We start from the raw sequence: 72,089 nt of genomic DNA, 5'->3' as shown, positions 1-72,089 counted from the left end.
CACTTGAATGAATTCAATATTATTTTCAGCCAGCTTCAGGCTCAGTAGATGAATTTTGATGCGGAGACTAAGGCAATATTTCTCTTATGTTCATTGCCATCCTCATGGGATACCTTCCGTACAGCTGTCAGTAACTCTGCACCTGGTGGAGTACTGAAATTTGATGATGTTGTGGGTAGCTTGTTGGCTGAGGAGATTAGACGGAAGTCTATGGAGGTTGTTTGAGCTGCAGATGAAGGAAGGGGTCTCCATTGCTTCTCACTTGAATGAATTCAATATTATTTTCAGCCAGCTTCACGCTCAGTAGATGAATTTTGATGCGGAGACTAAGGCAATATTTCTCTTATGTTCATTGCCATCCTCATGGGATACCTTCCGTACAGCTGTCAGTAACTCTGCACCTAGTGGAGTACTGAAATTTGATGATGTTGTAGGTAGCTTGTTGGCTGAGGAGATTAGACGGAAGTCTATGGATGGCAACAAGCAGGATGCAGCTTTAAATGTGCAAAGGGGCAAATCACAGTTCAGGGGGAAGTCCCAAGAAAGAGGAAAGTCTCGTAGCAAATCCAAGGCACGGAACATTGAGTGTTACCATTGTGGCAAGAAGGGCCATATGAAAAAGGATTGGTACAAGCTGAAAAGAGAGCAAAAGGATAAGAAAAAGAATGCAAATTGGGGTGCAAATCAAAAGGAAGAGAGTCCAAGGGAGGACAAAGGAAAAGTGAAGATCGAGGAGATCAATGCAGTCACACATGATAGTGACAATGATGTTCTCTTCATGTCTAGTTTATCTGCAGAGTTGCTTACCACTTCAGATGATGCATATTCCCAGGATTGGATTTTGGATTCTGGTGCTTCATTCCATGTTACTCCCCATAGGGAATGGTTCTCCACTTATGATAGTAGAAAGACAGGTTGTGTGCATCTTGGAAATGACTATGCATGTGACATAGTGGGAGTAGGTGACATAAAGTTTTCTTTTGCAAATGGGTCTGCATTTGTTTTGAAACATGTGAGACATGTGCCTAAGCTGACCAAGAGTCTTATTTTAGTGGGTCAGCTAGATGATGCTGGTTTTCACACCACTTTTGGCTTTCAGAGTTGGAAAATTCAAAAGGGCTCTATGCTTTTGGCCAGGGGTGCCAAGTGTGGGACTTTGTATCCCTTACATGTATCAGGGGTATTTGATCATGTTGTTGCAATAACCGAGCAGCCAAGCACTTCTTTGTGGCATTGCAGGTTGGGGCACATGAGCCAGAATGGAATGAAACTCTTATGCCGTTTGGGTTATGTACTGCATTTGAGTTTCTCTGATTTTGAATTTTGTGAGCACTGTCTCTATGGAAAGCAGACTAAATCAGCCCATAAAAGAAGGGGAAAGAAAGAGTTTGAAATGCTTGATTTGGTGCATTCAGACGTATGTGGTCCCATGCCTACACGGTCATTAGGCGGGGCTGAATACTATGTGACATTCATTGATGATGCAACTAGGAAAGTGTGGGCTTATGCTATAGCTCGGAAGAGTGATGTGTTCCAGGTATTTCAGAAATGGCTGGCCTTGGTTGAGAATCAGTCAGGTAGAACGCTTAAATGCCTATGGACTGACAATGGTGGAGAGTATCTCTCTCATGACTTTCAGCATTTCTGTGATACTCGTGGGATTAAGAGGGAGCTTACATCCCCTTGTACTCTAAAGCAAAATCCAGTTGCAGAAAAGATGAACCGTACCATTCAAGAAAGGTTGCAATGCATGCTTTCCAATGCAAGTCTTTCTGGTGGTTTTTGGGCTGAGGCAATGAAGACTGCAGTGCATGTGATCAATAGATCACCTAGTAAGAGTTTGGATGGTGGTATTCCTGAAGAGGCATGGAGTGGAAAGAAGCCCTCTTACTCTCATTTGCGTATATTTGGGTGTGAGGCATATGCACATGTGCCAAAAGAGCTTCGAAAGAAGCTAGATCCTAAGTCTAGGAAATGCATCTTTCTAGGTTATGGTGAAAGTGGAGAGATGGGCTATCGTCTCTGGGATCCAGAAGCAAAGAAGATCATACGCAGCCATGATGTGGTCTTCAATGAGAAGAAGATGCATAAGGTACCCATGAGGGATGTGGAAATGAGGAGAATCACTTTCCAAGATGTGAATCCAACTGCATATGTTGATAGACAGCAAGCTGTCCATGCACAAAATGTGCAAGAAATGGTGCCACCAAGTACTCCCACAGGTATACAATCAAGGGTAGATGATGGATCATCTATTGGTGGAAATGATGAGCCAAATGTGGCTGATATGCAAATGGGACAGCAAGCTGAAATGCCCTTGAGAAGATCATCTAGAGTGTCTAGACCACCTGATAGGTTTGTTCCAGGGGTAGACTATGTGATGCTTACTGATTGCGGGGAGCCTTCTTGCTATAGAGAGGCTATGATGTGTGAGGATCAACGCAAGTGGGAGTATGCTAAAAGATAATAGCCTGATAATCTTGGCACTATATGTGGATGATATGCTATTGGCTAGCAAGAATACTTATGAGCTAGATGCATTAAAGGCCAAGTTGCATGAGGCCTTTGATATGAAGGATTTGGGACTTGCAGGTCATATTCTTGGTATGCGCATCACGCGTGATCGGAGTAGGAAACTCCTTTGGCTTTCACAAAAAGAGTATGTTACAAAAGTATTACAGCGTTTCAATATGGAGGGGGGGAAGGCAGTGAGTACTCCATTGCCTCCATATGTACTCCATTGCCTCCATATGTGAAACTGAGTCATACAGATAGTCCCAAATCAGATGAGGAAAGGGCCATGATGACCAAGGTTCCTTATGCATCAGCAGTTGGGAGTCTTATGTATGCTATGATAGCTACTAGAACAGACATTGCATTTGCAGTGGGAGTTGTTAGCCGATATATGGCTAATCCAGGAAAGAGGCATTGGGAGGCAGTTAAGTGCATCATGAGGTACATGAAGGGTACCAAGGAGATGTGCATCTGCTTTGGTAAAGGAGACATGCGTGTACTTGGGTACACAGATTCAAACTATGCAAGGCATGTGGATAGTAGGAGATCCACTTCTGGTTATGTGTTCACCTTTGCAGGTGGTGCAGTGTCGTGGATGTCTCGTGCACAGAAGTGCATGGCTTTGTCTACCACAGAGGCTGAGTATGTTGCAGCCACAGAGGGTTGCAAGGAGGCTATATGGCTTGATCGGCTAGTGGGAGATTTGGGGATTCATACAGGTGTACCGACATTGCATAGTGATTCCATGAGTGCTATTCAGCTAGCACGGAATCCGGTCTTTCATGCAAAGACCAAACACATTGAGGTTAGGTACCATTTCATCAGGGAGGTACTTGAGGACAAGCGCATAGAGCTTGTCAAGGTTCATACAGATGATAACCCTGCAGATATGCTGACGAAGAGTCTACCTAGTCAGCGGTTTGAGTATTGTCGTGTATTGATGGGCATTGGATAGTATGCTCACTGGTTGTTCTCCCTTAAAGGCACATTGTCCTTTAAGTGGGAGGTTGTGGGGGTTAAAGGTCACTGTGCCTTTACCCCGGTTATGTACAATACTCAAACACATATATAAATGAATGAAAAAGAAGATTAGGGTGGTTCTGCACCCACCAAAACTTGTGTGGCTCTCTGTCTCTCTCTCTCCCTCTTCTGTTCTTGCTTCCGTTGAGAGCACTCTCACTCATACCCGACCTATCTCTCTAGTCTCGTCCGAATACGTATCTATAGACTAGTGATAATGGGCACTTGGGGCTCTGGTAGGACTTTGTGAACATGACAATGTCTTGTCGTCTATACGATTCATCACATTTCAAAACAACACTAGTCAAGATGTCGGTCCTCTGAGTCTCATATACCTACCTCCTGGATAGGTATATCAACATGCGCCCACCTAGATATTTAGGGCCATTCCTCAACACCGTTGCCCACTTCCCCGCCTTATAGGTAGCATCTCGCTGCTATGAGAGAGCCCATCTCTCCTCTCATAAGATCCTCATCCGTTTAGACATGTGGGTGAGCTTGAAGGCCTGCACACTTGCATAGAGCTGCCAACCAAGATTGAGCATCTTTGAAATGTATCATCAAAAACTGGTCTCTGGTGAGGTTACATCCTACATGCCATGCACCCTCGATGCCATGCAAGCTGGTAGTCACAAAGGATAGTAGCATGTGAGACAACAAAGTGGGTGTAGGGATCTCACACACACTAATGTCGAGAGCCCTACTCAATCTCTGTTGCTACTCGAGTAAGGTGTTAGGAATGGTTTCCTTTGGTTGCCTTTGCAAGCTCACATTTCGAGACATCTACCCACCACCTAAGCCTCTTGAACAACCATCTTGCTCCTCCAAAGCGATTGCTGCATGGGGGTCAAACATGTTGGTTCTCTACCTCCTATTAGCCTCCAAGGGTAGGTAAGATAAGGTAGAGCCATTACGGTATAAGACCGTGCTATCCAATGATTCTCTCTATGAATTATTCGTATGTTATACTAGTCTTTGATGTGGTGTGTGTGTTGTACAATTCAAGATTTGAGGAGTTTAGTTAGCAATCAGGGTGAGTCTGTTATATTAGTCTTTGATGTGGCTGTGTGTGTTGTACATCATGGGAGGTTGGTGAGTCTATTAGACTCACCCATCCAACACCATTCTTGACTTATAATAGCAATTCGTTATATATGCAGCACTAGAAAGTGCACCACTATCTAGTCTTTTGATCACTTGCATTTGCCTACTCTTGTGTTGCACCATCGTTTGCTCTTTTGCACTCCTTGCACTCAATCGCGTACTCATTCTCAGTGGTTATGGGCCCACAATGATTCACTCACTGAGCAATTCCACCCTGCCACCCCTGGTCCTCCCCATTTGCTACCTAAGTTGCCTACGAACAAATACCTATTGTAGCAAAATTGAGATCATGGTAGAGGCAAAGAGTACATGAGATAGAAGCAAAGGCAAAAAGCATTGTATTCATGAATAGAGAGCCATTATATAGGCACCATGTTGTATCCAATGTATGTCATATGTGATGTCACAATAGAACTATAATCAAGCCACCACCTCCATGAATCTCTCAATCACACACCACACACCTAGATTCACTTAATCACACCTACTGACACCTAACAAGGCACACCATGTGTTCACACACTCATAACCATAAACTTTAGGACCCTAGGTATGATCCCATTACATCAATTTGTCCTTCATTCCCCCCCACAAATTGATGACCTCATCCCTCAGTAGTAGTACATGGGATGCTCCATGGCTTGCCCACCATCATGTGGCAACACACATGGCCCCAACCTATGACTCACTCCTAGGATTCTTGGTTTACAACTAGAGATAGACAATGACTATGCATGAGAATACCCTTAGATCTAGCAACGCAAAACATCAAACTAACAATCATTTGAGGGGGACATCCCAAGGCAGAGAACCCTTATTGACTACACACACAAACAAAATCTACTTTGAAGATGTGGGGAAATACCCCCCTTTGATGGCATATCTTGTCCTTTTCCTCCTTCTCTTCCAAGCTACCATAGTGTGAGGTACACAGTCATTGGAGAGGTTCTTGGTGTAGCCTTCTTGTAACTCCTGTGCCCTTTGATTTTTCTTGCATCCTTCTTCTTCATAAGAGAATCACTAGCTACTATAGCTAGTATATCACCATTGAGGCACATAATGTCTTCCTTGATCTTCAGATCTAAGCTCATCAAATCACTACTCAAGTGAAGCACATAACCTTTCACCATTACATGCATTTTAGGCAAGCCAACACAAAGAACCTATGAAGAGTATCCATCATATGCTTCAATGTCTCATAGCATAGTGTATGAAACATAAATCCATACATAATTAACCTCAAACTTGTGAAGAGAGTGGGAGAGAAGGAAGAAGTCTCACTTGCAGCTTTCTCACTTACACAATGGGGGAATATTTGAAAGCCAAAAGAACTCTAAGTACAAAAGAATAGGTGAACCCTATATGTGGGTCTCAAACCAAACTCAGCTAACTAAGGTAGCATACTAACTGAACCACTAACTAGAGTACATAAGGATAGCTGTCATCCAGCTATTATTCATGGGTGGTGTACCAACCGCATCTCCAACTAACAAGTTGGTGACATAAATGCACAACGGTCACCCTGGCATATCACGAGTGGAGCTCGATATCTCAACACTCCCCCTCGAGCTCAATCCGAATTCCTACACACACCAAGCAGGTCTCTAAAATTGCATAGCTTCTCTGCAACCAATGCCTTCGTGAATATGTCAGCTACTTGATCCTCTCTGCTGACATAAACAAGATCAATAAAACCTACTAGAACCTTCTCCCGCACATAGTGATAATGCACCTCAATGTGCTTTGTTCTAGCATGATAGACTGGGTTATTTACCAAGTGTATACTGCTCATGTTGTCACAATAAATGACAACTGGCCCATCTGTAGACTGATGCATATCATAAAGTAGCTTATGCAACCAAGCTACCTCACATGCAGCCATTGCCACACCCCTGTACTCAGCCTATGTGCTCGACAAGGCAACTGTAGGCTGTTTCTTGCTACTCCAACTGACTGCAGCACTCCCAAAAGAGAACATATATCCACTTATAGATCATCTATCAGAAATACTACCAGCCCAATCAGCATGAGTGTATCCATGTAGTTCTATCTGAACCCCAATCTCATAAAATAGTCCATACTACAATGTGAACTTCGCATACCTCAGTATGCATCTAGCCGCATCCAGATGCAATTTCCTTGGACCCTGCATAATAAACTGACTTACCAAACCAACAGCATAGCTCAAATCTGACTTGGTAATAGTCATATAAATCAAACTTACTACTATGCGTCTATACATAGTAGGGTCTTCCAAAAGCTCACTTGCATCTGCGCTCAGCTTCACAACAGAAGGAATACCCAACTCATCATCAAGGCTCTGTTCTGAGCCAATGGCTTCACCATCCACATAAGAGTGACGTGTATTCACATCAACCATGGGCTGATCTACTTTCTCTTTTCCTTTTCGTGATACTTGCATACCACTATTTGCATTGCTTTGAGGAGATCCTCCTGATCTCAATCTGCCTGTCCATGGCAAAGTATGTGAAACACTGCTAGAGGACACTACAGATCCATTAATATTTTGTGATTGTTGCTGTGAATTCTGTGTAACATTACCATTTTGTGCATCTACATCAATCATCACATTTATTGGTTTATACCAGCTACTCATCTCATCAAAAACAACATCTCTCCTCACTGTAAACTTACAAATAGAAGGGTTATAGCATCTATACCCTTTCTGCTGTAGAGAATAAGCAATAAAGATGCACTTCTTAGCTTTTGGATCCAACATGGATCTCAACTCATCTGGCACATGAACATAGGCAATGCAACCAAAAACTTTCAAATGAGAAATATCTGGTTTCCTACTAGTATACCTCTCCTCTGGCGTCATGCCATGTATTGCTGCAGTGGGAGTCCTCTTCATTATGTAGACTGCTGTAGCAACTGCTTCAGCCCAATAATAATCTAGTAGGTCTTTTTCATTAAGCATGGCACAAGATATCTCTCCAATATGCCTGTTTTTCCTTTTTGCAAGTCCATTTTGCTGTGGGGTATGCCTGCATGAATATTGCTGCTTTATGCCATGCTCCTACAGGAAACTTGCAAACTCATTTGAGAGGTACTCTTCCCCTCCGTTTGACCTTAGGCATTTTCTTTGCAAGCCTATTTCTTTTTCAACGATAGCTTTAAAAGCTTTGAAATGCCCAAACACTTCACTTTTCTTTTTCATAAAATACACCCAAACTTTTCTGCTATAGTCATCAATAAAAGTGACAAAATAATGACATCCTCCAATAGATGCAGCTTTAGTAGTCCACACATCAGAGTGGATTAATTCCAATGGCCTCTTACGCTCTTGAACATGTCTAGGAAATGGTTTTCTTGCCTGTTTTCCAAATTGATAGGCTTCACATACCTTATGCATTTCTGCAACCTTGAACTTAGACAATGCTGCAATAATATTTTGGGCCTGCATTAATTTAAGTCGTCGTATATAAACATGACCAATGCATTTATGCCAGATATCAATATCTGCAACTACACGGGTCCCATGTGCAAACATCGCTGCACTCATTTCATGCATGTCCACATCCAACGTAAACATCCTGCCCTTCTTCTTCCCTTTTGCTATCAAGCGAGCTTTATTTTTCATATTCTCAACAAATCATCCATGACGATTAAATCTGACTTGCAAGCCCTACTCAACCATTTGACCAACAGAAACCAGGTTCTTGGTGATATTCGGGACATGAAATACATCACACATGTATTTCTTTTTTCCATCTTGCATAGACAAAGGAATTTTACCAATCTGCACAATAGGATGTGCAGTATCATCACCAGTCTCCACAAATCCTGGTCTCTCCATTTTCCTTGCATCCTGCATCCATTTTGCATGACCTGTGATGTGGTTTGACGCACCTGAGTCAACATACCACACATCATTGCTTTCTTCTGCACTTGTCACAGAATTAGTCATGTTCTGCATCATAAATAAATGCTCATTTTTGTCATCACCCTGTCTACTAGAGGATGCATAATTGCCTTGCTGCAGTTTTCCAGTCATGATTTCATTCTGCTTTTTATATTAGTCTTTAACCATATGACCCCATTTTACCATAGTAGTAGCATTCAACATTGTTGTTTGCATTTTGGCCTCTCTGCCATCCACCATGACTCTTTGGCTCCCCCTACCTCTAAAGTTACCATGTCCTCCGCCATAGGACTGGTTTTCTTAAATTTGTTGCATATTCTGATTTGTGCCACGGCCTCCAAATTGGCCTGCTCTACCTCTGCCTCTACCTCTTCCAGCATTTGAGTAGAAGACAGCTTCTTTTGAAGTTCCTCCTGAAGAAGATGCACCACCATTTCTCTGCTCTTCAGAAATTAGAAGAGCAATCAACTCCTCAAAATCAAGAAAATTCTCACGGACGGCAATGGATGTCTGGAATTGTGTTTAATCCTTTCCTAGACCATTCAAGGTCAGAGAAACTAAATCATCATCTTCCACTGGCGACCCAATAGAAGCAAGTGCATCTGCAATCTTCTTCACCTTCATGTGGTAGTCATTGATGCTCCTATTTTCTCTCTGCACATTATGCAACTCCTGCTTGAGCTTCATTTCCTTGGCTTACGTATTTGTGCTATATACATTTTTGTCAAAGTATCCCACGCCTCCTTTGGCGTGCTTGCATCCTGAATATACACAATCATAGAATCTGAAATACTGATACACAGCTAGTACATAACTTTTCTGGCTCTCTCATGCCAGCCTTTAAATGCCTGCAACTCTTATTGATTGGGAACATTAGGAATAACAGGTTCTTGTTCAGCTCCAGTAATGAACTCCCAATAGCCTTTTCCCTTAAGGAAATTTGTCATTCTAAACTTCCATGCTTGGAAGTTGTTCTTATCAAGCTTTTCATTGACTATCTGTGAAAGAGCATCAGACGCCATTATAGAACACTGCAAAAAACACAACTTCTGCCACCAAAACGGGCCCCGAAATGTCCGTAGCATATACTTTCCTCTCGCCACACTGTGAAGGGCGTCCCAATCTGAGACAGTGCACTCTTGCACTTTCCAATTGTGCAAATGTTCTGCAGATATTTACTTCCAAACTCGAAAAAAGGAAAGCAACACTGATCCTCTTATTAGGACATCGCGAACTTGGATGCTTTCTTGAGCTCCTTACCACGAACCGAGCTCTGATACCATGTGAAGAGAGTGTCAGAGAAGGAAGGAGTCTCGCTTGCAGCTTTCTCACATACACAATGGGGAAATATACACAAAGGTGGAGGCTGAAAAACAGTTTTCCTCTTCTTAGTTGTGAAAGCCAAAAGAACTCTAAGTACAAAAGCAAAGGTGAACCCTATATGTGAGTCTCAAACCAAACTCAACTAACTAAGGTGGCATACTAACTGAGCCACTAACTAGAGTACACAGAGATAGCTGTGATCCAGCTATTATTCAATGGCGGTGTACCAGTCGCATCTGCAGCTAACAAGTCGGTGACAAAAATGCACAACAGTCACCCTGGCATATCACGAGTGGAGCTCGATATCTCAACAAAACTTTTGTAGTATGCATAGAGCATATCATCCACATAAAAAATCAAAGGGGCTGCATACATCACTAAACCAATCTGAAACATCAATAATGATGCATTCTTGTGACCCATATAACCTTTCATCCAAGCATATGTCTCTAAAAACATGATTTTCATAGTGATAGACCAACTTTGGAGCATTAAATACTTTAGCCATCTACTCATATGACCAACACCTATCAATGCCAAGAAAAACCAGTAAAGTACTAAAACTTTTGAGCATCTAACCACTTGCAATGCTTCAGCCATGAGGGAAATTTGAGAGGAACCCCCAAATTGAGCAAACATAGACTGGAGGATCAAATTCGATCTATCCTAAGCAACCACCAAGGGGCATTTATAGTGAAATGGAAGCTCGAACTGAGGAGAGTATCTAGTATGAAGAATGGGTGAAATGGTGTGTGATTTCATTCGAGAAACGATGATCAAGAGCGACTGGATTTTTACATAATTCTCCTTGGTCAGTGGACCAAATGGTCTTAGACTTGCCCCCAAGACATCTTATACCATCGCCCAACTGTGGCTTGGAGGAATTAGAGAATTCTCCTTGGTCAATGGACCAAATGGTCTCAAACTTGCACCCAAAACGTCTTACACTACTGTCGTCCAACTGTGGTTTGAAGGAATTAGAGAAGTTTTTTCTCTGTCAATGGAGTTGCACGAAAGTTCGACAAACAGAGATAGTGGCAGGAGGGCGCATATAGTCCATGTTATTCTAAATGCTTGCTAGTGTAGGTTCACCCATACAAGAGGATTCTATGGCTGAGAGGATTACAACAATGGACGCGTGTAGTGGGAGAACTAAGCTCTAGAAGTTTTGGAGAGAAAGAAAGTGAAATGTAGAAGAAGATGGAGAAGATAAAGGAGGTGATGACACGTGGCACACGTGGGTAGAAGCTCAAGGAGGATCATATGGCTCTGATACCATATGTTGTAGCATAATTGAGATCATGGTAGAGGCAGAGAGTACATGAGATAGGAGCAAAGGCAAAAAGCATTGCATTCATGAATAGAGGGTCATTATATAGGCACCATGTTGTATCCACCCAGTGTACATCATATGTGATGTCACAACAGAAGCCACCAAGATCCTATAATCAAGCCACCACCTCCATGAATCTCTCAATCACACACCACACACCTAGATTTACTCAATCACACCTACTGACACCTAACCAGGCACACCATGTGTTCACACACTCACAACCATAGACCTTAGGACCCTAGGTATGATCCCATTACATCAATTTGTCCTTCAATACCTCCCACCTCCTTTCGATCTTCATCTACTAAGGTGCAATGGCCATCGACCCCATAGCCCTCCTCAAATCCGGTGTCCTAGAGAACCTTGAAGGCCCATACTATGGGCTCTAGAAATGGCAAATGTGCATGGTCTCCCAATAGAAGAACTTCTGGAGACCCATCCCTTACCATCGCTATTGCCCCCAAACCTAGCAATCGGTCTTCCACCCAAAAAATGCAAAATGTTGAAGAGGCGTCGACCCCTATTGTTGCAACTCTGCCGAGCCACCCTGCGACCGTATCCACTGGGGCAAATGTCGCTAACATCATGTCCTTCCAAGCCTCGTGAAAGACAGGCCTTCCTCATCATTTGTTTGACCATAGGAGAGATCCCATCCAATCAAGATAAAGATTGTTTTTACAACAAGCGAGACATGGGTAGCTTAGAGTCTCGTATGAGGGATGCAACGTCGAGAGCACCCTTACGCTTCAACACATCCTTTAACTCCATCAAAATGAAGGAAGGCAAAGCTGTTGCCCACAAAGGGACTTCTTGCGGGACCAATCTCCAGCATCAAGAAACCACTCAACATGCATACAAACCAGGCAACACCAACCAGCACCAATGGAGCTGTCAAAAACATGAGCATGAAGGAGATCAAACATGAACCAAGGAGCAAGATTGAGTGTCTTTTCTACTATTGCACTGTTCTCGGGTATTATGCCCAAGATTGTCCAAAAAGGGCTAAAGTCCTCAGACTCCATCAATAGATGTGTGCCCACTTTGCATAGGTCCATAGTGATGAATCTCTCTCTCTCTCTCTCTCTCTCTCTCTCTCTCTCTCTCGTCATCCCTCCTTCCCTCCCTCCCTCCCTCCCCCCTCCCTCCCTCTCCCTCTCCCTCTCCCGCTCTCTCACCCTCCCCCTCCCCTTCCCCCTCCCCCTCCCTCTCCCCCTCCCCCTCTCCCTCTCCCTCTCCGTCTCCCTCCCTCTAGCTCTCCCTCCGCACCTCTCCCTCTAGCTCTCCCTCCCTCCCTCTCTCTCTCTCTCTCTCTCTCTCTCTCTCTCTCTCTCTCTCTCTCTCTCTCTCTCCCTCCCTCCCTCCCTCCACCATTGGTTTGGATCCAACTAACACGTGCTTTGAATTCATCGCCTTTTCCTAGAACCATTCGCTTCCAAGGGTAGAGACATGGTCATTGGTGACAATGGCGCTATCACCATTATCTATGAAGGCACTGTGAATCTCTACCTGTTCGATGGAGATCATGGTACACTTCACAATGTCCTACAGGTTCCAAGGCTAGCCACGAACCTCATGTTCGTCCGGGTTCTTGATAATCGTGGCTTGGAAATCCATTTTATGGGAGGTGATCACCTCTTACTCCAGAATGACAATCTCTATGTCAGCGATATTCGTAGCGGAAATCTTTACAAGATGAACAAAACTAAAGCTTACCTAGCAACCGCTCCTCACACCAACATGGCCGCCATCGTAAAAGCCCGTCATGATGTTCTATGGCATAGAAGATTCGACCATGGCTTCACTCATAAGCTCGAACTCATGGCTACGCACACCCTCTCAGATGTATTTAACCATAAGAACTCTTTGCAGGATGTGTCTACAATGCTACATCATTTATCATAAGGAGCCCTTCACAAAATGACTAGTAAAGATGTGTCTACAATGCTACATCAAAGATCATAAGGAGCCCTTCACAAAATGATTGGCAATCGTGTTGCAAGTCTCCTGAAATTACCCCATAGCGATGTATGCCGACCTTTTCAAATGCCATCTCTTGGAGGCTCTAGGTGTTACGTCACATTCATCGATGATTTCTCCCCATTCACATCCATTTTCTTCATTCATCACAAATCTGAAGTTTTGCCAAGTTCAAACAACTGAAGGCCCTGATTGAGAATCAAACTGGCAAATACATCAAATGCATCCGCTCGGATAATGGTGGTGAGTATCGAAATTTTGAATTCGATTCCTTTTGCAATGAGTATAGCATCCATTGTGAATTTATTATTCCAAAAACTCTTGAGATGAAATCATCATGAATGGCATATGTGAAAACAAAAAATCGTGGAATCCTTGAGATGACATGTTGCATGATTCGTCATGAAGGCGTGCCCAAATATATGTATGCCGAGGCTGCTTCCACTACAGTTTATCTACTTAACCGCGCCTCAACCTCGTCAATAGGGTTGACTACATCCTACAAATTGTGCCATAGGAAACGGCCAAATGCCATGCCTTTGCGCGTGTTTGGTTGTCAAGTCTTTGTGCATGTCCCAGAAGATCAGCATCAAAAGCTGGACCCATGCGATGAAGCTGTGATTTTTGTTAGCTATGCCACCAACACGTGTAGCTACAAGGTTTTTAACCCACACACAAGAAAGATGAAGTCCTCAAAAGTGTCCTCTTTCTAGAAGACGACTAACAACCCTCGCCAATCAGAGGTGCTCCACTAGTAGCTTCAATTGACATTGACCCTTCCATATACGTGTTGTCAACTTCAACTCCACAAGATCTTGTGCATGCGGTTAGAGCGCAGCCACATGCCACCCTCCAAACCTCCATTTCTAGATCAGAAACCTCCAAACCTCCATTTCCAGATCTGAAACCTCCAAACCTACATTTCCATATCTGAAGAAAAGCAGTGTTCTTGGCCACATGTATCAGCTAAGAGTAAGAGCTCTATCTCCAACCTCCACCGGGTTTGCATCATGCGCCAGATATGGTCTATCGTCTCAAACCTGCACTTTACAGACTCAAGCAAGCAGCATGATCGTGATTCGTGATACATTAAGATCGATACGTGCGCCCTCAATCAAGGCTTCCAACGTTATTACTGCACTTCAACCACGTTCTTTCTAGATGGTGCCCTCTATGTAGAAGACCTTATAGTCACCTGAAATGATCTCCCTCACCTCACACTCTTGAAGAAAAAAATTTCAGACAGCCTTTCCCATGACAGACTCGGGGCCTCTCCATTATTGTTTAGGTATACAAGTCATTCGCAATTGTCAATGTAGCAAGACTTGGATCCATCAGCAAGGATACATACAGAGCATGCTCCGTCGCTATCAGATGGAAAAATGCACTCAAGTGGCGACTTCTCAGTCCTTCCATTGATGCAGAACGCTGGCACATGACCAACTTCCCATATCAAAGTTTAGTCTGGTCTCTGATCTACGTAATGGTGTGTACTCGACCGCACATCTCCACTGCGTTAACCAAGCTCGCACAAAATATGACAATCCGGGCACGGACCACTGGATAGCTGTGAAGCGGGTTCTCAGATATTTGAAGGGATCCTCTAATATGGGCATTTCTTACCACAACATTTCATCCTCTCCTCCACCGAAGCTGAATACATCTCGGCTTGTCATGCTGCCAAAGAGCATGTTTGGATCGCTACTCTCTCCAAAGAACCAAAGCTCCACATTGTTCAATGAGAACAATGATCGTATTCTCCTCAGCAAAGACGTATGTCAATACAAACTTAGTAAGCACGTTGACATCCAATATCACTTTGTCAGAGAGCGTCCAGCAAGCAGAACTTAAACTTCAACATTGTCCAAGACACGTGCTTGCCGACATATTAACCCAAGCATTGCCCAAGGATCGCTTCCACTTTCTGCGCCAAGGCACTAGCTTAATCAACACTCCTCAGCATCTAAATTGAGGGGGGGATTGTGGGTGTCTGCATTGTACAATTCAGGATCAGAGGAGATCCACATCATGGGAGGTTAGTTAGTATTTCGGAGCAATCTGTAAGAGTCGCCCTTTTATTGCCATTCTTGGCTTGTAGCAATATATGCAGCATCTTTAGAGTGCCCGTCATCAAGTGTTTCGATCACTTGCATTTGCCTATTCTTGCGTCGCGCCATCGTCTGCTCTTCAGCTCTCCTTTCGCACAATCGCATCCTCATTCTCATTTGATACTACCATACCCATTCTCTTCTCCTTGTCCTTATCCCTATTTTTTTTGTTCCCTCCACTTTTATGTTTCTCAAGCCATGTGGGAGGGTCCAAGTGGAAGGATAAAGTGGAGAAGGGATTGTTCACGTATCCAACGGTCCCCTTTCGCTCACCAAGAATGTTAACATCCCGAAAACAAGCAAAAAGAAGTGGCAGGGGTTGCAATAATGGATATGGAGAGGCATTCAAAGAGGAGCACTAGGCAGGGTAGGAGAGGCAGTGCACAGGGAAAGGCAAGGGAGGCAACCATGCGGGGAGGGAGAAGAAAACCAAGTGAGGGGATGCAAAGTGCAAACTCAATACGGAGCCCTACAATAGCAAATGCAAGAGAGATAGGCTAGGAGGAGCAAGAGGAGGTCAGCGAAGGGTGACGAGCAAGCAAGGCCGAGCAAGAGGGAGAAGGCAACAGGAGAAGGGCGAGAAGGCAACTAGGTGGGCGATGAGGAAGTGGAGGAGGAGGTAGCCAAGCAAGGGACACAACCAAGTGGCCAACTACCTTTAGATCAAGCCGCTAAAACGTGTGGGTGTGTATGTGCCAGCTAAGATCAAGTGGCTAAAACATGTGGGTGTGTATGTGCCGGTCCTCAGTTGAAGCCTCACAGCCAGCTCAGGATTCTATTTTGGTCACCTCGTATGGGGGCATTGTAGGCACATTCAATTTCAGTACAATGAAAAAGGGTGACAACCAAGTGGCAAGGGAAGGGAAAGCCAAGCAACGGAGGAAAGAAGCATGAAATGGGCATGGAGAGCCACTCTTGGGAAGGACAAAGTTCAGTTAAGGGGGTTTCACAACCGTCCGCCGCAGACAAGTGAGGCCGCAAGCTCATTGCCCGCATCTTCTTCTATTTCAAAAGTCTCGTCCGCTCTTTCACAAAAGGACAGACATGCTTTATTAATGAATAATAAATGTTGAGCCTACTATGCACTAAGCCCTATGAATAATAAATGTTGAGCCTACTATGTACTAAGAAGGGCTGGGCCAGCTAGTAGAGTCATTGGACTCTGGGTGCAAGTCCTCAAATCCTGGATGCGACTATGATATGAACAATGTAACATCTATTTTGGGTACATAATATATACTCATTTTAAGATTCACTCAAAATTTCATAAAATTACTTCTTCAAAACAAAAGCTGTATTTTACATACTCAAAAATTAAAAACTTGATGAATTCATGCATTTTTTAAACATGATGCCTACAAATTAACAAGGACCTTTATTATATCACAAGGTATCTTTCAATTTTTTATATTCTCAAAATCTTAAAGTTCTTTCTTTCCCTTTAGCTTTGTATTTCTCTTGAAAAACAACTTTCACTATCTTAGGTTGTTGCACCTACCAACATGTTTCACTCATTATTATCCAAACGGGAGATTGAGTAAGCCAAAACCTCTAAATTCATTTATTTTTTTAAGAAAAAGTTTTTATAGATGCATAAGCCTTTTGATATTAGAGATGAGCTCAGAAGGCCCAAAAATCGTAGAAACGATTATAAACATGGGTATCTTTCAATCATTTTTTTGAAAACCGCATATGTGAAAGAGTGCACCCAACTAGAGTCTACGCTCTCTTCGATGATATCATTGACTAGGCGAGTGCTTGCTCGATGATATGGTCAATGTTATCATTGATCAAGCACTCGACCAATCGATGATATCATCAACCAAAGCGTAGACTCTACCTAGGGATTTTTTTAAAAATTGTCGAAAGGTACCTATATTTACAATTGTTTCTAGGGTTTTTGGACCTTCTTAGCTCATTTCTAATGTCAAACCATACAAATTATGCATCTTTAAAAATTTTATTTTTTTCATTTAATTTAGAGCTTCTAAAGGTTTTGGCTCTCTTGGTCAATAATACAACACCATGAGTACGTAATGTTTGTATGGACAAGGTCCTTGGGGGTTGCAATAAACCAAGTTTAAATGTATATGTCTTGCTTAAGAATATATTGAACGAAGGTATTGTGGTTTAGGCTTTGGAGGATCCAAGTCTTCTTAACATTATTTGTATCGGATGGCAAGCTAAGTGAAGTACTTTTCGAAGTTAATATTATAACACATAAATATGATGGCATGCTCATCCAAAAACAATGATTAAAATGTATAGGATCGATAAACGTAATTGTTTGTGAGAATGGTTGTAGCAACCTACTGCAGTTCAACATTCTTAATAATGACTTATCACTCAACCTGTTATTCAAGTTTACTCTGAACAACTCATCTCAACCTGAACATGATGATACACCATTTAGCTTTTGCTCTTTTTAAATCGGTGAGAAGCTGATATGAGAGGCTTTATACACAACTTTGGTTTCACATTTACCATTTCCCCGGAAAGAACTGCCACACCACAAACAGGAGAGCCTTTAACTCCCGCAATAGGAATTACTTCCACAATCACAACCATCTGCAAATGAGAGCGGGAGAGTTAGTATGTACCCTGCTGCGAGACATCTAGTATGCGTTGGAATCTGTCTCACAATTTGAGAGTAAAATCAGCGGCAAAATCAAAAAACAAAATCAGACTAAAAAATTATTATGGAAAGCAATGCTTAAGACTTTTGATAAAGAGAAAAGGATGAAAATGATGACCTCATTAATGTCCAAAGGCCCAAATACGACGTATGATACTAGAAACACCATTACAAAAGTAGGAAAATGCAGTACATCATTTAAGAGAAACCTTACTACTCGTGCTTGTGATGAAGGAGAATTGTTTCATTCCATGACCTAGGCACACTTCCAAAACATTCGTCTAAAGCTGCACTGAGAGGAAGCAAACAATGTTATCAATCTAGGATGTGGATGGAATATGTCTCTTGTAGTAGTATATGACTCACACTCCAGAAGGGCTTGCTGCATAGTTTCAACCAATGGCCAATTCAAGAGAGAACAAAGTTGCTCCTCCCACAACCAAAATCCCGCCCCACAATGTACCCAACGGATGTTTCATGTCTCAGACAAGGTGAGCCTCTCGATATGGAAGCCACCACTCTCTGTGTCTGCTCGAGTATTGCTGCTCGAAGCACCCGTTCGACAAAGAAATGACACCTACATAGTGTGTCAAAATAATAATCTATGCATAAACCTGTGTACTTTCTTTACATGGTTGCTCCTCCAAGAACTTGTGCTATGAGCATGCCCACTAAAGCATCTTACATGAGGAAGATGTCCCCAAAAGGGACTTCACCTCTTGCCTTAATACCAGTGTTTGGTGTCCATCCACCCCGACTTTAGGACTTTGCTGTGATTGATTTGTTAGAACAAGAACCTTTTAATTGTGGGATTCCTATAGACGTTGCTCCAAGGGTTGAGTTCTGAGGCAGGAATCTCTGAGAAGGTGCACGAAACATGGTTCAGATATGGCTTCCGAGAACTCTCTAGGAGATCCAAAAACCACAACATACTGCATTCTCCTCTCAAGATTGGGAGTCCTCCCTTGGAACAACTTGGATTGACAAGAGTGCTCAATATAGTTAGAAGCTGCGAGTGGAGCTTCTTCAAGATCTCATGCACTATAGTACAATCTTTTCAAATATGGTGATCCTTATCTTCTTGTGTGTAAAAAGCATTTTGGCATCTAAAATATCATGTCTTGTGTACTTTACATTTTTTGTTCTGTCTGTGCAAGTGAAAGAAAGTGTGTCAAATTAGTCTTGAAAAACACACGCATCGAACGGATGGAGAAAGGAGGGTTCCTTGTCTATTGCCATCCACAACATATCGTTCTTTCCTTGCTTTCCTTTCAACTGTAGGGTGCACTACCTAATGAAGTCAAATAAGATTACACTTTTATGAAGCCTTCATATTGAAATTTCAAAATAATCATGTGAGATCTTATGAAATGGTAACAAACCATTACCTCTCTTTGAGTGATGTGTGGATCTCCATGACTTAAGACTTGATGGTGGTAATAGTAGAGACAATAGCAATGTGATTTATGATCTCTATTTTTTGCATGTGGTGGGCACCGTGGCCCCTCCCACACGAGGGCTTGGTGAGCCTTGTGGGGTGTGGGCCCATGTATGTACAAGCAATGTGTGTGACAAGTGAATCCAACACGAAGTTCTTCTACCCCCAATGCCCCATGCTAGCTATGTGTTCTCAAAAGCATAGTTTGGTAACAACATTCCTCGATTCTCTTTTCGACGCATAGGTCTAAGTATATAAAGACAACTGAATCTTGACCCATCTATTGCTCATCTGGGACCGTTACAAGCAAGCACCTAACCTAGATGGATCTCCAGAGGGTGGAGCATTGATTTGCCAACCCCCCCTCAAATGTCCAAACTCTAGACTATGGCTTTAGTCCAATCTCCAAGTAGTTAAAAAAGATAGTCGTGTGTTCCAAAACTGAGTGCCTTTGTGATGATATCCCTAGCATCCTCTTTTGTATGTCAATAAAGTCCAAGTTTTAGATTCTTGTTTAAAGTTATTTTCCCTTCCATGCTCAGTTTTCCGAGAGGGTGTGTTGGGACATCTACAATATCAATTGCCATGAAGATATATTTGGGCGCTGATTCACTTTGGAAGCGCCTCAAGATGTGTAATGTATATTACTATTACGGGTTTGTCAGGGAGGCTTCATCCTACTTTCAAGACCGGGCTGCTTACGAAGTTGCAGCACTTTGGGAGCCATATTTTAGTGCTGCCCCATTTTCCTTATTGCCCGAAGGGCTGTGCTACATTTTGTAGCATTTGAAGGAGTGTTTTCTTCCTCTCGTCGCACTTCCCTTTTTCCTCAAAAGGCATTATATATTTGGAAAAGCATCTTTCCTAGGAGCCGGTGACAGAAGAACATAGGGCCACTATGATTATTATGTAAATGGCAACGATGCCGTCTACCAGGATGAGTCTCCATCGTAGTCTATTCTTTCTTCCGTTCTAGTGCTGATTTCATTGCAACACTAAAAGTTCCTTGATAGCTCTCTTGTGTTGAGTTTGGCAATAGGTGCCTTTCTCATCTTATTTGTGATAAGGTTTCTATGTACTTTCTCTTTTTATGACATGTGGTAGGTTTTAATAGGATTCTTATCTCCAAGGTTCATCCTAGGCAACTCTAAAATTGACTTCACTATTGACAGGCCAAGCTTAGTTTTGACTCTGTTTTTTTTCCTTATTTGGGGGAGCTGATTTGGACAAATCTTGTTTGTGTTTCTTGAGTTGAGTCGTCGAACATTTAAAGTCCTTTACAAAAGTTATCTTCCACGCCATTCATTTGTCAACGACTTCTTTTTACTTTTTCGCCTTCAGCTCCAATGGCCAAACATAATTATTATGGCAAGCAGATTTACTTATGGCAAACTTTTCTCTCTCTCTTGTTAGAGCGCATTATTGCCACATTATTGTTAGCTAAGCGGGCATATTATTGCCATATTCATGGCAGAATTCGATTCAACTAGTAAAATTTATGCTCACGCCTTCTCTTTGCTTCAAAGACTCGGCCATCATTTTGGCGACAACTCAATAGCAAATCATTTCTGGCATTTGGAGAGGTCGCTTTATAGTGACTTGATTTTGTATGGCTCTAATTTCTCCACATTTTGTAAAAGGAGTAGACATTGCCATGTCTCCACATTTTGTAATATGCTTATTATTTCTCCACATTTTGTAAAAGGAGTAGACATTGCCATGTCACGATAAAATGGCATTGGTAAGACCCTCCTTCCTTCTTATATTTCCACTGTCATTAAAGATGAATGCCTCATCACCATTCGGAGGAGGCATTCCTATCCTCTTGGATTAGTGGAAGTGTCGCATGTAGATAAAACTATGCATGTTCGTGGAAGCCCACTTATGTACACATTACTCGATCATTGTGTAAGGATGATCAAGGTATAGCGCACACGGAGTTCAAGAAGATGAAGCAACTTTATAGAGCCACACTAATCAACGCACTACCTCCTTTTGTAGTGAGTTGTGTCAAGGTAACACCATGTCCTCTATTATGATCCAGCCCTTGTGGCTTCTCCCTGAGATGATATCACTTGATGTTAGTCTTATTCCGTATTGACAGAGAGTGTTGAGAATTGTATCCATCAGGATGATAAAAGTGTAAATCCACATCCATGTGATTGGTGGATGTGGATCATGGATAGGATTTGGATTAGAGGAGTTGTTCCTATTTAGTGGGTGGTCACCCCTCTTGTATGATGTGGATCATTCTAGCCTTCCTTGTTTGAAGGTGATAACTAATCTTATCTCATCATGATTAACTCCTATTCTTTGGGTCACCACTTCATCTCTCACAAGAGGAATGATCCATCCTTGTTTGAAGGTGATAGCTAATCTTATCTCATCATGATTAACTCCTATTCTTTGGGTCACCACTTCATCTCTCCATTCCTCTTGTGAGCTCTCCTTTAAGCACTCTTACATTTCGTAACAACATTAAATGCCAATTAAAAACAATTCCCACTAGTGCAATGTCCAGCCTAGTCCAAATCATTGAAAGCATGTAAGTCAGAGTGGCATAGATCGGACTAACAAACTGAATATCCTGCAAATACATGAAAAAATGCTTTACAGCACACTGATGTTGTGTCTTTGGGATGTGCGTATACCTGTTCAACCGGGATACACTGAACAACAGATATTGCAGATATAAATAAGGCATTCAACAGGGGCTGATTGTATACAACCGCATCAAAATGTTCGCCTGCATCATGCATGGAAAACTTCAACCCTGGCTCCATGGGATTTGAAATAGGCTTGCAGTCCTGAAAATTGAACCTTTGTAGCAGTCCCTAAATGTATTTTGACTATTTGAGCACAATGCCTTCATCTATTTGCATAACCTGAATGCCCAAATAATAGTGTAACGAACCCTAATCAAACATCTTAAATAAAGCTTCAAGATCCTTCTTAAATTCTGCAATTCTCTCTTCATTTGTGCCTTGAGCAGCATATCATCCACATACAAAATGATAACCAACAAATCCTTTTTGTCTTGCTTGACATAAAGGGTACTCTCAGTTGGACTATTCTATAGACCTTGATATTCAAAACTGTATGAATTTCCTTATACCAAGGCTGTGGGGGCTTGTTTCAGCCCACAAAGTGCCTTATGGAGTCTGCCTATTTTATGTTCCTAACCAAGCATCTGAACACAAACAGGCCAACTCACATAAATCCCCCATTGAAAAAGGATGATGTTATATCCAACTCATGTACTTTCCAACCAACACGAGCAGCCAATGAAACAGCACAGCTGATGGTCGTCATCTTGGAAGTGGGGGCAAAGGTTTCATCATAATCTATCCCCTTCTGCTGAGAAGAGCCCTTCACAACCAACCTTGCCTTCTACATGTCAATGCCTCTGTTTCAGTCTACGGCAGATTCAGATCAACTTTCGCAAGGTCAAATTCCACAAGCTTCTTGCAGCTCTCAACCTTCTCAGGTTCCACATGCTCAGCCTATTTGGAGCCACATGATGATCATGCAATTGATCAGGAAGTTGAAGAGGAGAGGACTGCCATTAGACAGTAGAAAAGAGTTCCAAGGTGGCTCTTAGATACTCTACGGGACAGCAAGCAAGCTGAGCCCTTGGCTGCCCACACCAGAGGTGCACAAAGACAGATGCATGGCAATTAATTTGATGTTGTATTGATTGCCGCTGCCTACAATGAGGAAAGCTCTATGTCATCGAGATGCATTTGCAAGCAATGAATGGATGCAGGCCATGAGAGCTTGAACTTGATTCCATTCATGCTAATGGCACTTGGGAGTTGTGTGACTTCCTACCGGTGCAAGCGTGCCATAGTAACTAAGTGAGTGTACAAATTGAAATGCATAGCTGATGACACTATTGACTAGTACAAAGTCCGCCTTGTTGCAAAAGGCTATGCCCGACAACATGGCATTGACTTGGAGGAGACATTTGCTCCCACTTCCCGCATTACGACCATTCGGTGTGTCATTGCTCTTACATCCCATAGACATTGAAGTTATACCAGGACATTAACACCATTTTCCTTGATGGGGATTTACTAGAAGAAATCAATGTCACCCAACCTCCAAGATTTGAGGTTGAAGGTTTTGAAAATCACGTACACTAGCGGAAAAAGGCCCTCTATGGTTTAAAGAAAGCAGTACAAGTATGGTATTCCAAGATCCATTCTATGCCTTGGATTTTAGAACAACCCTACAAAGGCTACTCTTTATGTCTGGAAGACTGATTCAGATTTTATGATTTTAATTCTATATGTGGATGACATGCTTCTAACTGGGCACCATACACTTAAAAGTGCATATTTCAAGACTGATTTGCAGAGATCATTTGCAATGTCAGATATGGGCAAGTTAACTACTATTTGGGCATCCAATTTGCTAATGTTGAGGGGGGCGTAAAATCCTACAATATTGGACAGCTCTTGCAGCGCTTCCAATTCCAGGATTGTAAGCTGGTTTCTATTCTATTGGAACCTAGTTTCGGTTTCTCCTTGGAGTATGGGAGTGCCACATTTGATGCCACTCTTAAAACAGTAGGCTGTGGGCTGGCTTATTTATCGAAGTCATACCAGGCCTGATCTACAATATGCCATTTCCCGGTTAAGCCGGTACATCCACAAGCTCAGCACACAACTTTGGCAGGCAATGAAGCGGGTCTTCTGTTACTTGAAGGCCACGCAGCATTTGGGATTGTTCTATGATGATCAGTCTTCACTAGTTTTACATGCGTTCGCAGACAATGAATTATGAAACCCATGGGCCACACAGTGGCAATTGTATCATGCTTGGCTCTTCATGCATATCTTAGTTCAGCAAGAAGCAGCCTTCAGTTGCTACTTCCAGTGGTGAAGCCGAGTACAGGGCAGCCTTCACACCTACAGTAGAGTGCGTTTGGCTACAAAAGTTACTTTCATATCTTCATGTCAACCAAAACACTTCTACTATCATCTACACTGTGCTTTGGCCTTTGCACGCAATCCATTGTTTCATGCACATACGAAGAAGATTGAGATACACTATCATTATGTTCGACAGCAGCTGTCAATTGGAGAAATGCAGTTGTCCTACGTTCCCATAGAGGATAACTTAGTAGCTCTTTGCTCAAAGGCTCAACCACGACCCAAGTTTGAGGCTTTTCGGCATGCCTTAAAGTTGGCACCATTTATTACATGATCTTGATCTCCCTGTACTATCATAGGATGCTATATCCATCTTGGAGAACATGTGCAAACCATAATATAGTTTCCAAGTATACTTGAGATGTATCCAGGATACTTCAGCCATAGCATGGAGGGGAGTTTGTTAGTACTTAGCCCTGGTATGGCCTTGTAGGCCAGTTAGGACATTTAATCCTAATACACCTAGTTCACTTAGGACATTGTAGCCCTTAGTTGACTAGTTGACTTTAGGGTCATATATTGGCAACTCTTGTACTTTCTTCATTAACCATTTGCAAGTACACGTGTGTTTCCTCATCTTGTTGATTGCTTCCTTGCATTCCACCTCCATTGCCTTGCTCCCCGCACCCAACACATCGCTCAACAAAATTCCAGACTTCATTGTGCAACAAATGTTCTAAAACTCCCAAATTTTTGACTCACATGTTGTGAAGAGTTCGCTTCGCAACTTACCAAGTGAATGACTCGAGTTCACTCCACCATCAATTCTGAGAGTTACTTCTTTAGTGCTTGATTGTGTATTAGTGTCTTTGCAACAACAAACTATCGCATGTCTAACTCTGCACATCAAGCGAGCTCTCTTCCGTGCCGACCTGGAAGCAATGCAGAGGTGTCATCGGTCCTTGACTAGTGCCGGAATTTCCTGCGTAGGTAGGTGATTCACTCCTAAAAGTCAGCAAAATGGGCAGCCTTCAATGGCTCCTGACTCATTGCCATGAATGTCTACAGGTCAACCTGCTTTCCAAATCCAATTTGGGATGCTTCCCTTCCGAAATGGATTATGAGAATCCCATGCATCCACTCAGCACAAACTCTAGCAAGGATCAATTAAGTGTTGCTAAGAAAGACCATTGCCACGTCTCAGGAATCCAACAGCATAAATTCCATCCATAGCATAGATGGGCACAATTCTGAGCTGCTCAAAAACTTTCAGGATCAATTTAAAACCTGTTCAGCATGACCATTGTCAAGCATCCAATAGCACAAATTCCATTTATTTGGTTTGTCACACGCTGAACTATATGGGATGGGGCCAGAATGTGGAGATTTTTGTCTTGAAAGACCAGGATAAACCTTATTTGTGACTTCCAATGGATAAGCCCATAGTATTCCAGCAGATAATAATCTTGTATTTTGACACCTTGGGGCAAAAGCATGGCTGACATTGGGACAACTGGATTTAAATGCTTTCAAAGTTCTAGCCAGTATTAGTCCGAGGCTTGTTAGTGTGCGATCTCTGAAAATCCGAAAGGGCAGTACACATTACTAGAGTGACTTTTGGGCTAACACACACAATAACTTTAAAAGGCTGAAAATCTTTAACAATATACTTATGGCTCCCTTAAGTATTATAAACAGCTGGCCAAAAGTAATAATCACTGATCTTCATTTTATGCCCAATTATGACAAGAATATGTACATGGTCAAAAGCTAACAGCGCTTGATTTGCATGGCAGGAGGACCTAACTGTATTCTAGACCTCCAGACTACGAATTAAAATAGACTTCTGCTCAATTCCATCCTATTAAATTACATAATAGGGCAAGGATAAGAAGTCAACCTGAGGCGCACCAAGATCTACAGCCGAATGTGGAATAACTGTAGCAATTGCTTGTGCTACCAAATTGATACAATCCATTCGTCCAAGTCCCTCTGGATCATGTATGGCTGAGCCCTCCATTTGTCCGGCCCCAATACCACGCCTGTTATACCCAACAGCATACTGCGTGCATCACCCAAAGTGTAAGGGGAAGAGCAAGAAAGTGAATAAAGATGAGCCCTGTCTGATGCAAAACATTTCATGTAAAATACATATGTATAACCTCAAAAGTTCAGGGCTGAATATACAAGCAGCAGCAGAGTTCATGCATGTGTGGGTGTCTATTAGAATCTCATAGTTCTAAAATACAAAAAAGGGAATTGCATGGGCTGTGTAAGGCTACGAGTACTCATCGGCGTCAGAATGGGGGCATGAAGCCCTGACTGTGTATACCTACTAAATGCATCTCCCTACAAGGACTGCATACCAAAAGGCTCAGAGGAGGATTGACCTCGCTCCTCCTGCTGTGGACTGCCCTGCAAACCCAAGAAACCTCCAGGCATGCAGGCTGGTGTGGTGAAAGGGAGCCATAAACTGGAGGATGGCCTCACACCCGGAAAAAAGGTGCTCTGCAGCATGGAGAATGCATTATTAACACCAAAGTAATCCCCATGCTAGGGTGCAGGCTGCTCAAAATCAAATGACCTGGAACGCCGAAACCTTGCAGTACATCAACCATCTGACATGAAGCCTGCGTGTGGAGCTGAGAATTCATTCTGGCTGTCCAGGTGATCCCATGCTGGGGCATAGGCTGCTTGCCCTTGTCCGATAATGCATGTGTAGCAACTTGCCTGAGCTGTTGGCCAATCTGCTGACAGATCTGCTCGCCAATCTGCTGCCCCAACTATAGAACTGCATCATGGAGCTTGGAGGTTAATGCCTCAAGGAATTGTGCCTGCGCATCCCACGATGCAAGAGAGAGGGGCTGAGTGGTAGGAGCTTATGTACCACCACTAGGTGCTCCCACCGTGGTAGGCACATTGCAAGTGACAAGTGCAATCAACAGATGAGTTCTTGTAGGATCGATGAATAGAAAGAGAGAGAGAGCAAGGTACAAAGAGTCAATAGAGTCTGCCGTCACATCAAAACTAGGATAGATAGAAAATAGAGAGTACAAAGTACTTGTTGAAAATGGGGAGAGGGTGAGAGACACTCAATCACAGGTTAGAGACAAGAGCTGAGGCACGAACTGATGTTGATAGATTGTATTGATCATAGCAAGTACATAGCCTCATTTATAGGCTGGGCAAGCCTTATCTTCCCACACAGACACCTCATAGATGAGGTCACACACAAGAGAATCTAGATCCTATAATCTAGGGGAGGAATCACACCTACCACATGAGGTGGCACAAGTGGCCTCAAGACTCTTCACACTCACACAACTGTAGGACACTCCTAAGACTCTAGGACCACACACACTAGGACTCCGATAGTTCCAACAAACCCCCCTTCGGAGCTAGGGTGAGAAACTATGACATCATCCAGACTGTGCATCCCAGGCAATCTCAGAGACTAACAACTGGGCATAATTCAGAGGTTGAACCAAGCACTCTCATGGCTTAGGTGTCAATGTGATCAGAGACTCAAATCTGAGCATGGATGCATGACCAACTCATAGGTCTAGGGAGTACACCAACATCCTGGAACTCGGCCAGGCCTGATAAAGGAAAGACATAACAACCCCCCTGTCTCCTAACTGGGTACATGGAAATAAGTGGAGCCTTTTATAGGACAAGGCACACAAAAATGACAAATTATTACATCATTTTAGGGGGACTACCCAAGGCAGAGTACCTAATACACATGACTCTAGAAAGCCCACTCTTCATCTATCACCTCATGGAGGGATAGACCAAAAACAGCAGCAGTGCAGGCTTGTTCCTCAAGTCCAGAAGGTGTAGCTTCATCGTCTTCGTCCTCGCTCTGCTCCGCAACCAAATTGGCATGTTCTTTGGCTTGTACCTTTGCCATCTTCTTGAAGCAACGATCCTCTGGATGGCCAAGCTTTTGAAAGTAATTACATTTAAGAGGTTTTCCTTTCTTCTTGGGCTTATTCTTGAGAAATAATGCTTTGCCAGACTCAAAGGAAGATTATGCTTTCTCTGTAAGCCTACAGTCCTCATCAATGAGATGAGCTACCATATCCTTAAAGCTCATATTGCGGCTGACTCTTAGAACAGCAAGGATCTCATTGTACTTGGAAATGTCTTCAATACTTGAGAGAAGTACAGCAACTTGATCATCATCTTCAACAATGGCTCGGATGGCAGATAATTGTTGGAGAATTGACCCAAGATTGCTCAAGTGTTCATTGAGCGTTTCAGTTTCCTTCATCTTGAGCTTGAAGAGTTTTTGTTTGAGAAAGACTTTGGAATTATTGATCTTATTTCCAAACAAATTCTCTAATTTTTCCCAAACGTCATTTGCAGTCTTATCAAAATCCACATGGTGGATAAGGTTGTCAGCTAAAGCTAGGTCAATGATAGCCATTGCTTTATCATTTTGGTTCACCCACCAACTGATTCTAGCATCATCACATTGGGGTTTTGGTTCCTTGCCATTGGTGATATTCCATATGCCTTCTCGCATAAGAAGAAGCCGGAGTTTCGTCTACCAAGTTGGGAAATTGCTCCCTGAGAATTTCTCGATGAACGAGGGAGTTTTTTATGCTATCCATTGGTGGGAAGGTCTTAGCTGTTATTACAGCCAATGTCTAAATCCCTTACAATGTTTACTCAAATTTTGCAAAAAAAGCCCCAAATTTTACATAGTAGAAGCTTCAATTATGCCAAAGGAAGACACAGGACAGAAAAGCCCTAAATTTTTGGGTTAGGGTTGCTGCAAAATTAGGGTTTGCAGAAAATTGGGGCTTTTCAAAATTTCCTAGAGCATAGTGTTCTAGCAATACTAGGGAAGCTTCAGACCATAAAAGCCCCAACAAATTCACCCAAAATGAGGCAAAATTCTTGAAAAGTGCAATTTAGGGCTTCGGGCTTAGAAACGGGCTTCAAGGTCGGGCTGAATCCCCTCCAAATGTGGCGGCGTTTTTGGAGCTAGTGACAGCTTGAACAGTAAGAAAAACGAGCTGGAAATAGTTCATTTCAGATGCAGGTCGTCTAGGAAAAGGGCGCATTCAGCAACAATAACGACCATGCTTTCCTGCAGCATTTTGTCAATCTTCAGCTTCGAAAAATCAGCTCCATATGCAACAATGAATCAGCAACAAACAGTCGGCTGTTTGGTGCAGATCTGGTCAAAATGGAGTTGAAGATGGCAGTGAAGCTCATGTTGGTGAAGTCCTTTCTTCAAGATCTTCAACGGTGAGGCTGTGACGTGCGAGTCGATGGCCACAGCCCTCACAAGGTCATCAATCGCCGGTACATACGAGACGCCGCCAAACCATCGCACCTATTACAAGACACAGATCTTGACGCCTTCACAGGAGCTGTCGCAGGTCATTGGGGCAGAATGCTGCTGCTGGAGATTGTGTAGATCAGGGGCGGAAGGAGGAGAGCGGAGAGGCGGCAGCAGCGATGGGCAGAACTGGAACAGCCTGCTGGACAGCAACGTGGAGATGGCAGAAGAGTGGCCCAGCAGAGGAGAGAGGTAGCGGGTAGAGGAGTTAGCAGGAAAGAGGTAGCATCAGCGTGGGTAGGATTACTGCCGCGACTTCGGCATTCTTGAGGCTGATGGCGCAACAAACAACATCAACTCGATGAACAACATAGAGCTGCTCAATCGAAGAGGAATGCCATCAAGCAGGAGCTTCAAGGTGGCTCTGATACCAACTGTTGAAAATGGGGAGAGGGTGAGAGACACTCAATCACAGGTTAGAGACAAGAGCTGAGGCACGAACTGATGTTGATAGATTGTATTGATCATAGCAAGTACATAGCCTCATTTATAGGCTGGGCAAGCCTTATCTTCCCACACAGACACCTCATAGATGAGGTCACACACAAGAGAATCTAGATCCTATAATCTAGGGGAGGAATCACACCTACCACATGAGGTGGCACAAGTGGCCTCAAGACTCTTCACACTCACACAACTGTAGGACACTCCTAGGACTCTAGGACCACACACACTAGGACTCCAATAGTTCCAACAGTACTTGTATCTAGACCTAGGACTAAGTGTCCTAGGTGTCACATAGGACTAAGTGTCCTATGTGGCCTAAAAGACACTAACACTACAAGTGTCTATATTTATGCCTACAAGGCACATACCATGGCCTATAGGGCATCACTAGAACCACCAGGAGATGGCCTACAAACCCCCCTCCATGGGATGGGCTGAAGTACTCTGGAAACGTCTCAGAATACCTGGTATTTTCTGGTCATGGTGGCACATGTTCATCCAAAAGGATATAGCCACCTATGAATGTACAAGGGATGTCACATCTAATGGTAGTAATCCTGGATGTGGGAGCAAATGTCACATCTAATGGTAGTAATCCTGGATGTGGGAGCAAATGTCTCCTCAAAGTCAATGCCTTGTTGTTGGGCATACCCTTTTGCAACAAGACGAGCTTTGTATCGATCTATGCTGCCATCAGATTTCCTTTTTAATTTGTAGACCCACCGGGTACCAATGGCATGCTTGCCGGGAGGGAGATCTACTAATTCCCATGTGTCATTTTTAGCAATGAAATGTAACTCAGCTCTCATTGATCCCCTTTTTTTTCCTTCATTAACAGGATTCTGCTGAGGAGTGTAAGGAGTAGTGCATGAGTGAACAATGCCCTGTGAAGACAAAAATGCGTCAAACTCCTTTGACATATACTCTCCCCCCCTATCTATGTTGCGGGTGACAAGCTTGCATCCTGATTCATTCTCAACCATATTCAGCCACTTCTGAAAGCATAAGAAAACTTCAGATTTGGCTTTTAAAGGATATATCCAGCAATATCTTGTGAAGTCATCAATGAGAGTCATGAAATATTTGTACCCCCCAGTGGCATTTGTCCTCATTGGGCCACAGACATCACTGTGCACTAGCTGCAATTTCCTTTGTGAGAGTTTTGGACAATTCTTTTGAAAAGGAAACCGATGCATCTTACCCAAAAGACAACCCTCACACACATGCTTGGAAACTGTGAGTTTGAGGTACATCATTTGCCATCTGCTATGAATGTAGCTTTGCAAGAGCTCTATAATTGAGATGACCCATTCTCTCATGCCAATGAGTTTCAGCAAGCTGTGAATCTGAAATAGCAAATGCTTCAATAGAAAATGCAGCTGAGTGATGATCAAGGTGATAAAGCCCCTTTTGCAAAGTGCCAGTGAGAACTATGGCATTGTCATCACGAAGATCATAAACTAGGCATCTGTAGCCATCAAAAATCACTCTGAAACCTGAGGTGGCAATTGCTGAAATTGAAATCAAGTTGACTTCAATTCCAGGCACAAAAAGAACATTTGTCAAAGTGACAGGATGGCTTGAAATGGATGTGAGCTGCACATCTCCAATTCCTTTTACAGCATATGAAGCATTATTAGCACACGTGACAGTCCCCCCTCGAGGTGCATCTGCTAAAGAATGAAACAACTGTCTGCAAGATGTGACATGCTTGGAAGCACCACTATCAAAGTACCAGGACTAAATATCATTAGCAGTAAAGAATGCATCAGCTTGGGAGGGATCAAATGAGCAATGGACAGCCCGTGCCCAATCATCTTGAAGAGCATGTGCATGTGAAGCATCTGCTGGCTCATGGGATTCAATAGCATGTGAGGCATTAACTGTCAATCCTACTTTCTTTTTCTCCCAAGCAATGCACTTCCTGCATTCTGAAATGTCATGTCCAGGCTTGCGACAATAGTTGCATCTTTTCTTCTTTCACTTATCTGCTGTATTTTTAGATGCATGGGAGGAATTGCAGCTGCTATGCACAGATTTAGGCTTGCCCATAGGCTTGGAAGCCTTGCAAACAACAAGAGACTGCAATCTGGCCCAATGTCCTGCAATCTGACCCAATGTACTGCAAACAACAAGAGATTGCAGACCAAATCCCAAAGCCCCAATGTTCTTGCAAGAAATTGCAACCAAAGAAGGTGAAAAGAACTGGAAGCCCCAAAAAATACCAATATCCTGAATATGACCTTGTGCGTGCAACACCTGTACGGAGATCTCGAAAGAAGTACTAGCTGTACCGATAGCTCAAGTACAATGTATAGTGACTGTATGGATCAACTACACCGTATGGTGTACGGTTGTACGACCGTATGAAAGAGGTACGGTGTATGATACGAAACAGTGTGTGGCTGTACGATACACAATACACAAGTGCGGTGGCTGTACAGTGTACGATGCAAGTACGTTGTTGTACGATTCAATATGCAAGTACGGTGGTTGTACGGTGTATGTGGTTGTACGGATCAGTGCGCAAGTACGTGGCTGTATGATGTATGACGACGCAAGTACGCAACTGGTACGGACGTAGTACTGAGCAAGTTGTACGACGACGCAAGTACTGAATGATCTGTACGGTGATTAAGTACGAAACTATACGGAGTCACATTACGTCTATTGTACGACGAAGCACAGTACGATACCTTGTACGGACAAGTACGAAGAGCAATACTAATGTACAATGACGCAAGTACGAAAATGTACGACGAGTGTATTGATCGTAGGTACGACGGATGTACGGACAATTGGTACGAAAATGTACGGGCAGTTGGTACGGACTGTACGGGGACAGGAAGCAGATCCGAGCTCTGATACCACTGTAGGATCGATGAATAGAAAGAGAGAGAGAGCAAGGTACAAAGAGTCGATAGAGTCTGCCGTCACGTCAAAACTAGGATAGATAGAAAATAGAGAGTACAAAGTACTTGTATCTAGATCTAGGACTAAGTGTCCTAGGTGTCACATAGGACTAAGTGTCCTATGTGGCCTAAAAGGCACTAACACTACAAGTGCCTATATTTATGCCTACAAGGCACATACCATGGCCTATAGGGAATCACTAGAACCACCAAGAGATGGCCTACAGTTCTTTCATTAACATTTTCCCCTTCAACGTTGATCGTCAATTCTTCCACCATGCCTAATGGATAGATGCAATTGACAAACGAGTTCGCTCATTTACATTTTCTCCTTCAACATTGGTCGTCAATTCTTCCCACGATGCCTTTCTGAAAGCTCTCTCTCTCTCTCTCTCTCTCTCTCTCTCTCTCTCTCACATGGAGATGCGCCGGCATAGGGAAACACTACTGCAACAGAGCAAAGAACAGCAGGAGGCAGCTAGACCACAGGACATGGAGGCTGATCGAGCACAGCGACCCGTCACAGACTTCTATACATATGAGTCAGCTGTAGGAGAAAGTGGAGTAGAGAAGGAGGAGCTAGCTGATATGAGGGAGGCCTAGATCAGCAAACAACACTGACGCGGTTCCACTAAGAGAGAGACGCAGAGATCACGCCTCAGACTGAGAGTGCCCATAGCACATTCTATTGAAGTCCGCCAACCTATCACAGCTCTCCTCAAGGGGGACAGACAGACACGAGGGGTCACAGAGCGTTCAGAGATCGAGGAGACTGCACCCCCCACCACAGTGTGAGACGGCTCAACAGACGCAGATATGAGATATTTTCACAACTCACCAGAGAGCCATCACTATGCCGGGCTTCGGTTTCTGAGTCCCAACTCCGACTTGATTCAGCATGTGCTTGACTGGTGATTGCCTCGTTATGGTTATGATTTTGGTAGCATAGAATAGTACTCAGCAAAGGCCCTAGCGCGCCCTTTGCTCCATCTCACTGAGGCTTATATGAGTCTGCTTTTTTTACGCACTTGGTCCCATAGGCCCACGAGGCCTCCCGCGGACGTTAATACATCTCTCTCTCTCTCTCTCTCTCTCTCTCTCTCTCTCTTGTGAGAAAACGGAAGCAAGAGCAAGAGAGCAAAATAGAGAGTGAGCTGAACGTAGGTCACTCCCGAAAGTGTACTGAATGAAGTGTATTACAAAACAAAGATGAGGATTTTGTCTAAGTGACAAAACCCTATCTAACCACTAACCGTAGTTAGAGATTAGACTATGGTTAGGGGAAAAAACCTCTAAGAGGAAAAAGTGCTCCTAACCTGCTTATTACATTACATTGGCCACTGCCTAGAATATAATAATAACACCCCCCTGCAGTGCCAATGTGGTGTACAAGGTAGTGATCAATCACCAAAAGGAGATAAGTTTAGGGCACTGCGAAATGCCTCGAACTTCTCACGTGGAAGTGCTTTGGTGAAGATGTCTGCAACATTGTCATGTGTTGACACATAGATCATACTGATCTCCCCTACATGTAACTTCTCTCTGACATAATAATAATGAACCTCAATGTGCTTCGTGCGAGCATGAAACACAGGATTCTTTGCCACTGCTATAGCACTCTGACTATCAATGAGAATTGGAGAAGGACCCTCCAATAAGAGACGAAGATCAGCGAACAAACGTCTCAGCCAAACACACTCAACTGTCGCTGTGAAAGCTGCCCTGTACTCAACTTCACATGAGGAAGTAGCCACTGTAGATTGCTTCTTGCTCAACCAAGAAATGCAAGCTTTGCTTAAAAAGAAACAATTACAACTAGTGGACTGCCTGGTATCATAGTCTCCAGCCCAATCTGAATCACCGTAAGCATGAAGCTGTAAGTCACCCCCCCTGGGAAACATCAAGCCGAAAGACTTTGTGCCTTACAAATAACGGAAGATGCGTTTTACAGCCTGCCAATGTGTTGTCTTTGGGCTGTGCATATATCTTCTCACCTGAGATACTACATACTGAATATCGGGCCGTGTATTGCACAAGTAGATGAGGCATCCAACAGCCTGGCTGTAAAGTGTGGCATCCACTGATTCACCTCCATCATACATAGTAAGCTTCAGCCCCGGCTCCATGGAAGTGGCAATAGGCTTACAATCATGCATGTTGAACCTATCCAAGAGCTTCTGCACATACTTGGATTGAGACATAACAATGCCACGCTTGTCTTGTATAAACTGGATCCCCAAATAAAAATTTAACATGTCCAAATCTGTCATGTCAAATTCAGCTTTCAACTCAGCCTTAAAATCTGCAATTCTGCAATTATATCCTCATTTGACCCTGTGAGCAGCATGTCATCTACATAAAGAATGATGACCAAAATATCCCCCCCATCCTTCTTGATGTAGAGGGTGCTTTCTGTGGGACTATTGTGTAATCCCTTACTTGCCAGGAATGCATCTATCTTGGCATACCATGCACGTGGGGCTTGTATCATGATTCATCCCATATAAAGTTTTGTTAAGCTTGCAAACCTGAAGTGCATTGCGAGAAAGTTCAAATCCAGGAGGTTCTTTGACATAAACCTCTTCCTGCAAGTCCCCATTAAGGAAAGCTGTTTTTATGTCCAACTGATGGACATTCCAAACAAAATTTGCAGCTGACCGTATGGTGGTCATCCGGAATGTAGGAGCAAAAGTCTCCTCATAATCTATACCCTTCTTTTGTGCATAGCCTTTGGCAACCAGCCTTGCCTTGTACATGTCAATAGACCCATCTGGCTTCCTTTTCACCTTCAAAACCCACCCGGTACCAATGGCATGCTTACCTGGTGGCAAATCCACAACATCCCAAGTCTGATTTTTCTCTATGGACTGCAATTCATTCTGCACGGCATGCATCCAATGCACATTATCCTTTGCTTCTTCAAAAGAGTCAGGCTCCTTTTCATCAAGAAGAGTCCCTGCATAAGCTGTCTCAATGAAAAGAGGCCCCCCTTGCGTGCCTTACTGCACTACGAGTCCTGCCAGGCAATGGGGCCTCAAGCCTACTCTCCCTAAGAGTCTGTAGCAACCAATTCGGGACTGTTTTGGCTGCGTGTATCTCTTGAATCTCTTGCCTGACAACTTCATCCACACCCTGTGGAGGTACAAAATCCGCTAGTGGCTGAATCAGGACATGTGGATCAAGAGGAGGTTGCTGTGAATTCTAATTTTCAGCATGAACCTCAGTGGGGGAACCAAATGCTATAGGAAGCATTCCCTCAAAAACATCATCTAAAGAAGCTGGAATCTGAAATTCAGCATGTGTATGTGCTGAATTTTCAGAGAATATAACATCTCTACCAACAAAAATCTTGCGTGAAGCAGGATTGTAGAGACGATAGCCTTTGCTTTGTGAACTATACCACACAAAAATGCATTTAAGTGCCTTATATGACAACTTGTGTCGAAACTCCACAGGCACGTGGGCATATGCAACACAACCAAAAACTCTGAAATGGTCCACTGAAAGCTTTCTCCCATGCCATGCCTCATAGGGAGTGATTGTCTTCAAAGCCTTTGTGGGAACCCGATTAAAAATATAGTTGGCACACATGAGGCCTTCAAGCCAAAACCTGTGAGGCAACTTTTTACTAGTAAGCATGCATCTATCCATCTCCATAAGAGTGCGATTCTTCTGCTCAGCTTTGCCATTCTGTTGAGATGTAAGCCTCACTGTAAGCTGATGCGTGATGCCTTTCTCCTTCAAAAATGCCTCAAACTCATGAGACATATACTCCCCCCCTCGATCTGTGCGAAGTGTTTGCACCTTGAGTCCTCTCTCATTCTCAACCATAGCCACGTGTTTGAAATGCATAAATACTTCTGATTTTGCCTTGAGACCATAGACCCAAGTGTAGTTTGTGAAGTTATCTATGAATGTAACATAATAAAGATAACCCCCAAACATGGGACCGCAGACATCACTGTGAATAAGCTGTAATTTGCGTGTAGCTTTCACTACTTTCACTGCACCATCCTTCTTCAAAGGAAATCTATGCATCTTACCAAGGATGCAACCCTCACATGCATGAGGAGGAGGTGACTCTAAAGGAGGCAATGCATCAACCATATCATGCTTATGTAGTGTCATTAAGCTGCCATAGCTCATGTGCCCATAGCTGGCATGCCATAACTCCACATTCTGCATCGCAACAGTGGGAGTGCTTACTGATCATACAAGATCAGATATTTTTTCATATAAATCAAGCTGAGAAAGACCTCGATACAAAGTGCCAGACAACATCAAAGCATAGTCATTCTCTTTGTCTCTAACTACGCACTTATCATCATCAAATATAACCTGAAATCCTCCTCTATTAAGAGAGGACACTGAAAGTAAATTCTTCTTTATGCCTGGCACATAGAGTACATCTGAAATTCTGAAATATGTGCCATCAATGGATGTCAGAATAATGTATCCCACTCCACACACTGAATAAGAAGAATTATTTGCACAAGTCACCTTCGTTTTGGTAGGTGGAGGATGCAGAGATGCAAAAAGACTCTTCTTGGAAGTGATGTGATTTGAAGCACCACTATCAAAATACCAAGTATTCAGTGTCTCATTGACACTGAGAGAGCATGCATCCTTTGAAGGATCATAGCTACAAGTCAAAAAAGCATAAGGGTCATCATCATTAGTGGCTGTAGCATCTGAACTACCCACTGAAAAATCTGAAGTGCAAGACAGCAAGGCATAGTGCTCTTCCACAAAGTTGGCTGCAACATCTCCCCCATCATGAGAATGAGAAGCTGATGCATCTGACACAGCCATACCTGAATCCCTTTTCTTCTCTTTAGCTATGCACTTCTTGCATTCTCTAATATAATGACCTGGCTTCTTGCAATAGTGACAAATGCCCTTCTTTTTCTGCTTATCTGCATCACCCTTAGCCTTATAAGAGCGATGTCCTGAATCAACTTTATGATGATGTGAGGGCTGATTGGCATGTTGCTTTTGCTGCCCTTTTCCGACTGGACGATCAATGTCACTCAATGGGAAGAACTCTAAGATCCTGCTCTGAGAGATGTCTGATGATGTGGCCAAGCCCCGTCGCCCTCTAACCTGCCTCCATTGTTGTTTCTGTATCAGCAGATGCACTGAGTACAAGTCTAGACAGGCACATAAACAGTTGCATGGGTAGTACCAACACTGTCTCACCCTATGAGTCAATTCTGAAAGCTCAACACTTGAATACTGAAGAGCATGAGAAAGAAAGAAAGAAAGAAAGAAAGTTTATTAAAGTCTTCGGAAGACCGATGGGTCTATGAGACTGTGAAAATCCTGATAGAACGAGCTGTGGTAGTGGAGCTACTAAACGAGCGTCCATACCAATGCAAAATGCAAAAAATGCAGAATGGCAGTACTAAGTCCTAAGTACAACATAGTCATGTCGATGGTCAACTATATATCAATCTCAGCATCATCATCAATATCATCATCATCCCCAGCAACAGCAAGATATCAGGATGGATGAGGCAGTGGAGGCATGAAGTCGGCAATAGAGTGTTGTCGGCCACTCAGAGGTGCGGTCCTGGCACGTCTCCTGGTTGTAGCTCTGCGTCTAACCAGGGATACTGTGACCCCCGTTGGTCGGGCTCCAACTCAAGGCCCACCATTCTAAAAACTAACTTAAAATAAATTTACCCTTTGTTACAGAGAGAAAGAAAGAAAGTTTATTAAAGTCTGCTAAAGACCAATGGGTCTATGAGACTGAAAGAAAACCTGATAGAATGAGCAAAAGGGAGGAGCGACTAAGCGAGCATCCTTACCCATGCTAGAAAACTGTAGACATAGTCAATGATATCACCGTACATGTCCACCATAATCATATACAGCCATCCTAGCGTCATCATCCTCATCTGGAGATGCAATATGATCCAATACAATACAATAGGCATACAGAACTTCAAGGTACACCCAATGAAGGACTAGGCAGAGTAGGCAAGAAGCCCATGATAGATTGCTGTCTGCTATCTGGATGAGCAATCCGTCATGCCCTCCTAGCCGCTACTCGACGCCTGACGCATGCCACGGTACCCCTCGGTCGACCGCACCCCCGGTCTAAAAATAGAGGAGATGTCAATGAGTGATCTGTGTGTTTGTCCTCTCATGGGTGAGCCGCGTCTCAGTCTGCCTCTCCTACTATCTGTGGCTGGGAGAGCAACTTGCTCTGCCTAGAAGAACTCCGTGATTGTACTCTGGGATAGGCCAAGCACGGTCCCCTGCTCCTGTCTCCTCGATCTGATCAGACGATCTCTATGCCGAACTACCTCGTGAATAAAAGCTGCTAGGCATCTCTAATCTAGGTATAGGAGGCGTCTGGAGGGGCCCTCGAATCCCTCTCTGAAAAGGCAATGGTATCATCCACAAATCTAGTAGACTGGGCAACAGAAGATAAAGTGCTCCTTTGACTCCACCTCATGGCGCTCACACAATGTGCAGATACGACTCTCTCTAGGTAACCCTTATGCTCGCTCGCTCTCGATACAGAGTCGATTGCGATGACACACGTAACTGTCCAAGGGCAATCCTGAGTGGATGTGGTAGGTGGATCTAGGTGTACCCTCGTGGCCCGTGAGATGATGAAACCCTCTGCTGAAATGTGCAAGCAGTGTTCTTGATAGAAACTGAGCTTCACAGGAAGCTCTGCCTGTGCTAGCCAGATTTTGAATGTGTGTAGCTGTAAGAGATCCTCCCAAATGATTGGTTTGAATTCGTTGCCTCGGAATGGATTAAATGAAGCGTCAATGATGTACTAGAAGGGTGGCAACCTATCTATATGGAAACCCAATCTCTCAAACCACCCGCATGTGCGCGCTTCCCAACATCTCTGATGGCTCTGAGCTGTTAATGCCATAGAAGATGCTAGTGCCAACCAAGGTAGCTTGCGTCGCCCTGTGGTACATGAGCCATAGGCACGCACGCGGTAGAGGTAGGTGATAGTCTGGAAGGCCGCATCTAGCTATACTGGAGATGCCCCGAACTCAGCCTGGATGATCTGATGAGGGACAGCAGATGGCTTGCTGCATATCATCCATGATAGTATGAGAATCTGTAATCTCTCCACTCGAGCCCACTCTGTGTCGGAGAGGTCTAGTCCCCAACAAGTGCTACCATACATGCCCGCACGTTGGACCAAGGAGTCAAAAGGAGAACCTTGGTCCACGGGTCCTAAAAGTGCAAGTGGAAGCTTTGTTTCTCCAGTCAGGCCAAGGAGGTGTAACCTCTACTCAGGCGAGCCTGCGTCACCGGTCTCATCGTGAAGATAGGTCCAGAGAACAGAACTCCCAGATATGTGTATGATGAAACAAATATACCTAGATGAATCCGAGAACATTCCCAAACTCATCCTTTAAAAACACAACGTAGTGCAGTTTCAATCTCATGATAGTCACTCACAAGGTTGAAAACCATAAACTCCATCATGCATAGTAGGGACTAGCTACTATGACATCCCCACTGACGTCATCAGCGCCCAACAGTGGGTGTAGACCATAGTATAAAAATATGCTCTCACACATACAAATCCACACACCCACACATACTTGAGCATCCATTTATACAAAGTCTTCGTACTGAGTTTCTGTCAGCACTCCGGAGGTGAAGGGCAAACTCAGCCATGACGAAGGCTAGCACTAAAGGAGAAGGCTAATTAAAAGGTAGTCCAAAATCTCTTCAATCAAGCTACAACTGCTTGTGAAGTCTAAACGTTTTCATTTTAGTCTCTCCCCAACGAGCATCTAAATCTAAATCTAGCTGATAGGGCAACGCACCATTTAAGATAGAAAGAATTATCACAATACCAACAGGCCGCAACTTGGACGAAAACTTCACAAGGTGAAATTTGCATGTCCGCTAATACGGCAGAAGCACTAAAGGAGAAGGCTAATCAAAAGGTAGTCCAAAATCTCTTCAATCAAGCTACAACTGCTTGTGAAGTCTAAACGTTTTCATTTTAGTCTCTCCCCAACGAGCATCTAAATCTAAATCTAGCTGATAGGGCAACGCACCATTTAAGATAGAAAGAATTATCACAATACCAACAGGCCGCAACTTGGACGAAAACTTCACAAGGTGAAATTTGCATGTCCGCTAATACGGCAAAAGCATATACCTAGATGAATCCGAGAGCATTCCCAAACTCATCCTTTAAAAACACAACATAGTGCAGTTTCAATCTCATGATAGTCACTCACAAGGTTGAAAACCATAAACTCCATCATGCATAGCAGGGACTAGCTACTATGACATCCCCACTGACGTCATCAGCGCCCAACAGTGGGTGTAGACCATAGTATAAAAATATGCTCTCACACATACAAATCCACACACCCACACATACTTGAGCATCCATTTATACAAAGTCTTCGTACTGAGTTTCTGTCAGCACTCCGGAGGTGAAGGGTAGACTCAGCCATGACGAAGGCTAGCACTAAAGGAGAAGGCTAATCAAAAGGTAGTCCAAAATCTCTTCAATCAAGCTACAACTGCTTGTGAAGTCTAAACGTTTTCATTTTAGTCTCTCCCCAACGAGCATCTAAATCTAAATCTAGCTGATAGGGCAACGCACCATTTAAGATAGAAAGAATTATCACAATACCAACAGTCCGCAACTTGGACGAAAACTTCACAAGGTGAAATTTGCATGTCCGCTAATACGGCAGAAGCATATATCTAGATGAATCCGAGAACATTCCCAAACTCATCCTTTAAAAACACAACATGTGTATGATGAAACAATCTCGATTGATACCTTGTCAAAAGTAAACTACTCTCTATGTGCAACTACTCTAGAGGTGTTAAAGATCATAACCATGGTTTTACCCAGGTTGACCTTTAAGTCATGGGACTCGCAAAAAGCTAGTAGTGCATCTAGATGTCTCTCGAGCCCCTCAACGGACGAGGATAAGAGCACCGCATCGTCGGCGTACAAAAGAATCTGAAGCAAGTTAGAGAACAATCGGCTCCTACTAGTGTCCTAATAAAAGACTCAAGCTCATCTATATAGAGGTCAAACAAGGTCAATGAGTGTCACCACAATGTAAATATCCTACGTCAAAGTACAGTTGACCATTTATTTAATCATAATTAAAGAGTTTTTCCATCTAGGTTAATTATGGTCAAAATAGTTTTTCTATTGGTCAAAGAATTGACTACGGTCACAGATACTTGACTTCAGTCAAGTAAGCCTGATCTCGGTCAGGAAGACTTGGTTTATACCAAGAAGGTTAACTGCGGTTAACCAAGATGTGCCAACTTCGGTTGGAGAGACTTGACTATAATTAAGGCGCCTCGACCCTTGGTCAAAGCCTCTTGATTATGATCAAGAGCATTGACTTCCGTCAACCATAGAATAAATATATTTTTTTATATTTGTTATATGTGCACATGTGTTCAGTGGGGACGCCCACCGTGACTAGAATTAGTCCACAGTGTATTATTTGCATGCAAAGCGCTAACAATTAATGGGTGCCATGGTGGTGCACTTTAATTAATTGTTGCAGGTACTAGGAAGAGTTATTTTCCTAAGCGCAATGGAGCCTAACAAGAGTCTAGGAGGCGGTTCGCGTGACCAAGTGCTTCGAAGACTCCAAAGTTGCCCTTAGGGGCATGTAATTAGGAAAGTAACGTAGAGTTTGACAAGTGGCTTGTTGCCAAGAAAGAGAGCCTAAGAGCTCATGTAATGATTCATTCACGTCTGGATTTTGGTATGAACAGCTTCCACGCTGAACTCATGTACTGCATTTTCTCTCTGATGAATAAAAACCTATGGGGGGGTCCAGCCCGACGATTGTCCTGGGCCCTAGTGTAACTGTTGAGAGAGAGAGGGAGAGAAAATCAGAGTGTCTTTGCTGTCTTTCACGAAGGAGGTTACAGTGAGAGTGGACAACCTTGTTTGACCGGAATGGTGCTCGTGATCTCATCTGTCCATCCACCCCCCGTCGGAATCCTGCCAGAAAGCCTCTCATAAAGTGCCATGACAGCCCAGACTATATCCGGCCCATATCCCAGCTCTTGAAACCGCCTGATGAGGCATGCTCAAGGTACTGTATCAAAGGCTTTGCGGAAATCCACAAAGCAGCAATAAACCCTCCGTCTCCGTGCCCTGGCCTCCTCTATGACACTTCTAAGTGTCAAGATGTGATCCATGGTTACATGGTCACATGGTCACGTCGAAATCCTGCCAATCCATCTGCTCTAAGTCCTTGCATCTTTGCACAACGATTGGCCTCCATAGCATATATCTTGGACACGACATGCCCGATCATAATGGTCCTAAAGGTTACTTGGATCCATGGGATTCCCTGCCTTGCAGATAGGTGTGATAGTGTTGAGGGTCCAAGTGCGTGGGAAACCGAGACAAACTGCATCATTAAATAGCTTTGCAAGGATAGGGGCTAGGATATCAATCCCGTATGCAACAAACTCGGTGCATAAACCCTCATGATCCTTCGCTCAACAGGATTACATGTCACATCAAAAAGTGTACAATGAGAGAGAGAGAGAGAGAGAGAGAGTGAGTGAGGCTGCAAGTACGAGGAAGGAGGAGGGAGAGTAGATAGGATTAGATGGCACATCAAAAAGTGTACAATGAGTGGTGGATGGGGACTTATATAGTCCCTCCGCATTGCCCACTAACTCTAGCTGAAGGGCCATTAAAGTAGCCCCTTTCCCCCCTTCATTACATCTATTGTGATAGCAACTAACACGGATGGATACCTATGACTGGAGCTTGCCAATTGACATTGGCTGACTAGCCAGCCGGCTGACCTACGTGATTGCCTGATCTGGACACCCGACAGAGCAGATCAGTCAACTTTAACAGGATAGAGCCTGTGGATGAATACTATAAAGCATCCTATCTGCAGTGGCAGAGCAGGTCAGTCGAATTTAACAGGATAGACTCTGTGAATGAATCCTATAAAGCTTCCTCGTCATACATCACAGGCCCTGGTTCAAATCCTCAAGCAAACACATCTAGGTTGAGAACATGGTGTTTGCAACATTTGCCAGCAAGGGTGAACATATGTGTTCTGGTTGTGGGCTCCAAAGTCATTTAAATCAAGCAGCACTGACATGTGGGAGTGCTCCCGTAGGAGAGAGGGCTCAAGGCCCTTCCAATTTGATCAAAGTGAGAAGACCTTTCTTGAGCAGGACAAAGAGTGACATATGCTTGCTATGCATTTTCCACTGACCTTTCATATCACATTACATAAGTAGTTAGTGGCATTGACTTCTGCAGATTTCAAGATGTTCCTGTACTAAGTACCTGACTTGACTGTTTTGTGGAAGCACAGCATGCAAGTATCCTACAAAACCCATGTATATATCGCAGTCCTAACTAAGGTTCTAATCAAAAGGCACACATCGGCATCTTTCTGTCATTTTGACACTGCTCAAACAGTAAAAGGAATTTCATCACCTGCAATTATAAACTGGATGCCACTTGCTGTACCAAGCCCTTGAAGCATTTGATCAAACATTACAATCAGGCACAATATCATGTAAACAATTTTAAAAGTTCTAAAAATTACAGATAATGTTCAAAAGGACACAACAGCCCAAAAGAGGTCTTGGACACGCTTCACAAGCCTCATCACATGTTTTAACAGTAAGTATGTATAAACAAGAAACAAAACCAAAATACTGAAAGTTATAAGGAAAAAAACCTTGATAGGCCCCTCATGTGTTGAGGCAGATTTCCCAAGATGCTGTTTGACAAGCTTGACAACCAGTGTGCTTAAACTCTCCCTTAACAATGGACAGCTTGCTTGTACAGGTACTATTCGCTGGCACCACCTACATTTTGCAGCAAATGTTTAAACCCAGTAGAGCTTCCTACCATCCTAGCAATTTCCTTGACATCATATTTAGAACTCCATCCCCTTTCCATCATGTCAACTCTATCTCTTATTTCTTCACCTTCAAGACCATTAATCTTATTTGAGAGTATCCCGTTACCCATCTATACTCTTTTCAAGCAAAGTTTTTATGGATCTTGTTCGTACTTTAGCTTTCTATAGATGCTTTGACTCAACTTGCAAGCTTATAATATACTTCACAGCTTAATGACCTTGAAACTACAACCCCTTTTTTTTTCCTTTTTTTTTTTGTGTTATTAGCCGGAAAAGAAATCAAGACAAGAGGCTAGAGGATAGGTATGGCGACGCTCGAGGGCCATAGAGGAATAGGGAACGTGAGGGGAGAAGCGTTAACATGGGTGGGGAAAAGGGATTAAGAGGGGAGGGAAAGAAGAGGGAGACTATGGCACAAGGGGAGAGGGAGAGCGAAAAGAGGAGTATGTACATGGGTGGAGGAGGAATGTAGAGATGGAGACATCAAGGGAAGAGGGTCATGCTTTATTTGAAAAGAAGGGAAGGGGAAATCAAAGTACTAGCTAGGTGCTTTACAAGAATGAGCGTGTCTCATCAAGGAATAGCCCCCTCCTTTTATAGCCAAGAGAGAGGGTCTCTCCCAATAAATGCATCCTCCCACATGCATGATGTGTGTGGAAGAGTCTCCCATGTGGGCTAGGCAGTTACGCACTCTCAATTGTGTGCGATAACGCTTGGCCACATTTTTCCACATATATCAACTCCCATATCCCAAGTCTATGATAACTCCCTTGGTCTCTTCCCAATTTTATAATACGTTCAAACATCTACGAGGACAAGTGGAGGGTTGGCACAAGGATTCTTGCCACCTCATCCTACTTTCCCCATTATTTAACTTGCACTCTTGGACCTTCTATGCCTCCCCCACATGGGCCTATCCTATATGGAGAGAATAACCCAATATAATATCCATCTCCACCTATTTTATATTACTTCTCCCATGGACTTTGGGCCATATCCTACTAAATGCAGGCATAGGACCGCCTAGGTAGAGGGGTGGCACATGGAGAAGCCATGCCACCTTAACATTTTATAATATTACTTCCATGGATTATGTACATCACACCTTATGGGTCCTCTTACATGGAAGGGTGGCACATAGTCATGCCTTGCCACCTCAACCCTGGGCCCTATGCACTCCATATTTTATTATACTATTGCCACATATACAAGCACACACTCATATTTATGCCTTTTTACTTTGGTCAAATTTATCCATAACAGTTCCCCCCCCCCAGGCAGGGAGTGCACAGTATTTCCATGTCTGGGACCATCACGCACAAAGAAGGGCTTGAGATAACGCTTGTTGATCACCTTCTTGCCATATGGCTCATGCAGCTCCTGAACTTGTATAGACCCATTGCTACGTTCCTTGATGACTTTGTATGGACCGGTCCACAGTGGCAGAAACTTCTTATCCATTTGGTGATCCAATCTGTTATCAAAGCATAGCACAACATCCCCCTCAGCAAAGTATCTTTCCCATCCCTTACGAATCTTAGCACCCAAGCGAGCCTTTTGTCGATTCTTTTGGATCTCTGTTTGGTGTAGTGCAAGGCGTCAGGTTTCATCTAACTTCTCAAGTTGTACCAATCTGGCCTCTACATGTTCATCTTCTGTCATCCTCTGTTCTTGTGCCAATCTCAAGGCCGGAATCTCTATCTCTAGTGGTAAAACTGCCTCGGTACCATACACCAACTCAAAAGGAGTGTGACCTGTAGACGTTTTATGAGCTCCTATTCCCTGTGGCCATTTTTCCCATGGTTTTTAAAGGAGGCCATCGGTCCGCTCCGTTTGACCCATGGATGCTGGATAATAGATGCTAGAAGTGTGATGATCAATACCCATGCGATCCATGAGCAATTCCACTGCTTCATTTAAGAATGGACTCCCATGGTCAGATACTATTTCCATGCGTGTCCCAAACCTTGTGCAGATACGTTCAAATATGAAATTTGAGACTGCCTTACCATTTGCAGTGGGGAAGGCGATAGCTTCAACCCACTTAGTGACATACTGAGTGGCTACCAAAAGATACTTCTTTTTGCAGACAGTCATGAGCAAGGGCCCGACAAAATCTATTCCCCACTTCTGAAACGGATGGATGGACATCACTGGGTAATGTTGCCCAGGACGCAAATCCTTCCTACCAAAGAATTGGCATGGTTCACAGGTTTTGCAATACAAAGTGACATACTTGAACAAGGTCGGTCAATAGTATCCAGCATGTAAAATCTTCTTAGCTATATAGTCACTGGCATAGTGGCCTCCACAAAATCCATCATGATAATGCTTCAATACCCTAGGCACTTCATTTACATCAATGGCCCGTCTTAGTACCCCATCCATGCCTTGACGGTACAAGACCAAATCAAAGAGAGTGTAGCGCCTACGATCTCTTCGGATCTTCTTTCTCTCATAGCTAGTACTTTTCATAGGAAAGGTGAAAGCAGTCTGAAACCTGTAGATACCACCATACCATGGATCCCCAACTTCTATGGCCGCTACAAGGGTTACATCGAGGCACTCCTCTAAATCAATCAAAGCATTCTTCACGTTGGAACAACCCCCTTTACAATTTTGAAAGAAAAATCATATTCGTGTAGAACGGCCAACCATTTGGCCAACCGGCCCATGGGATTTGGTGATTGAAGAACCTGCTTTGCGAGACCATTGCTAGAGATTATAATGAAGGACTTTCCAGCCACATAATGCTTAAATTTCTCAATGCAGAACACCAAAGACAAGGCATGCTTGTCAGCCTCAGAGTAGCGTCGTTCAGTTTCGAGCAATTATCGAGAAGCAAATCAAACAGGATACATGAACCGATCCTCCCCTTGCTGGAGAAGAATACCCACCAGAGTGTGCTCACCAAACCCAGGATTGATATAGAAAGTCTTTGACCAATCAAGATTGCGTAGAATGGGTTCTGAAGCCAGAGCAATCTTGATTTGTGCAAACCCATGATCACAATCCTCATCCCAAGAGAAATCAACCCCATCTTTTAATAGCATAGTCATGGGTCACGTCAAAGCAGCATATTGATCAATGAAGCGGCAATAGTATCCTGCTAGATTGACAAATGAGCGTACCTGACATTTGGTTGTTGGCGGGGAGAGCTTGAGGATAGCTTCTACCTTCTCGAGGTCAAGCTTGACACCCTCAGATAAGACAATATGTCCCAGTAACCTCCCTTTAGTGGCTCCAATGGTGCATTTCTCAGTGTTGAGACTGCCATTCGCATCATTGACCCTTTGGAAGGCCAACCTAACCTTCATGACGTGCTCCTTACGTGACGAGAATATACAGAAATCATCTAAAAACACCTCCAAGAAATCCCCCAAATAAGGAGCAAACACCATCTGCATAAATCTTTGAAAGGTAGCAGGAGCATTGGTGAGGCCAAATGGCATTACTTTGAATGCAAATGTCTCCCAGGGTGTGGCAAATGTGGTTTTAAGCACATCTTCTTTGGCAATTCTGATTTGATAAAACCCGGAGTAACCATCACAGAAAGTATAAATCTCATGACCACTTACCTTCTCAAGAATGAGGTCTTGAAAGGACAGAGGATGATGATCTCTCTTGGTGGCCGCATTGAGTTTCTTGTAGTCGATGCAGACCCGTCACTTCTTGTTTTTCTTTGGGGTGACTACCACTGGTGAAACCCATTCAGTATTATGAACCGAAACAATAAACCTAGCTTCTATAAGTTTCTGCAATTCTGAGCGCAAAGCATCGGTCTGTAGGGGCCCTAATCTCCGATACTTCTGAGCCACATGCTTCACATCAGGCTTCAACTCTATCTTGTGCTCTATGGCAGTCACATGGCGAAGGTAGCGGTAGCTAGTTGCAAAAAGGTCAGGGAAATCTTTGAACATTTCTAGAAATTTGTCTTTCTTACTTGAAGTGAGGTCTGGGGAAAGCATAGAGTCAAGCTGTTGAGAACTAGCTGTTACCTTTTCTGCAGGTGGCGGGGTTGGAGACACCCCCATCATGTAAACTTCCTCATCTGAGAACTCCTCCCCCCCGTCTGATCCTTCCATTAATTCAGACACCGAGGATGAGGGAGTATCACTGTCTTGCTCCTCTTCTTCTCTGGTTCCGGGGCACCTGGTTGCACCGGGATCTTCTCCTTAGAAGCACCAAAAGACATATGTCATGTCTTCCAATAGCTGACTGCATCACTCTTTCTGAACCATGGTCTCCCGAGTATGGCTGGGTAACTCCTGCCTGTATCTTCGATGTCCACTACATAAAAATTGACGCTGGTGGTCAACCCATAGACAGTGATGGGCAAATCCTCAATGACTCCCAGGGTGGCGAGTCGTTGACCATCTGCTACCTTGATTCGAGTGGAGAAACACCTTATGCATTTTAAATTCAATTTCTTCATGATTCGAGGCACCATGATATTACATGCAGCTCCCCCATCAATACACACACTTTTGACACGACAATTATCTATGATGACATATATTGTATGTGGGTGCCGATCAATTTCTTCAGAGATAGAAGAGACCTCTCGTACCTTTTTCTTTTTCTTGCTCCTCCTTATTGAGAGCCCTTGCTGCAGCTCACGTCTCACCTTAGGACTTAATGCTATTAGTTGAGGAAGAGTGATGCTCAAAGACTAATGAGTAAGATCATGAACAACCAAATAATCCTCTTGCCCCGAGACGATGGGAAAATCCAAGGGCGACCACTTACTCCTACGAGATCTTTTAGACTTCTCTATTGATGGGTCTACCATCTCAGCACCTGAGGGCTCTGAGAAGGACACCTTCTTCCTGGGGCGGCCCGGTCCACGGTTTGGAGAGGGGTCCGATGTGGTACGACTTCTTTTCCCGAGGTCAAGGATCTCTACGTCAGAATCCTCAGTGCCTGATTCACTTAGAAGATTCACCCTTGGAATATTGAGACATTCCATGCGATAATGACCCTTCTGGTGGCACTCGTAGCACACAACATTAGCACGTTTTCTTGGAGGGCGATTGGATTGAATTCTGATGCCCACCATTTCAAGCCGAAGATCATTCAGGGCCTTGGCTAGGTTATTGACTCTGGGTTTCTTAGTAGAAGGGGCCGGGGAAGTAGGAAGGAGGAGGGCTCGTGGGCGAGGCTGAGAAAATCTTCCAGACGGAGGTTGAGGATATACTCTTTGTTGAGGGTAAGCATACATTTAAAATGGAGGCGATGGATACATCCCTGATGAGGGGTGGACCATACATTTAAAATGGAGGCGATGAATACATCCCTGATGAGGGGTGGGGATATGCCCCTGAGTTAGACCCCCTAAGTTATTGTTACAAGAATTGAGGGGGTTGCGCAGGGACAATCGTCTTCTTTGAAGCGGAATCAGACTGAACTTTATCAAACTTTTGAGCAATCTCGTGTGCTAGCACCATAGTTTCTGGATTCTCCCATTTAAGCTTGAGGCGAAATTTGTCACTTGCTCCTACTACAAGGTAGCCCAGCACATGCTGAGTCATTCCAACTCGAAATCCGGCATTATCCTCCTGTGTGGCAATTAAACGGTCCAGGAGCACGACCGCTCGATGCACATATCGACGCGTCGTCTCACCTTTTGACTACTTCAAGTTTGCCACCTACATGTACACATTCTCCGACTCCTCTTCTTTGCCGAAATACTCAATCATAGCTGCTGTCAACCTTGGCCAACTTTGGCGAACATCTTCGGCCTACTTCTCATACCACACTTGAGCTAAACTCTCTAGAAATGTGGGAAGAACCAACAGCCATCTTTCTTCAATAAGAAAATTGAGAGAAACACAATGGCACTTGAAGGCCACAAGATACTCGCTACGATTTTCTTCAACCTGTCCACAGAACTCAGGAATGTCTGCCATGCTTGGAAAATGGAAAAGAGAGAGACGAAATGAGGCTTATCTATTGACAAATAATAGAAACAGGAAGCTTGAATTGAAAATCAGGTGAAGATACATCCACAAAGCATACATAGGCAGGGTAGGGTGTGAGTGGTGTATTGTGAAATACTGTACGGGAAGAATCTTCAGCATAGAATAGCTCATAGAAAATCTTAAAAGGACCAATCCTCATGATATCGCATCCATCTTTACAAGCGAGGGTTAGAAACACGGCGCTGCATGAGGTTTGCAGATGCGACCGGTATGAGCAGAAGATTCGTCAGCCAGAATACACGTAGGAACCGTGAGCAGAAAGCAGACAAACTGAAAGCGCAGAAGCAGGGAGGTATTACAGCCGTAGAGACAGGGAAGGCACACAGTTTGGAGGTGCAAAAGTAGAGAATTGTGCACAGAAGAGGCGCAGAGCCGCACCCAGTCGTAGGAGTAACAGATTTTACACCACTAGCCGTGGAGATTTCGATCCCAGCAGCCACACCGTTTCTATTAGCCGGAAAAGAAATCAAGACAAGAGGCTAGAGGATAGGTATGGCGACGCTCGAGGGCCATAGAGGAATAGGGAACGTGAGGGACGGAGCGTTAACATGGGTGGGAAAAAGGGATTAAGAGGGGAGGGAAAGAAGAGGAAGACTATGGCACAAGGGGAGAGGGAGAGGATAAAGAGGAGTATGTACATGGGTGGAGGAGGAATGTAGAGATGGAGATATCAAGAGAAGAGTGTCATGCTTTATTTGAAAGGAAGGGAAGGGGAAATCAAAGTACTAGCTAGGTGCTTTACAAGAATGAGCGTGTCTCAACAAGAAATAGCCCCCTCCTTTTATTGTAAGAAATCCTAGATTTACTATATTTAGAAATGTACTAAGGAACAGAAAGGAGACTGAAATAGCAAAGAACAAGGAATAATTGTATTGCTTGAATGTCTATAGTGTATCTGTAGTGTGTCATCCATATAATTGGGCCTCTCTCATATAGAGAGTGAAGAGTCACACATGAAAAGGTGTGTACTCCAAAGGGTATGTGCATGAAGAGGTGTGTACCCCTTGTGAAGGGTGTGACCCTTGATGAGAGGGTACATTACAATAGAAGTGTCTCTTCAATAGGATGTCTCTTGTGAAGGGTTGTGCCTCATAAGAAGTGTCCCGTCGAAAGGGCAAGGGTTGTGCCTCATAGGAAGTGTCCCGTCGAAAGGGCATACCCTTCCACAAGTGTCCATTCATCAAACCATCCATAAGTCTAGAAATAGAGAAAGGAATACGTCACAGATCGTAACATCTATAGCCAAGACAGAGGGTCTCTCCCAATAAATGCATCCTTCCACATGCATGATGTATGTGAAAGAGTCTCCCATGTGGGCTAGGCGGTTACGCACTCTCAATTGTGTGCGATAACGCTTGGCCACATTTTTCCACATATATCAACTCCCATATCCCAAGTCTATGATACTCCCTTGGTCTCTTCCCAATTTTATAATACGTTCAAACATCTACGAGGACAAGTGGAGGGTTGGCACAAGGAATCTTGCCACCTCATCCTACTTTCCCCATTATTTAACTTGCACTCTTGGACCTTCTATACCTCACCCACATTGGCCTATCCTATATGGAGAGAATAACCCAATATAATATCCATCTCCACCTATTTTATATTACTTCTCCCATGGACTTTGGGCCATATCTCACTAAATGCAAGCATAAGACCGCCTAGGTGGAGGGGTGGCACATGGAGGAGCCATGCCACCTTAACATTTTATAATATTACTTCCATGGATTATGTACATCACACCTTATGGGTCTTCTTACGTGGAAGGGTGGCACATGGTCATGCCCTGCCACCTCAACCCTGGGCCCTATGCACTCCATATTTTATTATACTATTGCCACATATACATAGCACACACACACACACACACTGTTATGGATAAATTTGACCAAAGTAAAAAGGCATAAATATGAGACACACACACATACACATACACTTTCTTTTTGGGTGAAATCTATGTGTACACACACACACACTTTTTGTTACTTGGTGAGATCCATATTTGTTTATATTACAAGAAGCAGTTCCCAAGGATAGAACTTGCCATTACAAAAGATCTGAAGATGTCAATATAGGAGAAGAAGATAGAGGAATCTATCTGACGAGCACCGAGCAATTTAAAAGGATTACCCAAGTGACATCCGGAAATAGGAGAACTTTGAGAAAATGGAGTCTCCAAAGACTCGATGATTTTATGTCCTTCCATAGAGTCCAGAGGCCCCAAAATCGAACACATGTGAAAAAAAAGATGAAGTCTAGTCTCGGTGGATAGATGCCAAATATCCAGAAGAGCTTGCCAATGGGAGTGGTGGGGAATACGGCGGAGCAATGTGTGGTTGGGCTAGGTTTAAACAGCACCTGGTTGCACCTGAAGTAAGGAGCCTGTCCGGGTCATCACTCGAAAGAGAGGGGCAGCAAGTCATCCTACTCGACCACCTAATGGGACGGTGATCAGGGCAGCATTCCCTCTCAATCCCGCTCTCTCTTTCTTCTGCTCCACTTTCAAGGCAATCTTTTACATCATCAGCGAGGCGATTCTGAGATTGGCGGTACTGAGCAACCTAACCGTGGCAACTTCTAGTAGCCTCCTGTGGCAAATTCTGAGATTGGTGCCACTGAGCAACCTACCCGAGGCAGCCGTTGAGGACTGCCTGCCCACAATGTCTCAAGGCAAAAGTTTGAGCAAACAAGGAACGGATGTTGGAGAAGGCAACAAGGGGTCTGTCTTCTCGTTCCCACACCCCCCCTACCCCTTTCCCTCTCTTCTTTTCCACCTAGTAGGCCACTCTTGCCAGGATCACAAGCAAGTGTCGCGGATTGATACAGCTTCATGAGACCCCGTGTACGAGTAGGAGGACAAGCTCGATGGCACGAACTATGCCCACTAGGAGTCAAACCTAAAGGTCTGGTTTATTCACAAAGACCTTTGGGAGATCCTCCAAGCCCAAGCATCTAAAGAAAGCTATCAATTGGGATGCGGCCAAAGAGGATGCCTTTCTGGAGAAGCTCCAAAATCTGAAAGAGCGTGACTCCAAGGCACATTCAGCATTGGTCAATCACTAGGAAGTTCCTCTGGCAGTCCAAACATGACCAGTGCATTGGAGGTATGGTCAAAATTCTAAGATCTTTATACAAGGGATTCGGCGATGCGCCCTGTCACTTTGCAAGGACAATTGTACAATCTCGAGTTTCCCAAAGGGCGTACCATGCAGCCCTTCCTGATGTAGGCTAAAGTTCTTCATGATCAGCTACAAGCAATGGGTGATGCCCTCAGATCTCCCCAGTTGGTAGTGTGACATAAAGTTGGGGGTAATAAAACTTCACACACCTCTTAGCTTCCTACTACTTCCAACTAGTGACAAAGATCTTTATCACCGAAAAAGGGAAAGTAAAATAAAACCTTTCATGCTAAGAGACCACACCACATATTCTTTCCTTTCTTCCCTTAGATAAGAATGAAGATGGTAACATCCCAAGTGATGTTGTACTCTGAGAAGGAAAGGATTATCGGAGGCCATAATCTCACCAAGCCAATCTGCGCAAAAGAGAAGAGCGATACGTGTTGAAAGAAGATCTTGTGGCTCAAATGACATGAACTAATATATATCGAGCGGTTTGAAGGGGCTGATTCGGTCGGATGGGTAGGTTCCGGAAAAACATTACGCACCGCCTTCATAGATACCTCTATAAGTAGCTCAAAGCACTCTGCAAACTCTCATCAGACACAGAGACCTATAACTTCTAACAGAGACATGAAATCAAAAATCCAGGTACATATAGAGATGTGCCTTGAAAGCAGCCTTGCACAGATATAAGTTTCGTAAGAAACAGAGAAGCTGTTGAAAAGTTATGTGCATTTTACTGGAAGGGGATAAAAATTCTCTTAAAACTAAACAGTCACACACAAAGCCTCATAACTTTTTTATTTGACATTTGATACAGAAACTTAATACATAGGATGATGTTCCTTGAAGAGAGCTTCGCGTTGATATAAGTTTCGTCAAAATCGAAGCATTGAGCAGGAAGTTATGAGAAAAACACTGATAGTGTGTCAAACAGTCATGAAAAACACCTACCCCTTTTACTGATGCCGACTTGGGAGAATACTCATTCCATGCTCAAACTTTATCAACGGTCCAAGTCTCATAGAGGTCGCCTAGGAGAGAAGTAAGAGCTCCCTTTATGGCTCAAGAAACAGATGAACCATGTATGCACAATGAGCTGCCAAATAGAAAGAACTTTTGAAGACTTTCGAAGAGAGAAAGAACAAAGCAATAGAAAATGGGGAGAGACACTCAAGAGAGATAACCTGAAGTAACCTTCATGACCAATAGAGTGAGACTCTATTCAAATGTAACTCAAAACACTATAAACACAAGCGAGAAGAAGAGGTTTCCATGACTACTCATAGAAAGAGAATGAACTAGAAAGAGATGGACTCCAGTCTAAATAAGAGGATATCTACAAGAGGGAGAGAGAAGACTCATAAAAGAGGCTTGAGGAGACTAGAGCTACAGCAGCATTGTTGAACATGGAAGAGGAGGGCTCCTTTTATAGAGATTTTGTCACCCTCCTTCACCCATTTACAATTGCTACCTATAGATTCTTTTTCCCATCAATCGCATAAGCTCGTATGTCACTATCTATGTCCAATTTTGCACTCTTGACATAGGTCCCATCAAAAGATGCTCATGAGCCTTAAAATATTGAGAGAGTCAAGGGTCTTCTCACATGGAGCCCATAGGGACCCTCTCTTTTCCATATGTCCACATCCTCCTTATTTCATATAGGAATTCTAGAAGGATTCCTCTTGACTCCACACTTCTCCACATGCCTTCCACACACTTGCCATGTGATCACTCTTACATTATTGAAACACATGGACATGAGACCCACTCTTTATAGGACTCACTCTTCCTGTTTTCTAAAAACCCCATAATATCCCATACACAAATAGCTCTCACCCCATACCAAAGTATTTATCATTCATGGATCCATTCCACCATCCTCTCAATCCCATACAATATCTTAGAAAGTGGAAATAAGTGAAATCCACTAAGCTATCACTTGATACTCACACTCTTATCAAACATAGAGAAAAGCAACACCAATGCCGAATAAAAGATATCAATTTTTGGCGTCAACGGCGCCACAATGTAGAAACAAAGATTAAAAGTGGTACCATACAAGATACAAACAACTGTCCTCTCACCTACTGCCACTCCAAGAAGACTCATGAAATGCACTCTCATCTAATGGAGGTGAATGCAAAGTATTGACACTAGTTGAATCTCCTGCCTAAGATTGGGTAGTGCGAGATGGAGGCGTGATCTCCTTGTAGAGCATGGTGTGTTGGGGTAAAGGCACATTGCCACCCTTTAAAATATTATGACACCTATGACTGTCTTAAGACAGTCATAGAGTGAATCCCTAATCCTAATAAAACTCTTGAGTTTGTGGTGTGGCTCAACACTTTACACACCCACACTTCTTGTGTCTCCCTCTCTCTGTCTCCATCATTCCACTCCCTCTCTCTTTCCCTCACAAGTGGTATCAGAGCCTCTACCTCTCCCTCTCAACTCCGGTCTACCCCTCTCTCTACCCCTCCCTCTCCCCTCGGGCCTCGTGCCCTCAGCAGCCGCAGCAACGAGCAGGGCAGCGAGCAGCGAGCACGCAGGAGCAGGTCGCGCGCGGGCAGCGACAGCTGCAGCAGCAGCTAGCTGCTGCTAGCTGCTACCCGCTACCAGGCGGGCGCAGCCAGCGCCTCCACCGCACAGCACCGGCCGCGCGCAGCACCGGCTGCGTGCAGCCCGTCGATCGGCTGCAAGGCAGCAGCCGCAACAGGTACGGCCATCCGTACCGGCTGTACGGATGCCGTACAAGCAACCGTACCATACGGACGTGGCTGTACGGACGTCGCGACAAGCAGGTACAGGTCGAATTTTTTTTTTTGGGATCCGTACCCTCGCAAGTACAGGGTACAGCAGGTACCCTGCGCAGGTACAGAAGGTACAGCTGCACAGGCACAAACAGATTTTGTTTGGGGAAGAAGGAAACAGTGAGAGCACTCTGCTCTTTTGCGTGACTTGTAAGTACACGCAGGTACAGAAGTACAACGAGGTTTTTTCTTGATGCATTCCCGGAATTTTTTCAGTTCTAAAACTGTGTGTTTGAGGTACAGCAAGTACACTCGTGTCCCTCGTGCTTGAGGTGACTAGTGCCACAGTGTGTGGTGGTTGCACAGTTATTTTTTGGGAAGGTCAGATGCCTTGATTTGCAGAGGGCTTTTATGCTTTTGCTGAGTGCAAATCTCAGTTTTCGGGTGACAATTTAAAGGGCTTTTGCCTGGAAGTGTATGCAGTATATGCCTTGAGGCAGTGTGGAGCCAGGGTGCCCACATTGGTCTCGTTTTTCGCAGTGTATCAGTGACATTTCTTTGCAGGTCACATTTTGTGTACGGACGGCACTTAGAAAATCTCAGTTGAGCCACGCTTGGCCAGGGCGCATCGAGTTTACTCGGTCCCTAACTGTCCATCGTTGACAGTGCTCAAAAGATTTTCTCTTCAGTGTTTGTACGTTGGGATCTGTGTTGTTACTGTGTACACAGGGCCGTTTATGCATTACTTTGTCAGGTGAAAGTGCCAGGAGAGCGCTGTATTTTGTATGCTACCTCAGTGTTGAGGGTGTTTATCACTTGGTACAGGTGTAAAATCAAGGGGCTTTTGCCCAGATTTTGCTTGTGAGCACTTGAGTTACTGTTTGAGAACTTCAGATGCCTTTTATCCCCTTGGCAGAAGGGTGATTGTTTGGGATTTGTCCCATACTTTGTTGCAGGTTTGTGACAGGTTGAGGTGTTTGGAGCCTTTTTCAATGGACAAAACAGTGTATGACAAGTGGTTTATGCATATAGAATCAGTGCAATACCTCATCTGAGGTGGGAGAAGTGTCCAGGACAGCAGTGTTTTGTGCTTCGTCAGATGATGATGCACTGATAAAGCACTTGTGGAACAGCTGCAGCATTCTGAAGTTACTGTTTTATGCCTATTTGAGCACGGGACAGTGTCAGAAGGTACAGTGACTGGAGGGAAAATTTTCTGTTTTGCTGCAGATTTTTTGACAGTAAAAAACAGCACTATTGTGAGTGCTCCTGGCTCTTGATAGAGCAGGTTTTCTGAGAAATCATAATTTTATTTAGTCATTTTTTGACTTACAGGGAGTCAGGCACTTTCCTTATCTGATATGGCATCAGGGGGAAGTGAATCTTCAATACTGAACATAAAGAAATTGGAAGGGGCACACAATTATGCATTATGGGCAGAACAGTGCTTGAATGTACTTCTGCTAAAGAAGATTTCTAAGCCCATAAGGGTGAAGGGTGTCAAGCCATCTGGGATGGCAGATGATGAGTGGGAGGAGCTTGATTTGTCCGCAAGGGCGGCTATCATGCTTACTCTCACTGATTCTCTTGTGTTCGATGTTCAGGCTGAAAAAACCTCTTATGGCCTATGGCAGAGGCTAGAAGAGTTGTATGCCCAAAAGAGTTCAGCCAGTAAGGTTTATTGGTTGAAGAAGCTTGTTGACCTTCGCATGAAGGAAGGTACAGCTATGACCTCACACTTGAGTGAGTTCAATGCCATTTTTACACAGCTTATTGCACAGGGATTGAACCTTGATGAGGAGTTCAAGGCTACTTTCTTGTTGTGTACCCTCCCTGAGAGTTGGGACACTTTCAAGACCACTCTGTCAAATTCAAATGTCACTCTTATGTATGCTGACGTGGAGAGCTCTCTCCTTATGGAGGAGATGAGCAGGAAGAATAATATGGGCAGCAAGTCTTCCAATGCTTTGTAGGTACAGGAAAGAGGTAGGACTCAGCAGAAGGGGAGATCTGCTAGCAAGTCCAAATCCCGCAGTCAGTCCCGTGGCAAAAAGGATATTGAATGCTTTTACTGTGGCAAGAAGGGACATGTGAAGTCTAAGTGCTTCAAGTTTATACGGGATCAGAAAGCCAAGAAGGCTGAGACAAAGGATGCAGGCAGTGGAAGCAAAGGCAAAGGCAAGGCCAAGGCAGATGACTTGGATGCAGTGAATGTTGCAGCAGAGGACAGTGACAGTGACAGACATGATGTTTTATGCTCTTCTGCTGTAATTGCACATACATTGGTTATTGATGGCCATGACATGCACACCTGGCTCTTGGATTCAGGTGCTTCTTTTCATGTTACGCCTCATAGGGAGTGGTTTACTTCCTACACAGGTACTCATGGAGTTGTTCACCTTGGGAACAACTATGCATGTCAGATTGCAGGGATTGGCAGTATACAGATAGTATTCCCTGATGGACGCATATTTATGCTTGATGGTGTTCGCCATGTGCCGCAAATCAAGAAAAATCTGATTAGCACTGGCTTGTTGGATGACAGTGCTTACCACACCACATTTGGGGATTCCAAATGGGTGATTACTGATGGCCAGGTTGTAGTGGCTGAGGGTTATAAGAGTGATACCTTGTACCCTCTTTATGTTTCCAGTGTAGGTAATCATGTTGTTGCCATAACCGAGCTGCCAAAGGTTTCATTGTGGCATAGCCGGTTGGGACACATCTCCGTTAAAGGAATGCAAGAACTGTCACGTTTGGGTTATCTGCCGTCTCTTTCATTTTCAGATTTGCCTACTTGTGATCATTGCATATTTGGCAAGCATTCTATGACTCCTCATAAGAGGAGAACTCCCCAGAATAGAGCACCGCTTGATCTAGTGCACACTGATTTGTGTGAGATGCCACCGCTATCACTAGGGGGTGCAAAGTATTTCATTACTTTTATTGATGATGCCACACGCAAAGTGTGGGTCTATTTCTTGAAGCATAAGAGCGATGCCTTAGATGCTTTCAAGAAGTTTGTCGCTCAAGTTGAGAATCGGACAGGACGCAGGCTGAAATGCCTCAGATCCGATAATGGGGGTGAGTATGTGTCACATGCTTTTGTACAGTTTTGCGAAGCTAAGGGCATTAAACAGGAACTCACAGCCCCTCATAATGCATCTCAAAATGGTGTGAGTGGGCGGATGAATCGAACTATTCAGGAGAAAGTTCGATGTATGTTGTCTTATGCTGCATTGCCCCATGGCTTTTGGGCAGAAGCCGTGCAAACAGCAGTTCACCTAATTAACAGGTCGCCGAACATGCCAGAGGAGGTGTGGTCTGGCAAGCCACCTTCATATAAGCACTTACGTGTGTTTGGCTGCGAGTGCTTTGCTCATATACGCAAAGAACTGCGCACCAAACTGGAGCCAAAGTCTTTCAGATGCATCTTCATGGGTTACGGTGACGAAGGTGAAATGGGGTACAGGTTATGGGATCCTGTCAAACGGAAGATTATACGCAGCAATGACGTCATCTTTAAAGAGGATTGTGTACACAAAGAACCCGTGCAACCTGTGGAATACCGGAGGGTTGTTTATGATGATGTCGGACAGCAAAGAATGCCCATTAATATGCAGCAGCAGGCTGCTGTAGATAACCCTGTTCAAGAGGGTATACAGGCTGAAAATCAGCCATACAATTTTGCCAATGATGCACCACTGGATATGCCAGCAAATGGCGCTGTAGCACAGCCAAATATGGTGGTACAGCCACCCGTCATGCATGACGAACAGGCTAGACAGCAGCCTAATCCGGAACATTTTGTTAGGAGGAGCACCCGTGTACAACGGCCTCCTGACAGGTTTGTTCCAGGAGCCAATAATGTGGCTGATTTTATCATGCTGACAGATTGTGGTGAGCCTTCCAGCTTCAAAGAAGCTATGGGAAGAACTGAGAAAAGGAAGTGGGAGAAAGCCATGCAGTCAGAAATGGACTCCCTACTTCAAAATGATACATGGGACTTGGTGCAGCTACCTGCAGGCAGAAAGGTTTTGCCATGCAAATGGGTTTACAAAGTCAAAGTGGATTCAAATGCTTTACCGAGGTATAAGGCCAGATTGGTTGCCAAGGGATTTAAGCAGGAGAAGGGCATTGACTTTAATGAGATCTTTTCCCCTGTAGTCAAGATGACTACTTTGAGAGCAGTGTTAGCTCTTGTTGCTCATGAGGACATGGATTTATGTCAGATGGATGTGAAGACTGCTTTTCTTCACGGAGATCTCCATGATGAGATCTACATGAGTCAGCCAGAGGGATATGCTGTTAAAGGGAAAGAGCAGCTTGTGTGTAAGCTCAAGAGGAGCTTGTATGGACTCAAGCAGGCGCCAAGAGAATGGTACAAGAAGTTTGATGCCTTCATGCAGTCCCAAGGGTATCATAGGTGTGAGACCGATCACTGCTTGTACACCAAACAGGCAAAGGATGGCAGTTTGATGCTACTCATTCTATATGTAGATGACATGCTGATTGCCAGCAAATCTCAGCAGGAGATTAGTGCTTTGAAGAAGCAACTGCATAAGTCTTTTGACATGAAAGACTTGGGTGATGCAAACCATATTCTTGGTATGCGGATTATTCGTGACAGGTCCCAGGGACTTTTGTTTCTGTCACAGAAGGAGTACATTGACAAAGTACTGCAGAGGTTTAAAATGGAGGGGGGGAAGTCTATTAGTACCCCGTTGCCTCCACATTTAAAACTCAGCGGTAAGGACAGCCCCAAATCAGATGATGATAAGGCTGAGATGGCCAAGGTTCCGTATGCATCTGTAGTTGGTTCTTTGATGTATGCCATGGTTGCCACTCGTCCGGATATTGCTTTTGCAGTGGGAGTCATCAGCAGGTATATGGCAAATCCAGGCAAGCGGCACTGGGAAGCAGTGAAAGGCGTCTTGAGGTATCTCAAGGGTACCAAAGACTTGTGCATATGCTATGGTAGGCAAGATGCATTGGTGCATGGTTTTACAGATTCAGACTATGCAGGAAATGCAGATAACCGGAAGTCTACTACCGGTTATATTTTCACATTTGCAGGAGGTGCTATATCATGGGTGTCTCGGTTGCAGAAATGCATTGCTCTGTCAACCACTGAAGCTGAATATGTTGCAGCCACTGAGGCTTGCAAGGAAGCAATATGGCTTACTCGGCTGGTGGGAGATTTAGGCATTACAGGAGATATGCCAGTTTTGCATTGTGATAGTCAGAGTGCTATCATGTTGGCAAAGAATCCGGTCTTTCATCAGAAGACCAAACACATAGATGTGAAATACCATATCATCAGGGAGGTACTGGAAGACAAGTGGCTTGAGCTTGTGAAGGTGCATACTGATGATAATCCTGCAGATTTGCTCACTAAGAGCTTGCCTACAGAGCGGTTTGCACATTGTCGCCACATCATGGGATTAGGATGAGACCATTCTTATTTTATGGTCTTGTATACAGTAACTGTATATTGCTGTAATTGTTTATTCTTTTCTCCCCTTTAGGCACATTTGCCTCTAGGTGGGAGGTTGTTGGGGTAAAGGCACATTGCCACCCTTTAAAATGTTATGACACCTATGACTGTCTTAAGACAGTCATAGAGTGAATCCCTAATCCTAATAAAACTCTTGAGTTTGTGGTGTGGCTCAACACTTTACACACCCACACTTCTTGTGTCTCCCTCTCTCTGTCTCCATCGTTCCACTCCCTCTCTCTTTCCCTCACATGGTGTAGATATCCATGTTTTCCTATGGAATATCATGCATCTCCTTGTACTTTGTGATGCCTATCTTGTTGGGATTGACTTGGCAGGGATCGATGGGATCATCCGTTTGCTCAAGCAAGCATAGATTGCAATGGCAAAAGACTAACCTCTCCGATTAAGATGTGGATAGTCTCTTTCCCTTCTTGGTATGGAGTAATGCCCATGTACTCCAGCTTCTCTCACAAGACATGGAGCTACAATCTTGTGAGAGAACTTACATTACTCTGCGTCGCCCAAAAAAAATAACTCTGAAAATTGTTTACTAATTAAAAAACATGATTCTAAGTGTGAAACGTCAAGGTGTTTCACATAAGTTTCCTATGTGAATGAAACTAGTTTCATTGCTACTATGGGGCTAGGTCCAAAGGCTAAGTAAAGGACCGAGACTCGAAGTCAAACTCATTTTCCCAATCAAGTGGTTCCAAGGCAGCACGGGTTGCCAAGGATCGCCAGATAGCACCAACCTTCTAACAATAAGACAGTCACAGCCAGAGAGGGCACGTGGGAGGGAGTGTAGGCTAACAACCCTATCTGTTGAAAGTCTGACGAGCAAAGCAAGGCTTTGAGCTATGGACCAGATTAGCTCAGAGATCATTGCTTGACGGTGCAGAGACTATGGACACGTTGTGTACCAGAGTTCATTGTTCGAGGTTTATATACGCGATGTATTCACTGGAAGATATAGGTCACAGTGTTACCATAGATAATTATACCCCATTGGGACTCAGTACAAACTGGCATGGGAAATCAAGCTGAGGACATCTCATCTGCTGTACGAGGTTGAAGGGTCCATGGTTGCATCTGCATCGGCTTGCTTCTTAAGATCATCATGCTCACCATGAGCTACAGAGAGGGTGTTAGAGTCTAGCATCTCATAGTGAGAGAGCCTTCTTTGTCGGTGTGTCCGCCCGGAGTGAGGTGTAGGAATAGGCTAGTTTAGGCTAGTAAGATAGGGCCTCATGGTCGGTCCATCCGGCCAGCCCAATAGGCTGGCTGGGGGCTATATAAGGACCCCTACTCCTCCACTCTTGGCAGTCTCACATTGAGGTTCCTCAAGGAGTATTCTCCCCTACTAGCAGCCCTCACGCTAAGTGAATTCCCTGCGAAAATACAATTGCTATTGCCTCTCTCTCTCTCTCTCTCTCTCTCTCTCTCTCTCTCTGCATTGGTATGGATGCTCGTTTAGTAGCTCCACTACCACAGCTCATTGTATCAGGTTTTTCAGTCTCATAGACCCATCAGTCTTCAAAAGACTTTAATAAACTTTCTTTCTTTCTTTCTTTCTTTCTCTCTCTCTCTCTAGCTCACACACACTCACAAGGTCTATATTAGAGTCACACATGCTAAGCAACCCCTTACACATTACTCGCTAGAGACATTTTGCTGAAACCTAAATGAAACAGCCATACAGTACGATGTTCCATACCAAATGGCCACAGGTCTCAAAAAAAAGTCACTCGTATTTAGCCTCTTTACTCTCCTACAGCTCCCATTTGTTTCCTGCCCCCCCTCCCCCAAGCCTCCATTGTTTTACATAAACACTCCTCTTGCCCTCTTTCACCATGTCTTTGTGGCTCAATAGCCTGCTGTCCAGGCTGTAATTTCAAGAAGCAAGCCCTTTCAAAGGTTCTCTCTGCAAACTCGCACTATCATAGTCCACCACTCATCCCCTTCTTTTCTGCCATCCTCCACCTATCCCATTCTCCTTTTGCCCTTTCCCCCTATTGCATTCCCTACCCTTGCCCCATCAATGGGGATTCCTGTCACGATGAAAGCTCCTAACACTAGCACTCGCATGGCCCCCTACCAAGAAGGCATGTAGAAGTTCTAAGAATAATAATATTCAGTTTGCTTGGGGCTCCTGTAGTAGCTAGGGAGACAGATTGCAAAGGAGAGGTTTTTCTATTATTGGAATTTGTCTTTTGATTTTGCACACCCCTCAAAATTGAGCGTGCGGTTGTATGAAGAGCAGTGAATTTACCCCTGGCAGGTTGCGCACTAAGGTTGAATCCTCAAAATGACGTGTTATGTGAAGAACTCAAGGATTACTGTGCAGTTGCAAACCCTTATTGTGATGCTTCTTGCTGCACAGTGCACTGTGATGCTACTTCTAGGGAAGACATGGGACACGGCAAGGCTACTGAACCCTACATTTCTACAGGTATCTCTGCTCAAAGCTCTTACCAAGCAGCACTAATCCTTTTCTCTTAGTTTAGTAGCGTCAATAATGATGTGACAGGGAATATGCTCCAGCCATAGTAGCAACCTGTAATGGCATCATCCTAGGTAAGTGAAAGGGGTTCCTTCATTAATACACTTTAAATGTGATAACAAAATCAGTTTCAAAATCAAAGAAAGTCTGTCTTTGACACACATTGCCTGTAAGAAGAGCTTAATGTACAACAAAGCTTACATTTCAGTCACAGCCCTCTCTCCTCTCCAAATATATTTTCAACACTAGCGGCAAAACTTACTGCGGAGGGTTCCTCACACCATTCTGTATGTCCCCTAGAACTTCAGACAGCACATTCACTGGGTCGTTTGAGAATCCATTCTCCGAAAATATGGAGATAATGCCTTTCTGTGCCATTTTGAGACAGACAAAACATGACCGGTCATCGGCACGAGGATCTCTGTTATCTGAATGGCTTCTTTTCAAGTTAACTGCAACTCCTGTCGTCGTCTCCTTAGCTTCTTTTACTGAGAAACCAGCATCTTTATTCATCACTGCCGCTTGTCCTTCATGTTGAACCTCATTTATTGCCACAGGTACATCTTCTATAGTCGACGTACCGTCCACCTGCTGAATACTCACAATTGGTGGTTTTAATTCGGATGGGGACGCTTGCATCTCTTTTGCGGCTGCATTTCCGCGGCAAACATCTTCTCTTACCCCTTCGGTTGCTTCTGGAAGGACGTCCTCTCCGTCCACGGAAGAAAAACCCCGCTGTTGACCGGTTTCGATGGGTTCATGCGTCCGCACTTTGTTAATGTATTTCTCCTCCTGGCCGAATTGTAACAAGTCCTTTGAAAGTGCGTTGACATCTTTCACTCCTTGGTCTAGCCTGAAATTCAGATACTGCCATCCAGGAAAAAAGCAAGAGTCAGAAGCTTTTGTTATGTGAGCAAAGGACATAATTTTGCACAGCTTTTGAAAATCTTTCAGTGGCAACAGATAGAGGTATGCACAAAACATCTTCAGAAAGAATGGGAGCACGAACCTCTTTCAAGAGGGCAATGGCTTCGAGGGTAGCACTCTTTTCACGATCTGAGCAACGCGAGAGCATGGAGTGTTAAAAGAAAGAAAAGAAAACAGAGATGTGAAAGGAAAGGGAGGAACAAAATGTTGAAAAATGTACCCAAAGGGCAAGTGATGAGGAAACCAGAAAGGGCAAGGGAAGAGGCAGCTGTGTACTTGAAGCGTGGGAGAGCCATAGAGCAAGCATGGTGCTCCCATGGAACCGCACCATCACCCATTGCTTTTCTTGCTCTAGCTTGCTTCTTACCACACCAGTTGAATTGAGTGTGCCACCTCGACACCTTGGTCGTTTAGTGTGTTCGCGGCGGTAGTGTAGCCTGTCGGCCCTCAACCATTCTCGCCACGCATGCAGCGTTTGAACATAGCAATGCTGCCGAGTCGCTGTAGAAAGTTGCGGACGGACTGAGAAGCAAACTGACAGGAGGCGAGAGGTGGCCAATGGCACCTTGGTGGGTCAGTGGTGGCGGGAGGGTAGCCTGATGGCCATCGGCCATTCGCGCCACATGTGCAGAGTTTGAAAAGAGACGTGTTGCCGACTCGTTATAGGAAGGGCTGCGAACGGACAGAGAAGCAGACTGATAGGGAGGCTGGAGGCAACCAATGGCACCTTGGCGGGTAAGTGGCGAAAGATTCAGAGGCGAAGAGGAGGTGAGAGGGTAGCCTGATGGCCATCAGCCACCATTCGTGCCACATGTGCGGAGTTTAAAAAGAGATGTGTTACCGACACGTTGTAGGAAGGGTTGCGGACGGACAAAGAAGCAAACTAGTAAGGAGGCGGGAGGCAACCAATTGGTTGCACATTCTGCCTAGTGTATCCACTACCAAGGGTGGCCAAACAAGTCTTAACAAACTTTGTTAGATTCAATCTTGCTCCCACTCAAATGGCTAAAGTCCATTGGCCCCCCATTCACAATCCATTGCATGAACCAAATCAATGCCTGCACCCGCACACAGATGCTTGTATTCACACTACGGCAAAACAGCCATGGCAAGTTTGGGCAGTAGGGGAGTGCGCTGACGTGGCCGCCACTTGGTGCCCAGTGATTTATGGTGCTCAAGGAACACCCATAACCTTGGGCAACCAAGATCCCCCACCCATTCTGTGATTCAAGCTGACAAAGGCTCTAGAAAAGCTCGCTTGCTAATAGGAAGACATCCCCCCCTTGCGGACTTGTTAGTTCAACCTTTTTGGCCTGCCATGGGTAGGCCTTAGTGAAGGTTGTGGTTTTGAGATGGGAAAAATAAAATTATTGTTTTTTTAAATGCTCTCTTACATGTTAATTTGTGGTTGGTGCACTTGTAGAGCATTGATGATTTGGAGTCCCCTTGTATGACTTTTGGGCCCTTTGCAAAATACATCTCCTCTTCGCACACTCTTACTCTCCTTCTTACTTTTCCTCCAGTTTTATGCTCTCTTGTGGTCATTTCACTCACACACAGGCATGCCTAATGAATGATGGATATATCATTCACCTTGTTTTCAAATCTTGAATTTGTTTGGTGTGTAACCACACACCGCCTAAGCCTTTTCTCTCATGGGAAGCCATTGTATCTTCCCTCAGCCTCTAGTCTAATGATCCTTTAGACTTGGTTATATATGTACTGCTCATGCGGTTTGTGTGTTTGCCCCACCTAAGCTAGCTGCCTGCATCCTATCCCCTTAGGAAGACCCTTGCCACCTGTCAACGTAGGCCATGGCCAATTGCACCTTTTGTAGATGGCTGTGTGTGTATGGCTATGTGACTAGGAAGAGAAAAAAAAAAGAGCTTAGTTGTATGCAGGGAGATCCTATATGCAAAGAATGTTGCCAGCCCTATGGGTAGGATTCCCGCAAGCCCTCAACTTGTGGATGAATTGGGAGAAAAAAAGAAAAAGAAAGGTTTGGCACTCAAAAGAATTTTGGCAAATGCCCTCATGCAGGAAGTTTATAGGCAAATGCATGTTTGGCACTAGATGGAGGTTTTGTATTATCATCAGATGCAAACTTGAACGGAGGTTTCCACCTCTCTTCATCACCAACCTATCCTCCATTCTAGCCATGAACAGAGAGGCTCCTATTTTACAATAGTTTGGTCGTACTACGGGACATAAAACTATCCTTTTGATGTTTTGGCAAAAAAATTCATAACTAGATCTAGATATATTTTTCGAGGATCCCCTCACTTAAGCTTAAGGTAGACTCATAAGACTACTTTAAAAATATATAACAAACATAAAAAAGCACCACATATTGTCACAAAAAGCTCCACAAAAGTATAATAACGCAGTTTTTCACCCATGATGGATTCAAAATAGGTTTCACAACAAATCTCGCTTTTAAAGTTTGAAGCATCCATAAGTGTTCTACAATAAGTATTCTTTGTGTATCACCTATTCATGATATTACTTAATCCTTTTATATTGAAGCTACATGATATTAGGTCCTCTAAAAACTCATGGTACTCCATAATACCATATTGAAGACACCAAGTAAGGTTGAGTTTGGAGCTTATTGAACATGTCGAATAATGTGCAAAAGATCAAATTTGCCTAACTATCAACATTCACAAAATTTACATTTGAGTCCATATTTATAGTAAGTATGAGTATCTAAGTCCAAAAGCAATCTAAACATATGTGTTATAGTTATTATTAGATTTTGGGACTCAAAAACTATGAAAAAACTCATTCTAATAAAAAAGCATGGCCATTTTATCTAAAAGTTGAGAAAAGAGCTTGAAATTTCGGTGATAGCTCAACCTTAAAACTTTAGGTAAAATTCAAAGTCATAAGTGTGAGTTCAAATCCATCATAGTTCCAAGTTTTTTTCAGCACAAACTAATATAGTCAATAATGAAAACCCAAATACCTTATCAACACCTTCGAATAATTCTAGAAAGTAGCCAAGTTAATAGGACATAAAAGTATCCTAGGACATTTTTATATCTTGTTACCAAAGTAGTGTTAAGAGTGCATTTAAGACTTGGACAAGGGAAAAAATAGGAACGACTATTAGCCGACTGCTACTAGGATGTCATTCCCTACCAGCTGTAGAGAGGTATACCAATCCTTTCGACTGGTCATGTGGTGCGATGCACCATTGTCAATGATCCAAGGTTCATCCGCAGGTACATGAACTGCCTCCGTGCAAATCTCCTCAATTGCTACGAACAGCTCTACTGGTACTGCCTGCGCGCTGTTGCTGGACTCTTTCTTTACTCCGTTCTTCTCATCTGCAATCTTCTTTCGGTACTCATTCTGCTTGTGCCCTGCCTTGTTGCAATAGAAGCACTTGATCTTCTTCTTTCGCTTTTTATCATCAGAAGAAGATGGGTTACCAGAGTCCTTACCCTTACCTTTCTTTGATCCAACGTAGAAAGCCGAATCTTCTCCAGTTCTCGTCTTTTGACGCATCTCCTCCTCCAGAAGCATCGCGCTGAAATCCTCAAAGTTGAGGGGCGAATTTCTGTTCTGCGTATTCAGTGCCGTAACAAGACCTTAGAAATGAAAGGCAGCCTTAGCAATGAAAGGTAACCTTTGGACATTCCCTCTCTTTTCCCTAGAAATCCTGACGAATTTAGAACCTTCTCCAACTTTTTAGGGCTAATAGTTATGGCTTTAAATTTGATAAATTCGCCCAAAAGTTAACATAACTTTCTCATAGAAACTCTAAATTTAGCCCTTCCAGTACTCAAAACGATCAACACAAGTCATATGGACCCATTTATAAGGTTATATTTTTCAAATTTAATCTATAACAAGCCAATATATAAGCTTTCAATATATTCAAACCAATTGAAGCCTTGAAAACATTTCAATATATTTAAACCAATTGAAGCCTTGAAAATAGTAGCATGGGCTAATATTTGTAACTCTATATATGGGGATTAACGCTTTGCCCAATAACATACACTTCCATAGGTTTGTTCCTAAAAGATTTGCCCAATTACCTAAACTTCCATAAGTATGTTCCCCTCTTATCTTTTACCCTGGGCTTGGAGCAACTTGCAAGAGTGAGTTTGGCAGCCACCAAACTCTCCTCTCATCTCTTGCAATCGCCTTTCGCCTTATAGTACATGGCCATGGTAGCTCTACCTCTATTCGTGTGGTGAGTCTCCATGGATGTGACCACGCTCTAAAGTAACTTATTGAGTACTTATCTCATTGACATGCTAGAACTCTCAAAGCAAAAGATATATAACAAGAAGGTGGAACTTCTATAGCATGCGCATGCTATGCTTTATGTTGTTGTAATGAATATAGCAATGTTGATGTTCAAGGAATACTTTCATTGATGCATGGAATGACGAGTAGAACACATGTATGTTAGCAAGTAGTCACTCCAATAAGGATATGTTGAGGAGGCCTATTCTACTAACAAATACCTATTTTTCAGAAGGCCCAAGTATTTTTCTCAACATTGCAAAAATAATATAGAAGGCCCTTTATGTCTTATCAAAGTTTCTCTTTGTAGCTTGGTGAAGTTTGCAAACGCTCAAAGCACGATAGTGTGTATGGAATTTCAATACATTTTCTATTTTTATGTAGGCAATACGTCTTCCACATGCAATGATCTATTGTACAAACTTCTGTACGTGACAATTCCCATTTTACAATATCTTGAAGTTTGGTCAACTTCGTATCATTCATACATCTTGGTCTCCTCTTAGTTTTCCAAAATATAATGGTTGGAACTTCAATGCATCACTATTATTATCTTGACGTAAGGATAGTGTATCACATAGGGCAGATGTTTGTGTCTTGGTTTTCTAAAATATAATGTTGGGAACTTTAATACATCACTATTCTTGTCTTGAAATAAGAATAATGCTATGTTCTTGTCACCTAGAGCAACATATTTGATGTTTGCATCTTGATTTATATAAATTCAATGCATCTCATAGTGTTGTGTTCTTGCCATCACTAAAATATAATGTTGGGAACTTATATGCATCTCTATTCTTGCTTGAAATAAGCATAGTGGTGAGTTCTTGTCACCTATAAAAAATTATTTGATCCTCGTTTGATAATCTAGTTTTGTTTCATGTGTTCAATTGTCATCATTAGTTCTTGTTAGCTAGAGAAACATATTTGATGTTCGTTTGATAATCTAGTTTTTGTTCATGTGTTCAGTTGTCAATTGATTCAACTTTTTCATAACATCTACTCCATCATTGTCGTGATGAATCATGCCAATCTTCATTTATGTCACCTTATTTTCTTTATATAATGATGTTGGAATAATCTCATGCATTTCTTTGATAGCTATTGTGAGACACACTCTTCCTATAATATAGGTTGATTTTTATCTTATCTTTCCTTTATTCGAACAAACAAACAAACAAATTACCCTTATTTTCAATGGATGTGCTAAAACATGTTGCGTTTTATTAGTATCCATTAAAATATTTGCAACATTCCCTTTGACTCCATCTTGCCTTGCAAATCATTTCTTTCAATTGTGTAAATGGAATACAAAATGCTCTTATGGTTTAGACCTTCCATAAGATAGATTTATCATTGAATAAATATTTAGCATAACTTTGCTGAAATATTATTGCAATTTCCTTGCTTGAAGAATAACTTGTCTCTCGTATTTTTTTATTCAAATTGTTCTCCATGTCCAATGATGTGCATTTTTAGCCTTTGACCTCCTCTTATTGCACTTGAGGTCTTTGCAAAATATATGTAGTGGTTAGGATATTATATCAAGTTCATATCATGTTTGTTAGATTTTGCTATGTCAAACAAAATTTAAATACTTGGATAGGATTTGTCATGGAAAATAGTTAAATAAAGTATTGAAAATTTGAGACAAATATGAGCAATTGAAGGAAAGGGTATTTGATATAGACATATATTTAGATTTTGGAAATCCAATATGGATTCGGTGCATATAATGGGGATATTATGGTGGACCAATATTTTACCAGTATGGTATTGTACGATGTAATAGCTCTTGAGAGATGACCACTATTATTGAATGGTTATCAATTTGCAAAAATAAAATATGCATGTTGGACCAATTGGGTATAATATTCCTAAACATCACATTTCTACCAATTTATGTTCTAGCTACCCTTAATCTCTATAATAGAAGTCACTAATAGTGCCATGTCCAAAGCACCACCACTTGGACCACTTGTAATGCATCCACTTAGACATATAATCAAGAAAGGGGATTGGGAAATATTTCTCTCCATCTTACCACATCTGCATCATATAGCAGAACTCGCAAAAGAATGGCTGCTTTAGGAGCAAATGCCAAAATCTCAAAAGTAGATGTGAATGAAACATAAGTAAACATGTATCCATTTAGCTTGAAAATCTGCATGCATTCTTTTGAATACCGACTTATCTATGGTAGCCTT

The 72,089-nt window shown here is 43.4% G+C and overlaps 1 protein-coding gene across 4 annotated transcripts; it reads right to left on the bottom strand.

The window, feature by feature from the left end:
- Nucleotides 1-17,452: 17,452 nt before the first annotated feature.
- On the bottom strand, nucleotides 17,453-65,971 carry LOC147879739 (uncharacterized). Of its 4 annotated transcripts, none has more exons than XM_087371798.1 (7): nucleotides 65,840-65,971; nucleotides 65,702-65,748; nucleotides 65,274-65,559; nucleotides 64,955-65,180; nucleotides 44,645-44,774; nucleotides 26,119-26,280; nucleotides 17,453-17,836 (listed from the first exon to the last, which is right to left on the bottom strand). In XM_087371798.1, the coding sequence occupies exons 1-7, from the start codon at nucleotides 65,955-65,957 to the stop codon at nucleotides 17,678-17,680; spliced, it is 1,128 nt and encodes a 375-aa protein (XP_087227924.1). In that variant the 5' UTR covers nucleotides 65,958-65,971; the 3' UTR covers nucleotides 17,453-17,677. The 4 variants fall into 4 exon arrangements, with proteins under 4 accessions (XP_087227924.1, XP_087227926.1, XP_087227923.1 ...); XM_087371800.1 differs by having other exon boundaries at nucleotides 64,955-65,280; nucleotides 65,374-65,559; XM_087371797.1 differs by having other exon boundaries at nucleotides 64,955-65,559.
- Between the last annotated feature and the right edge of the window lie 6,118 nt (nucleotides 65,972-72,089).

Source organism: Dipteris shenzhenensis, chromosome 33, assembly GCF_047967505.1.
Source record: "Dipteris shenzhenensis isolate YYH24624 ecotype China chromosome 33, Dip_SZ_1.0, whole genome shotgun sequence".
Taxonomy (NCBI): Eukaryota; Viridiplantae; Streptophyta; class Polypodiopsida; order Gleicheniales; family Dipteridaceae; genus Dipteris; species Dipteris shenzhenensis.
Note: the sequence above shows the minus strand (reverse complement) of the source record. Positions and strands in the feature narration are given on the sequence as shown.

Bases quoted from the DNA above. Each gene is read 5' to 3' on its own strand.
- LOC147879739 (XM_087371797.1), bottom strand. From the start codon at position 65,957: ATGGGTGATGGTGCGGTTCCATGGGAGCACCATGCTTGCTCTATGGCT. The intron at 65,560-65,701 runs GTTCGTGCTCCC...CCTGGATGGCAG, and splicing joins CCATTGCCCTCTTGAAAGAG to TATCTGAATTTCAGGCTAGA. The intron at 17,837-26,118 runs GTTGACTTCTTA...TCTCATTTGCAG, and splicing joins TAGATCTTGGTGCGCCTCAG to ATGGTTGTGATTGTGGAAGT.